General features: G+C 48.5%; 2 protein-coding genes and 2 non-coding genes across 4 annotated transcripts; 2 read left to right on the top strand and 2 right to left on the bottom strand.

Annotated features, from left to right (window-relative positions):
• The first annotated feature begins 24,244 nt into the window (after nt 1-24,244).
• On the top strand, nt 24,245-24,324 carry LOC113903746. The gene has a single exon (XR_003514287.1). It is a non-coding gene; the product is annotated as a small nucleolar RNA U2-19 (small nucleolar RNA).
• A 154-nt stretch (nt 24,325-24,478) lies between these two features.
• Nucleotides 24,479-24,550, top strand: LOC113903743. The gene has a single exon (XR_003514284.1). It is a non-coding gene; the product is annotated as a small nucleolar RNA U2-30 (small nucleolar RNA).
• Nucleotides 24,551-35,143: 10,593 nt separating this feature from the next.
• ZNF217 (zinc finger protein 217) lies at nt 35,144-48,319 on the bottom strand (the record flags this gene model as incomplete). The annotated part of the gene is made up of 5 exons (XM_027558201.1): nt 35,144-37,328; nt 39,161-39,292; nt 40,700-42,052; nt 42,931-43,047; nt 46,726-48,319. Coding segments are annotated over 4 exons (3,174 nt in total), but the record flags the coding sequence as incomplete, so codon positions are not given.
• LOC113902855 (translation initiation factor IF-2-like) lies at nt 48,318-59,266 on the bottom strand. Its single transcript, XM_027558200.1, has 2 exons — nt 58,862-59,266; nt 48,318-48,492 (listed from the first exon to the last, which is right to left on the bottom strand). Exons 1-2 carry the CDS (start codon nt 59,264-59,266, stop codon nt 48,352-48,354), a joined length of 546 nt encoding a protein of 181 aa, XP_027414001.1. The 3' UTR covers nt 48,318-48,351.
• Between the last annotated feature and the right edge of the window lie 12,276 nt (nt 59,267-71,542).

The following is a 71,542-nucleotide window of genomic DNA, read 5'->3' as shown; positions in this document are numbered from 1 at the left end:
CCACACGCTGCAGAGCAACTAAGCCGGTGCAGAACTATCGAGCCCAAAACAAGAGAAGCCACAGCAATTAGAAACCAGAGCACCGCAACTAGGGAGCAGCCCTACCAAAGCAGCAAGACCAAAAAGAAATAAAATTTGAAAAGAAAATTCACCATAAGTATGATGAGAAGTCATACACAGGAGGAAATTACATTACTATATGATTAATGGTGACTAGCATAATTAATGATGTAGTGTTTTTATATATATATGTATATATATAAGAAAAATAGATAAATATCCAAATAGAAAAATGTTGGCAAAAATCATGAACTGACAACATGCATGTAAAGAAATGCTTAGTGAACATTTAAGACAATACCAAGTGACAGTAATAACCAAAGCGACATATATTAAAACAGGGAGAAACCATTCCCGCTTGTCAGACTGACAAAAGTAAAACATAATATCCCCGTTACCGGAGAGGATCAAGGAAGAAACGCCCACGCTCATTGCTGCTGGGCGCTAAAATGGACAGGGGTTCCTAGAAAAAGACCAAGCCGTGTCTATCACTTCCTTCAAAATGTGATGCCCTTTGATTAATTACTCTTCTGAAGGGTCTTCCTCAGAAAATAACCGAAGGTGTTCACTGAGATGTATTTGATAAGAATGTCCAATCATTCATTGTTGTAATCATGAAAAGTTGGAAAGAACCAAAATGTTCTAAAATAGGTAATTGATGAAATAAATTACATCTATGTGGTAGAACAATACACAGTCACAAAACATGTGTGCTTAAAAACAGCTACACCTGGTTTAGCAGGTAAGTTTGGCAGACAGCAGTCTATCCTAATGATGAGTAAAAAGCTTGAACAGACAGAAAAATCAACTCTGAGATCCAGAAGAGAGGGGAGGACTCTGCCCTGAAGAGGGCAAAGCTCTGCCCCCAAGATTAAAGAGGCAGACAGGCAAGAACAGGGAGGGACTTCCCTGGTGGCCCAGTGGTTAAGACTCCAAGCTCCCAATGCAGGAGGCCTAGGTTCAATTCTTGGTGGGGGAACTAAGATTCCACTTGCTGTCCATATGGCCTGGGAGGGAAAAAGAAAAGGCAAAACACAGGAGAATTCCACGGACTTGAGGAGCCTGGCAGGTTACAGGCCATGGGGTTGCAAAGAGTTGGACATGACTGAGCAACTAACACACTTCCACTGATCTGGGGAAGGGAGACACCCAACTCCATGCAACCTGTCCCAGCCTCTTATCTCACCTAAGCAGGGAGGGAAAAACCAAGAAACTCTTGCGCCACTCACAGTCCAAAGCACAGGCTCACTAAAAAACCGAGACTAAATCATAAGACTCTAGAACACCTCCCCTCGCCCACTCCTCACCTCTGCTGAAGCCCTATTTACAGCCGTTTCTTTTACCCTATACATCACTGTTGTTCAGTCGCCAAGTCATGTCTGACTCTTTGCGACCCCATGGACTGCAGCATGCCAGGCTTCCCTGTCCTTCACTATCTCACAGAGTTTGTTCAAGCTGATGTCCACCAAGTCGGTGACGCCATCCAACCATCTCATCCTCTGTCACCCCCTTCTCCTCCTGCCCTCAATCTTTCCCAGCATCAGGGTTTTTTCCAATGTGTCGGCTCATGGTATCAGGTGGCCAAAGTATTGCAGCTTCAGTTTCAGCATCAGTCCTTCCAATGAACATTCAGGCTTGATTTCCTTTAGGATGGACTTGTTTGATCTCTAGTCCAAGGGACTCTCAAGAGTCTTCTTCCGAACCATCCAGCTGTTAAGGCATGTGTGCTAAGTTGCTTCAGTTATGTCCAACCGTTTGCAACCCTATGAACTGTAGCCCCCCAGGCTCCTCTGTCCATGGGATTCTCCATGTAAGAACACTGGAGTGGGTTTCCGTTTCCTCCTCCAGGGGATCTTCCTGACCCAGCGATCAAACCTGTGTCTCCTGTGACTCGTGAATTGCAGGTGGGTTCTTAATGGCTGAGCCACAGGGGAAGCTCTATTAAGACATACGAAAGGGCAAAAAATATAATTTGAAACGACAGAGTTAGCATCAGAACCAGATGTGGAATTTAAAACAACTACAGTTAATACGCTAAGGGCTCTAATGGATGAAGGAGACAAGAACACATGGGCGATGGAAGTGAAAAGAAAAATTTTAAGAGAGAACCAAAAAGAAATGCTAGAGATTCTAAAAGATGACAACAACAGCAGCAACAACAAAAAAGCCCAGGAACAAAAATGCGGGATCATGGGCTTTTCAGTAGACTAGACGTGGCTGAGGAGGGCACGCCTGAGCTAGCGGGTATGTATGAGAATCCTCGAAAACTGAAAAGCACAGAGACTGAAAAAGGAACAGAACACCCAAGGACCACCGGGCAGCCACAAAAGGCGAAACATACAGGGGAAGGGAGCGGCCGCGTGTGTCCTGAGTCGCTTCAGTCCTGTCGGACTCTGTGCGACGCCAGGGACTACGGCCTGCCAGGCTCCTCTGTCCATGGGGTTCTCCAGCCAAGAATACTGGAGGGGCTTCCCTGGGGGCTCAGTGGTAAAGAATCTGCCTGCCAGTGCAGGAGACATGGGTTGGAGCCCGGATTTCGGGAAGATCCCACATGCCTCGGAGCAACTACGCCCGTGGGAACTACTGAGCCTGAGCTCTGGAGCCCCGGGGCCGCAACTGGGGAGCCCACAGGCCACAAGTCCTGAAGCCCCGGCACCCTAGCGCTGTGCCACTCGGTGAGGAGCCTCCACCACGGCTAGAGAGCAACCCTGCCCGCCGCAACCGGAGAAAGCCCGCGCCCGAAAGACTACACACAGCCAAAAATAAATAAAGAAAATTATTCAAAAAAAAAAGAATACTGCAGTGAGTTGCCGTGCCCTCCTCCTCCAGTGGATCTTCCCCACCCAGAGCTGGAACTCGAGTATCTCATGTCTCCTGCACCGACAGGCGGGTTCTTTACGACTAGCACCATCTGAACTTCGGCAGGACCGTAAACGGGTACAGCCATTGTAGAAAACAGTGTGGAGGCTGATCAAAAAATTAAAACCAAGAGCTACCTCACCAGCCAGCAGTCCCACTTCTGGGTGTATATCCAAAGGGAACAAAATCAGTTCCTCAAAGACATCTGCCCTCCCATGCACACTCCTGCATCACTTAACACGGCTAAGATACGGAAACAAGCCAAAGGTCCGTCAGCAGGTGAACGGATAAAGAAAACGTGGTATGCAGGGACAACAGATTATTATTCAGCCTTCAAAAAGAAGGAAATCTTGCCATTTGTGGCAACATGGATGGGCCTAGAGAATATTACGCTAAGAGAAATAAATCAGAAAGAGAAACACTACAGGATCTCACTTATGTGGGCTGAGCTTTCTTTTTTAATTTTTAAAGCAAAGCAAAGCACTCGCTCAGTCATGTCCGACTCTTTGCAACCCCGAGGACTGTAGCCTACCAGGCTCCTCCGTCCATGGGATTCTCCAGGCAAGAATACTGGAGTGGGTTGCCATTTCCTTCTCCAGGAGATCTTCCCAACCCAGGGATCAAACCCGGGTCTCCCGCATTGCAGGCAGACGTTTTACCATCTGAGCCACCAGGCAACATCTTAATGTAGCATGACTACAATGTGCAAAAGAAGACAAAAAAGTGATTTAAAAAAATCATTTCAATGAAGTAGCCACGGTAACTGTTCTACTCAGGAAACAGGGAGAATTTCTCAGGGTATAACTCAGCAGTTGCCCCCAGTTAGCTAAAGTCCCCCAGGACCTGGTCAAGCAACACTTCTGACAGTGGTAATTTGACTCATCACTAATCTGTGACCATAATTGATTAACGCCTACCTTCTCACTGATATAAAAATGAAGAGCTAGCATTTACCATAGCAGGCACCACATTTCAAATGTTGTACTAAGCACTCTACATATATTATTTCATGTAATCTCAACAAACAACCCTAGGAGGTAACCACAATTGTCACCCATTTTACAGAGGAAGAAACTGAGAACAGAGAGGGAAAGTTGCTCAAGACGGACCCGCTAAGAAGTGGGATCGCTGGGATTCAGCCAGGCAGACTGGCTCCAACATCTGTGTCCTTGGATGTTCTCTTGCAGCAGCCAGCAGATTGCAGCCCACAGAACAAATCCTCCGCTCACCTGTTCTTTTTCTTTTTTAAATAAAGTTTTATTGGAACACAGCCACAATCACCTGTGTACTTACTGTGTGGCTGCTCTCACGATAAAACAGCCAAGTTCAGGAGCTCTGTCGGAGACGTCTGTGGAGCCTCTTCATTCCACAGGGCTGCCCATACCCTTCAAGTCGGAGTGACGTGGTTATAACGCAATTTTTTCCTTGGCACTGACCCCCCCCTCAACCCAAAACCGAAAAGATGTGCTATCTGTTCTTTTACGAAAAACCTCTGCCAGCCCCTGCTGCCCTGTCCCTAGACAGCTGACCAGTGAGGGCTGGACCAGAGCCTGCTGGCTTCACCATCATGCCCCCAGGTTCTAGAACAGCCCATCTCACCTCGCACAGCACACTTGCTCGAGACAATATTCGTGAAAAGAGCCAGTGATTGCATGAACCAGCCCTCACTGACACGTCAACATGTCATGTGTACAGATGCCCACCTGGTAGCCAGACAGGAAGCGAAGAAACGTCCCCACACTCCACTCAACACAGTGGGCCCGAGATTCAAACCTGAGCTGTGACACGGGGAAGCCACATGCCTGCTTCTGGCATGAGGCTTGGCAAACAGCAGGCCCTTTAGAGTGGACGGTTTATACCCTTGCTGACGGGGCTTTGTGTGATAACGTGCCGTAACTGGCTTCCCCCCTCGCCTAAGGTCTTTCTTTCATTTTTGGCTGAAGATGGTACTTAAGGTGATGGCTTGGGCATTACTTTGACAACGAAGGTCCATCTAGACGAGGCTATGGTTTTTCCAGTAGTCATCTATGGATATAAGAGATGGACTATAAAGAAAACTGAGCCCTGAAGAATTGATGCCTTTGAACTGTGGTGTGGAGAAGACTCTTGAGAGTCCCTTGGACTGCAAGGAGATCCAACCAGTCCATCCTAAAGGAGATCAGTCCTGGGTGTTCATTGGAAGGACTGATGTTGAAGCTGAAACTCCAATACTTTGGCCACCTGATGTGAAGAGCTGACTCATTTGAAAAGACCCTGATGCTGGGAAAGATTGAGGGCAGGGGGAGAAGGGGATGACAGAGGATGAGATGGTTGGATGGCATCACTGACTCAATGGGTACGAGTTTGAGTGAACTCCAGAAGTTGGTGATGGACAGGGAGGCCTGGCATGCTGCAGTCCATGGGGTCGCAAAGAGTTGGACACGACCGAGCGACTGAACTGAACTGCGCCATTTCAGGGAATGACTCAGTTTTCCTGGCTAGGTCCCAGATATTCAGGAGGTATGGTAGTGGTGGTTTAGTTGCTAAGTCATGTCTGAATCTTGCAACAGCCCCATGGACTGTAGCCAGCCAGGCTCCTCTGTCCATGGAATTTTCCAGGCAAGAATACTAGGGTGGGTTCATTTCCTTTTTCATCAGGCAGTAAGCATGCTATTAAAATTCTGTTTGTTTAAAAGAAAAAGAAGCTGATGCTTTGGTCACCACAGTGGTCACTGGGCCCAGGTTCTGAGTCTGAGCAGTATGCGTCTCTGGGCTTCCTGGACCAGCCAGAGGCCTAGGAGCTGCAGGCTGAGGAACAGAAGCGACACTTTGCCACCAACGCAAACGTGACAGCAGAGATAGTTGAAATACGAGCTGGTGCCTCACTAGCTCCCTGGGTTATCCGGGCCCCTGGGTCTGTTTCCCAGACTCCAGAACTAAGCTCCTCCCATGCCAAGGGAAGTGGGAGGAGTCTGGGAACACACAAAGAATCCAGAGCGTAAAAGCAAGCGGCGCCCCGGCCCCTTCGCCGGCCGCGTCTCCTGACCGATTCTTGTCCTTGGTCCCTGCGGCCCTGTGGACCGCTCCCCGCCTCGGCCCCGGGAAACCAGGCCTGGCTCAGCCGCCAGGCCGGGCTCCTGCGCCCTCCAGCCAACTCCCCGCGTCGGCCTCTGCACGGCGGTAACCGCCTTCCCCTCTGGCCCTCTGGGAGGGACGAGCCCACCTGCCCTGCAGTCACCGCTGGACAGCCCTTCTGCCCTCGAGGGGACCGACGCTGCCCCCTCGGCCGCCTGGCCCCGCCGCCCGCCCAGCCCCGGGCCCTCGCCCTGTGAGAGCCTGGAGGCCGAATCCACACAGCCAACCACGTGGTGGGCCCCTCGGTGCCCCCGCATGGATCCGTCCCTGCTTCCGGGGGGAGAGGGTCGTGTCCAGGGAGGGAGGAAAACGCAGGGACCCAGGCGCTAAGCAGCGCCTCGGCAATCAGCAGGCCAGTGAGGGAGACCCAGGCCTGGGCTCAGGTCCCGGAAGGCTGTGATGTTTTGCAGAAACCTCAGCTCCCTTCTGCTTCTCCACCTTCTTCTACCTTGACCTTTGATTACTACCCCATCTGCAGGTACTAGACTGAGGGATAATACAGGATGATACAATGAGCTTCCCTGGTGGCTCCGTGGTAAAGAATCAGCCTGCCAATGCAGGAGACTTGCCCTGGGTCAGGAAGATTCCCTGGAGATGGAAATGGAAACCCACTCCACTTTCTTGCCTGGGAAATGCCACGGACAGAGGAGCCTGGGGGGCTACAGTCTATGGGGGTCTCAAAAGAGTTGGACACACTGAGTAACTAAGCAACAGCAATAACATACCAGTAATTTAACACAGCAATATATAGTGAACAGCTGACCCTTGAACAGCCCAGGGCTTCCAGGCACTGGCTGTCTGTATTCGAGGTTCTAGACGTTTGTGGCTTCAAGCGACCAAGGACCACGGCGTCCTGTCATATTCACTGTTGAAAAAGAATCTGTGTGTAAGTGAACCCACGCAGTTCAAATCTGTGTTGTTCAAGGGTCAACATTATATTGTATTAATGATAGTACATGATCTCTAACATAGCTTATATAGTATACACAAATACATAACCATTATTGAGCACTTACTTTGTATAGGGTGCTTGACAGAAATTACCTTCTCTCAGCCTTTACTACTGCCCTAAAATAAGCATTCTCAACAGGGTGACATCACTCCCAATGGGGAAACCATCAGATCTTGAGGGGTGAGCAATCGTAGGCTGTTACAGTGCTTTGTGGTCCTCCGCAAAGTACAAAAACAGATGTGAATCTGTGGGTCTGCGGCATTAAAGTTTCAACACTTTAATGGAGAGGGGATGGGGAGGGGCGCGTCTGAAAACATTGCTCGAAGAGGCAGCTCTTTTTTCAAGGTTGAGTCACACTGCCCTAAAAGGGAAGGTCCTCATGAACGTGGTGCCGGCTCAGAGAGGTGAGTAAACCTGCCCACGGGCGCATGGCTCCTGCTCTGTGCAGCAAGAATGCAAGCCCAAGCCTACTCACAGAAGCCAGGCCCTAAGTGACGTCTGAACGCTGTCTCCAAACACTAGGTTCCGGGTGGCACCAGGAAGGTGCTGCGAATCCTGCTACTCAGTGAAGTGTGGTCCTTGAACCGGCTGTAGTAGCATCACCGGGGGCTTGTTTAAAATGCAGGAACGCAGATTCCCAGGCCCTGCCCCACACCTGCCTGCTGAGCTCACCCGGAGGACAGCCTGCACGTCCAGAAGCCAAGGGAGCCGGGGTTCCCGCACGCCAGGTGAGCGGCCCCCATGCACCTCGAACAGCAGAGAGAGGAAGACATCCACATGTTGTTCCCACAGGCTCGGTCCCCAGCCCGATCTGGAGCTCCCTTGTCAGACTAATTATATTTAAGGGTGTTCTCCGACTTGCTGTATTCCCCAGAAAAGAAAGAAAAATGAAGTTCTCTTTCAGGTTTGCAGGGTGGATAATGTCAAATATTTACAGAGAAAACATCATTCTAGAGGCACGCCATTCTCTTCTCTCTGATTAGGGGCTGTCAATCACGCCCCGGGGAGAGGGCCCGTCTGCTCATCTCGGGAGAAGCCACCTGTCATCGCGGCTGAATTCTGCGTGCCTGTCGAGTGGGGGGGTGGGGGGTGCGGGGAGAGGGTTCTGAACACGGGTCGTGGAAGCTGGGGGCTCCAGCGCTGTAAAGACCCATCTTTGTGGGATGGGGTGGCTTGAGTCTGGCCGTCCAGTGAAGCGGCTGACGGCAGGCGGGAGACAGGCCTTCAGCACACAGTAGACTGGCACGCTCGCAGACCAGGGGTTTTCAAACCCAAGCATGCATCTGACCACCTGCAGAGCTCAATAAAACATAGATGGCTGCCTGCCTGGGCTCAGAAATCTGGGGAGGGGGGCCTGAGAAGGTACATGTCTTCCAAACTTCCACGTGATGCTTCTGTCCTAAGGACCACACTTGGAGAAGCACAGCCAAAAAAAAAAAAAAACAACACACATAAAACAAGTAAAGGGCTTCCCTGGAGGTTCCGTGGTAACAAATCCACCTGCCAGCGCAGGAGACACGGGTTCGATCCCTGGTCCTGGAAGACCCCACGCGCCGCAGGGCAACTAAGCCCTGAGCTGCAACCACGGAGCCCGTGCTCTGGACCCCGGGAGCCGCCAGGAACGCCGCTGCCTGAGAAGCCTGCACACCGCGGCGGGAGAGCAGCCGAGGTCGCCGCAATGTGGCGAAGACGCAGCATGGCCACAGGCAAATAATAATTTTTTTTAAGGGATGTTATTTTTTTAAAACAAGTTCAAGTGCAGCAGGGTCCACTTCCAGGTAAAATCCGTGGCTGAGGCTCCTCTTGGGCAGTGGGGCTCCTCGTGGGCCCACTGCAGCTCCTCGTGGGCAGTGAGGCTGAGGACTTCAGTTCTTCGCCGGTTGCTGGCTAGACGCCTCAGTCAGCTCATTGCCACGGGGGACTCTTTGCCTGGTCCCCATGCGGCAGCTACTTCATCACGGGAAGCAAGCAAAGAGGACATGGCAAGGAGACAGAAGCCAGACTGCTTGTGTCCTAATCACAAATGCCGTGCCCCCTCTTGCACGTGCTTAGGACACTGCTTTGTGTCCTAATCACCAATGTTGTGCCCCCTCATTCTTGCCTCACTCTATCCTTCAGAAGCAAGCCATCTGCTCCAGCCAAGCTCACAGGGAAGGGATCACACAAGGTCATGAACACCACGGGGTGGGTATCAGTGGGGTCATCTCAGAGGCTGCCTGCCACCCTCTCCCAGGCCGGGTGTGCAGGCCTTCGGCTTTTTCTCTCATCCAGGAGAGACAACTCACTTCTGACCCCTGGGGCCCCAGGCCCCTTCAAGCCCAGTCCTTCAGCTGGAGGCTAGTCAGCTCTCCTGTACCATTTCAGAAGAGTCGTTTTTGTTTCCTGCATCATCAAATTATAAAGGACAGGGCTTCCCCGGTGGCTCAGTGGCTAAGAACCTGTCTGCCGAGGCAAGAGACACGGGTTCGATCCCTGGGCCGGGAAGATCCGACTTGCCTTGGAGCAACTAAGCCCGTGTGCCACTACTGAGCCGGTGAGCCACAACTCCTGAAGCATGAGCGCCCCAGAGCCCGTGCTCCACAGCAGGAGATGCCCCACGATGAGAAGCTTTGCATCACACAGCACGAGCAAGACCCAGGACAAAGATAAAATACATTCATATAAATGAGTTTTTAAAAAGGCAGACCCAACCTTTACAAAGTGATCAAACATATTTTTTTTTTTAATTCTAATGGATAAAGAGTAGGAAATGATTTTTCCATCATTTGGAAAAAAATAATGAATTATAAACCTTGAGCCCAACTATTTTTTAAAGATTTTTTTGGTGTGGGCCATTTTTAAAGTCTTTATTGGATTTGTTACAATATAGCTTCTGCTTTATGTTTTGGTTGGCCATTTTGTTTTTGGTGTGTTTTTTTTTTGGCTGAGCGACATGTGAGATCTTACTCCCTGACCAGGGATGGAACCTGTGCCCCCTGCATTGGAAGGCGAGGTCTTGACCACTGGACCAGCAGCGAGGTTCCTGAACCCAACTAAATCGTCAGCCCAACAATCGTAGAACAAATGCCTGCCTCCCAAATGGATGGGTGATGGACGCATACATGGATTTGGGTCTTTAAGGGACATGCCCATCGGTCTTAACCCCCTTCATCTGCCTAACAACTTTTAATAGCAAGGTCATGATAACATCAAGTTTCCTATTTCGGTTACATTTCTGGGCTTTTATCTACTTGAAGCAGGGGGCCACAGCGGATGTGTGTGTACACATCCTAGTTTGTCCACATTTATTGACTTTCTGAGGTATTCTGAAATTAACCAGGGCTGCTAAGGGACGTTAGTAAATATTTGGTCATAAAGTATCTTCAGAGAACCGTTTTCTGAGCCAACCACACCCAATAAAGTCCTCCGGCATCAAAGACAGCTCTGTCTGGCTGTCAGACAATGAGATCGTTTTATTGAAAAGACTTATGATGTAGTGAACAAAAGCTTAGGAAATAAACTCTAATCCCCAAAGGAACACTCGATACAACTCTACTCACACTAAAATATTCAATTTATGGCTTATATTGAATCCTATGCCTATAATTTACTGCCCTAACTACAAAGGAGTTTTTTTTTTTTTAATACAAACCAATTTCAATATATTTTACTATTTTCCTTGCCTCTGTTAAAGCAGAAATAACAAATTTTGCTGAAAGATTAGGAGACAAATGCAACAGACGTTTCCAGGGATGCATCTTCCAATCACCTGGTTTTCACCAGATTCTGAGTACCCAGGATTGCGTTGGATCCCTGGAGGCTCAATGGGCATTTTTATTTTTCACTGGCTTCCCAGGTGGTTCTGATAAACACACCAAGGTCAGTAGTTCTTAGGAAAACTACAATGTGTGGAAATATTTTAGGGCACCTACTGTGTGCAAGAATCATTCTAGATGCCGGGGACACAACAGTTAACAAACCAGACAAAAAAGGACTCTTTAAGGAGCTGTCTTTTGAGAACAGAGAGAGAAAGCAAATAGACATTTAAATACAAACACTATAGAGACTGCTCAGAAGTCAGAAAATTCCTCATTAAGTAAGAAGGTGCTTTTTTGGCAAAGATCTAAATAAAGTGGTGGGAGGGAGCTATTCACAAGTCTGCTAAGTCGCTTCAGTCGTATCAGACTCTGTGCGACCCCATAGACGGCAGCCCACCAGGCTCCCCCGTCCCTGGGATTGTCCAGGCAAGAACACTGGAGTGGGTTGCCATTTCCTTCTCCTTCACAGGTCTAGAGGGAGAGTAATCATGATGGGTCCGGAGCAGAGGAATTGTCCAGCTTACATTTTTTAAAGCATCCTTCTGGCTGTTGTAGACCTAACTGACTCTAGGAAAGTGAGGGATAAGGAGCATTTAGGCAGATCCAACTGCAGCCAAGCTAGTGAGAGAGGGTGGGGTGGACCGAGGCTCTGAGAAGACTTGGTGGGGTTTGGGTTACAGGTCACAGTTAGAACAATGGGAATTGCTCTCAGATTAGATTTGGGATGTGATGTGGAGACGGGTTCTGAGGATGTTTTGAGGAGGACGTGTCTGAGGAGAGCCTTAGTAACAAGGATCATGACATGGCCACTTTCTGAACTAAGAAGACAGAGGGAAAATTATGTTTGCAGGATGAAGAGGAGGAGTTCCGCTTCTCACACGCCGCGTCTGGGAGGCCGTATTGATTATCTATTGTTGCATAATGAGTTTTCCCCAAACTTAGCATCTTAAAATGACAAGTATTTATTATGTCACAGTTTCTGTGAGTCGGGAATTCAGGAGCGGCTCAGTGGGGGAGTTCTGGCTCAGGGTCTCTCACGAGGTGGCCGTCGGGATGTCAGTCAGGGCTGCTGTTGTTTGAAGGCTTGACGAGAGCTGAATGAGCCAGTTTCAAGATGGCGCACTCAACATGGCTATTGGCAAGAGGTTCCGATTTCTTAGTGACCGTTCCAGGAGTCCTCACTTCCTCACCACACAGAACTTTTCTTGGGACTTGTCGAGTGTTCACCCATCATGGCATCTGGCTGCCCCCAGAATGAACAACTCAAAAGACTAAGGCAGAAATCACAATGCCTTTTGTGACCTAGCCTTGAAAATCATACACTGTCATACACTGTTCGAAGGAAGTTATCAATTCAACTCACACTCAAGGAGACAGAAATCAAACTTCATTCCTGGAGGACATTGTATCACAGATTTCATGAGCATTTTTCTTAAACCTTCATAAATGCCTATTAGATATTCAAGTGGAGCCATTGCACATGCAGCTGGTTATACAAATCTGGAGCTCAGTAGAGGGGTCTTAAATGGAGATATAGTCTGGGAACTGATAGTACAGGTTATTATAATTAGTATTATATTCTTACAGCAGTTGTGAGCACAAGCTTCGGTGTTAGATCTGAGTTCAAATTCCAAACCATGCACTCACTGGCTTTTCGACCTTGACTGCCATATGCAAACCTCTTGCCATCTCACTCTCCTTTTTATAAAATGGGAATAAGAATACCCACCCCGTCTTCTCCCCAGAGAGCTTTGGTCCGTAATGAATTTTGGTCCATAATGAAATTCACATTCAAAAACATGAAAGTGAGGTAGGGGGTTTCCCAAAGAAAATACAAATTGTGGCCACAGGGTAAAGAGGAAGGAATCTAGACAAAACCAAAAGATGCCCCTCCAGACGTCTCAAATAGAGCAATGCCGACCCTTTAAAAGACGCTTACATGTCGGGATGTAAAACCCTTCTTTGTCCTAAGCAACGGCCAAGAGAGCTTTTGAAGTGATCGGTCCGAGTGGATTTTTAAAGTTTTGAACAGGAAAGACTGAGTTTCAGGGAAGCAGGGAGGAGAAAGGCAGCGTGCTCAGGATCCAGAGAGAGAGCTGCCCTACGCCCCCTACACCCCACAGGAAGCAGCAGACGTCTGTGGGGAAGCTTCGGGATGGCGCGAGCTCAGAGAAGGAGGGCTTCCAGGCGTTTCTACCCAGATATCAAGGGGCAAGGAGTTCTCCAGCTGCCATCCAAGCTGCCATATTAGTATTGATCATGATTTTCACGCTGTTTCCACCACCACACCTAACAGAGATTAGGAAAATTCACGATGGTATTCAGATCCAGCGGGTGGGAACAGGGCAAGAAAAGTCAGGATGATGACTGACTCCAAGAAAACAAAGAAACCGGGACTTCCCTTGGTGGTCCAGTGGTTAGGACTCTACTTCCAATGCAAGGGGCGCAGTTTCGATCCCTGGTTGGGGACGTAAGACCCTGCATACCTCTGCTGCTGCTGCTGCTGCTAAGTCGCTTCAGTCGTGCCCGTCTCTGTGTGACCCCAAAGACGGCAGCCCACCAGGCTCCCCCGTCCCTGGGATTCTCCAGGCAAGAACACTGGAGTGGGTTGCCATTTCCTTCTCCAATGCATGAAAGTGAAAAGTGAAAGCGAAGTCGCTCAGTCATGTCCGACTCCTAGCGACCCCATGGACTGCAGCCTACCAGGCCCCTCCGTCCATGGGATTTTCCAGGCAAGAGTACTGGAGTGGGGTGCCATTGCCTTCTCCGGGTGCATACCTCTAGCCATGGCCAAAAAGAAAACCAAGAAACTAGTGGGATAAGAGAAGCATGAATCCCAGTTTTAGAAAAGTTTAGTAAGATCACTAAATTTGTATGCAGAGGTATTCTGAATCATTTTTATAATGATTTTATGAATGCCTTGGTACATTTTAATGACATGTTTCAGATTTATAAAAAGGTGTTGGAAAGTAATAATGCAAACACCTTTGTTTCTACCATCCAGCTTTAAAAAAAAAAAAAAAAGCTTTCTATAACTAACAAACCATATAGCATGACAGGAGTCTTTAAACTCTGGCCATGATAAACATAAAAAATGAAAACAAGTTCTTAAAAAATGAAACAGTAGACAGAGTAATAGAAGAAAATTTAAGAATAAAATTACAGTGGCAGCATCCTACGTGCTGACAATGGACTGTGTCTTTAAGTAGCTGTTTTTCTTTAATGAATAAATAATTACATCCATTTTTTTATAATAGACCCCTGTGAATGTCTTGTCTCTCTGATCATATTTCTCTCCTTCTCCCCTAAGAAAACCATGATCCTGAGTTTCATGTCTTCCTTTGATGTTTTATATTTTTTATATGTTTTACATATAAACATCCTGTGTTACATACAGCTTTCCGCACTTTTTTAAACTTCATACCGAGGGTGTCAATCTGTACTTATCCTGCACCTTGCTTCCCCACGCTCTGTCACTGCCTGACATGCAGCCTCTGGTTCGTGCAGCCCTCGCTCCTTCCTTTCAGGGACGCGTGGCTCCCCATCTCAGAGCACAGTCCATTCATTCCGTCTCAGTGTTGACCCTTATGCTGTCTCCAATGTTTGGAAACAGACGTTTTTGCAGTCAACGCCTCATCCACACATGTGCTTTCCTAGGTATCCACCCCGGAGTGAAATCACTGAGTCTTGGAGCATGTCCGTGAAAATTCCCTTTGTTCCCATCCCAACTAATTCTTGCTAATAAAAATTAAAATTTTTGACAGTTTTTTTTTCAGACCTGGAGCCAAAATCTCATCAAATTGCTTAGCAGGAAGTCTTTGCCTCCGCCCGCCCCGGCCTCACTCACTCCTCTCCTGCGTCGTGAGCAAGTGGCTCTTTCTAGAAAACCCCAGCACCCGAGTCTCTGCTCAGTCTTCCTCCTCCATGGTTCCTCTGCCCTGTTGGATCTTCTTGGCCTGCGGTCTGGTGGGGAAAAAACCTCAGCAATTGAAGACATACTTCCTTGTCCACGGGCAGCCCACACTTGAGACCAGTTTTGTCCAAGAAAATGTGTGAAACACACACATACTTTAAAATCTCTAGATGCCCTGGGACTTTCCGGGCGGTCCAGTTGTTAAGACTCTGCCTTCCAGTGCGTGGGAGATGGTTTGATCCCTGGTGGGAGAACTAAGACCCTGAACGCTATGAGGCCAAAAATAAACGGGTTTTTTTTTTTTTTTAAATAAAATAAAATAAAAAATTTCCAGTAGCCCTATTTCAAACAACAAGAAGAACCAGGTGAAAATGAGTTTTAATAACATATTTATTGTAGGATTATTACTTAATAATACAGCGTAAATGAGTGCATGCTAAATCACTTCAGTCATGTCCAATTCTTTGTGACCCCATGGACTACAGCCCGCCAGGCTCCTCTGTCTATGAGATTCTCCAGGCAACAATACTGGAGTGGGTTGCCATGCCCTTCTCCAGGGGATCTTCCCAACCCAGGGATCGAACCTACGTCTCTTAAATCTCCTACATTGGCTGGCAGATTCCTTACCATGAGCTCCAACTAGGAAACCCCATAGAGTACATGTAACTTTATTATTAAAGTAATAATATAAAAATAATTATATTATAATAATAATATAACAATAATGATTATTGTCATTTCAACCCATAATAAATTTTAAAAATGTCAAATATGTTTTTCAGATTTTTTAAAAATAAATCTTCAAAATCTGGCACGCATTTTACACTTCCAGCATGTCCCAGTTGAGCGGAGTCACATTTCAGATGCTCAGTGGCCACACGTGACTGGTGACCACAGGAGGACACAGAGCCACCCAGACTCTGTCTCTCAAAGTGCGGCCTGGGATCCTGTGCTGCTGCTGCTGCTGCTGCTGAGTCGAGTCAGTCGTGTCCGACTCTGTGGGACCCTATGGACAGCAGCCCACCAGGCTCTTCTGTACATTGGAGTCTCTAGGCAAGAATACTGGAGTGGGTTGCCATTTCCTTCTCCATGGAATCCTGTAGGAAAGTCTGACTCTCAGGCCACCCCCTGGAGCTGCTGAATTTTTATCTGTGTTTTCACAAGATTCAGTTCAGTTCAGTTCAGTTGCTCAGTCACGTCTGACTCTTTGCAACCCCATAAACCGCAGCACACCAGGCCTCCCTGTCCATCACCAACTCCCGGAGTTCACTCAGACTCACGTCCATCGAGTCAGTGATGCCATCCAGCCATCTCATCCTCTGTCGTCCCCTTCTCCCTCTCCCCTCAATCTTTCCCAGCATCAGGGTCTTTTCAAATGAGTCAGCTCTTCGCATCAGGTGGCCAAAAGTATTGGAGTTTCAGCTTCAACATCAGTCCTTCCAATGAACACCCAGGACTGATCTCATTTAGGATGGACTGGTTGGATCTCCTTGCAGTCCAAGGGACTCTCAAGAGTCTTCTCCAACACCACAGTTCAAAAGCATCAATTCTTCAGCACTCAGCTTTATTTATAGTCCAACTCTCACATCCATACGTGACTACTGGAAAAACCATAGCCTTGACTAGATGGACCTTTGTTGACAAAGTAATGTCTCTGCTTTTTAATATGCTGTCTAAGTTGATCATAACTTTCCTTCCAAGGAGTAAGTGTCTTTTAATTTCATGGCTGCAGTCACCATCTGCAGTGATTTTGGAGCCCAGAAAAATAAAGTCAGCCACTGTTTCCACTGTTTCCCCATCTATTTGCCATGAAGTGATGGGACCAGCTGCCATGATCTTAGTTTCCTGAATGTTGAGCTTTAAGCCACTTTTTCACTCTCCTCTTTCACTTGCATCAAGAGCCTCTTTAGTTCTTCTTTGCTTTCTGCCATAAGGGTGGTGTCATCTGCATATCTGAGGTTGTTGATATTTCTCCCGGCAATCTTGATTCCAGCTTGTGCTTCCTCCGGCCGAGCATTTCTCATGATGTACTCTGCATAGAAGTTGGACATGACTGAGAGACTTCCACAAGATTAGCAGGTGGTTTGTGTGCACACCAGAGTCTGAGAAGCCACTCTGGGATTCCTCAGGGACCTAACGGTCACTAGGATCTCCGTGGCATTCTCGGTTCATTCTCTCACGCACTCATCAAACATTTGTTTTGTCAGGCTCTGTGCCAAGCCCCGGCTGGGTCATGAGGATGAACTGAAGAGCGATCCCCCATGATTCATGCCTTCATGGAGACTCCTCTTTGTTGAAAATGATAGAAAAATCCAACTCAAACAGGAGGAGGAGGGGATGACAGAGGATGAGACGGTTGGATGGCATCACCGACTCAATGCACGTGGGTTTGAGCAAGCTCAGAGAGTTGGCGAAGGACAGGGAGGCCTGGCGTGCTGCAGTCCACGGGGTTGCAGAGTCGGACACGACTGAGCGACTGAACAACAACAAACTGGTTCCAGCTAAAATGCAAATGACTGCGTTCTGATCACAAACACGGGCTCTGGCATCAGCTGGCTGCTCTCGGGCGAGTCTCACCTCTCCCTGCTCCTCAGACCTCAAGCTCCGAAAGCGAGCAGAGCGTTGTGCTGGACACCACTCATGATCAGCCCAGCACCCGTCGCCCTGTCTTTTTCAGCCACAGAACCCTGATCCTGGTGCAGGGGTCATTCACTCCCATGGGTGCAGGTGACTTGGGGGAATCTGAGATCAACCCCAGGTGTTCAGGGCACAGCACTCCTGGACCATTGTTCCCATGATGTCACGCGCTTGTCCCCAACCAGCGACGGTGGCCAGCGGGACACAAGTTTCCGATCGCCAAACCCTGAGTCCCAGACTCCTGCCCGGATCAGAGGTGGAGTGGATTCTGTCCAATGGAGGGAGCACCTACTGCACGCCAGGGAGCACGAATCACACACCTTCACCATCAGGCAAAACCATTCACATGCGGCAAACAACAGACTAAGTCCAGGCTGCTGACATGAGCAACCTCCTCTCCATAATCTTAAGAGTGAAAAATAAGCAAATTACTGAAAACATACAAGGAGAACGAGGCTGTCTGCATTTTTAAAAACCTTCCACGTCCACGTTACGCACGGGAAACCCCATGAAGAATGCTCATCAAAGTGCTGGTGGGGATTATCTCCGAGGAGGGGAGTGAGGTGGGGAGGGCAGAGAACTTAGCAGTGACTAGGATTTTTCATTATTCGAATAGCTTACAAGACTATGCATGTTTGCTTGAGAAATTTTTGCAGAGCACTGGGATTAGATAAACCTCGGTAAAAAGGAAGACCACCATGTAGTGATTCATAATCTGCCTGACAGCTCATCTCACTGGAAAAAAAAAATGTACATTTTGCACACCCGTAAAAAACTGCATTCAGGGAGTTTCAGTGGACAGTGTCCATGAGGCCAGGTGACACCTGGTTTAACAGGCCTGTGATGGAGGGACAGTTTATGGTGGATGAACCTGCCAATAGGTCCTTGCTGCATCTTCCTGGAGATGTGGGGTCTGATTCTACCTGCCTGGAATCTGAGAAGCCTCAGTGATTTCTGTAACCAATAGGAGGCAACGAAAGTGGTGCCTGGGACTTCCGAGGCTGCTCTTATGAAGCCTGGCTTGCAGCTCGGCCCGTGGACACTGGTTTTGGGGGAATCCAGCCTCCAGTAAGGCCTTCAGCTCCGACGTCACCCGGAGGCAGAGGCTGCGTGGAGCAGACAGTGTCGGGGGTGCACGTTGCAGCCAGCTTGGGCAGGACACCAGACGCGGAGGGAAGCCGTTTCACCTCCAGACCACCCACCCTTCAAGGGACCGCGTTCAGCCCCACGAGGAAGACTGCCGGTGAGCCTGGCCCAAATCCTGGTCCTCAAAATCAAGAAACATCACACTGCCTGTGGCGTTAAGCCACTACGTTTGAGGGTGTTTGTTACTTGGAAAAAACAGAAAGGGGATGCTCTGCTATGATCTGGGGTGAAAGTGGAGACCCCATCTATCCAGGGACCCCGGGAAGGGAGCCGCTTTCAGATCTGATATCTTAAGGTATGTCCTAACTTTCCACTGAGAAAAATCCTCCCTCCCTCCCTCCCTTCTTTCCTTCCTTCTTCCCCTCCTGTTTCCTTCCCAAACATTAACTGATCACCTACTAAATAAGCATAAAGCCAGACTCTGGGGAAAGGAGAGTTTGGTTTAGATCAGATCCCCATTCTTAAGGGACCATTTCAGTCTGAAATGGATAAACATGCAAATAGTGACAATACATTTCAAAACCATAGTAACCACAGTGCTCCTGCTTAGCATTAATTGGCTTTACACGGATGAACCTATTTAATCCCCTAAGATGGTTCTGGGTCCCATTATTATTTCCATTCATCCCATGAGGAGACAGACACACAGACATGAAGAGGCGTGTCCAAAATCACGTGATGAGTAGTTGCAGAGTCCAGAAGTGAACCCAGGCTGCCTGACTCCAAACCAGCATCGCTTCGGGAAAGGCCAGGCTGCGGGCCCCCGGGGGCAGGGAGACCCTGCAGGAGGTGACAGGGACGCCGCTGGGGGAAAGGACAGGCTGCAGGCCCCAGGGGGCAGGAAGACCCTGCAGGAGGTGATGGGGAGGCCGCTGGGGGAAAGGACAGGCTGCGGGCCCCCGGGGGCAGGGAGACCCTGCAGGAGGTGATGGGGACGCCACTGGTCCAGGTGTTGTTCACTGATTAGGACTGAAGGGGCAGAGGAGGTAGGAACCAGCAGGTGGAGATGTTGGTGGAAGGTTGCTTTGAGGGGTCAGCTGCTGGCTGCATTCCTGCGAGACCCTTCCACATGCCTCATGGAGGCACCTGAGGTTTGGGATGAGAGAGAGAGGTCAAAGATGGAGTGAGAATTGGTGGGGAAATTGAGAGTTCACTTTGGTGGTCTAGTCGCTCAGTCGTGTCTGACCCTTTGCAGCCCCATGGACTGTAGCCCACCAGGCTCCTCTGTCCATGAGATTCTCCAGGCAAGAAGACTGGAGTGGGTAGCCTATCCCTTCTCCAAGGGATCTTCCCGACCCAGGAATCGAACTGGGGTCTCCTGAATTGCAGGCGAGCCAGGGCAGCCCGCCCCTGCCCCTAACCACACTTCTACTCACAGGTGCCAGGCCCACTCACACCTGAGTCACTGGACTGGATATGATGGCCTCAGTGCTTGTCACGCTGCTCTAATCCCACCCCTCCATTTCCCCAGGGACGTTCAGAGAGGCTGGGCGGCCCACCCAAGTTACACGGCGAGTTGCATGTAGCTGGGACCAGACCCCGGGCCTCTGGGCTTCCAGCTTGCTTGTTGTCACTAATATATTTATAAATGTGGGACTTCCAGCCTCCAGGACTGTGGGAAAATAATGTTTGTTGTCTAAGCCCCTTGATCTATGGTGTTTTTGTTATAGCAGCCTGAACAGGCTAAGACAGTCCCTGCCTTGGCATCCTGGAGAGATAAGCCTCCTCTCTACCTTCAGAATTTCTTGCCAAAAATGAAACAAAATTTTAAAAAATGTTCCTCCTTAAACAGACTCCAGAAATGACTAAATAGAGATTCTTTCTCTTCCTTCATAACAAAATTTATAGATGATATTTCTATGTATATTAGATTAAATCATATGGTCTTTTATTGTGACATTTAAAAATTTCTGTTCTGCCTCATTTCACAAAGGAGTTAAGACAGAAACTTGGACATATTTTATGGAAATAATTATTTAACTCAGACTCTGGTTTGTTAACAGTCAGAGAGTTTCCATGAGAATTATACTTTTAGGGGAACTCACAGGCTACTAAAGAGATGCTAGATATATCTGAAGAAAAGAAAAAGAGTAATTTGGAAATCTACACGCACCCCAATGTTTATAGCAGGGTTATTTACAATTGCCAAGATTGGGAAGCAACCCACATGTCCATCAGCAGATGAATGGATAAAGATACATATGTACATACAATGGAATACTACTCAGCCATAAAAAAGAGGGAGATTTTTGCCATTTGCAACAATGTAGATGCACCTGGAGGGTATTATACTTAGTAAAACAAGTCCAATGACAAATACTTTATGTGTGCTATCATGTACAAAACACCTGGAGTCTAAAAAATAAAACAAACGCATGACTATAACAAAACAGACACAGGCTCACAGATACGGGAACCAACTAGTGGGCGCCAGTGGGAAGAGAGACGGGGACGGGGAGAGGCGAGGCAGAGGTCAGGGACTAAGAGAGGCGAACAGTACGTATAATAAGCTATGAGAATATATTGTACACCACAGGGAATATGGCTGGTATTTTATAATAACTATAGAGTATAATTTATAAAAATGTCAAATCACTATGCTGTACACCTGAACTAATATAATATTATAAACAAACTGTACATCAGTAAAAATTAATTAATACTAATTAAAGAGCTGAGATCAGGATTAATAAACCTTTCTGTGACAGCCAGAGAGTAAATGCTTTGCTGGGGGCGGGGGAGGGGCCTGGGGGTGGAGTTGATGGGGTTAATGCACGTCCGTGTTGCCACTGCTCAGCTCTGCTGTTGTAACACAAAAGCCACAGACAGCATGGAGACAAAGGAGAATACTGTGTTCTCGGGAAACTTTATTGCATCTACATGACAAGACGGATGTTAGTGGAACCTACTGTGTAATCATCTTACAATATATGCAAATCAAACCATCACACTCTAGCCCTTAAACTTACACAGTGACGTATGTCAATTATTTCTCAACAAAACTAGGGGAAAATTTTAATAAAAAGTCTAACCTTTGAGCCAATAATCTCATTCTGAAAAATCTAACCAGAAGTAAATCTGAAATACGAAAAAAAAAGTTTAACGGACAAAGACATCCAGAGCAATCTTTTCTGGAAACGATGAACACTCAGAGCAACTGAGAGTGCTGTCTGTGTTCTCCCAGAACTCAGGTGTGGCAATCCTGACACCCAGCGATGATCTGAGAATGTGGGGTCCTTGGGAGGTGGTCTGTCCCGTGGGTAGAGCCTTCCTGAGTGGGAGGGTACATTATCAAGGAAATCCTAGGCCCTTCCACCGTATGGGAACACAGTGAGAAGTTTGCCACCCAGGAGAGTGCCCTCACCCCGCCACGATGATTCTGGATCCCAGGCCTCCGACTCCAGAACCTCGGGAAATAAAGTTCTGTTGTTTAACCCAGGCTGCAGTGTTTTATTACATCAGCACACAGGAGAGGGCCGGACAAACCGAGAGACTAGCACTGACATACGCACACCGCCGTGAGGAAACCAGGCTGCTGTTGCTGCTCGGTCGCTAAGTCGTGTCCAACTCTTTTCAACCCCGTGGACTGGAGCCCGCCAGGATCCTCCATCCATGGGATTCTCCAGGCAAGAACACTGGAGTGGGTGGCCATTTCCTCCACCAGGCGATCTTCCCAGCCCAGGGATCAAACCCGAATCTCCAGCCTGGCAGGCGGATTCTATACCACCTTGGGAGCCGTAAAACAGGTAACTGGTGGGAAGCTGCTCTGTAACACAGGGAGCTCAGCTCGGTGCTCCGTGATGACCTAGAGGGCTGCGTTGTGGGAGTGGGGAGGAGGTTCAAGAGGCAGGGGACATATGCACACGTACGGCTGATTCTCGTTGTTGTACAGCAGAAAGCAACACAACACTGTAAAGCAATTATGCTCCAATTAAAAATAAATTTAAAAAAACATAGCCCTTAAAAAATAATGAAGACAGCCATGCTCACACGTTAGCTGCCTCGAAAATGGGAACATATGGATGATCTTCCTTTCTGATGGTCTACCGGGGTGGTAGTTGTTTTTAATTTAATTAGGAAACTCATCTCTTCTTTGCAGAGCCACCTGGAACAACCAGAGAACAGCAAAGCCGTGTGGCCCAGTGGTCGGGTGGGGTGGGGGAGGCGACACTGGCCTCAGCCGCTGTCTGCTGAGACCTCATCAAGGTCTGGTTTCCTTTCCCGTAAAACAGGAATGATATCAAGTTCCTCTCTCAAAGGGGAGGCCTGAGAATTACATTAATCAGGGCGTAGAAAAAAACGAAAATATGGAATGACCGTGTTGTACACCTGAAACTGATACTATACTGTAAGTCAGCCATACTGCAATTAAAAAAAAAAGAAGAAGGAAAATTAACATGCTATTACAAGTGCTCAGGAAAGGCGAACTCTCCTCCTGTCTGGTGGAAACGGAAGCGCACTTCGGGAAATACAGGTGAGTTACTCGCTCTGCGAGTCTTGATTTCCTTAACAAGTTCCTTCCAAACTAAAAGAATCACACCTTTAGAATAATGCCTCCTGGAATCTTAATGAAGTTTGCTCGTGCTGCGTGCTCAGTCGCCTCAGTCGTGTCAGACTCTTGCGACACCATGGACTGTAGCCCCCCAGGCTCCTCTGGCCATGGGGTTCTCCAGGCAGGAATGCTGGAGTGGGGTGCCATGCCCTCCTCCAGGGGGTCTTCCCCACCCAGGGATGGAACCCAGGTCTCCTGTGGCGCCTGCATTGCAGGCCCGGTCTTTACCGCGGAGCTACTGAGGAAGCCAATGAAGTTTTCATAAATTTGTTTTTTAGGAAAGCTTTTTTTTTTTTTTTTTGTCAGTTTAAGCAATTACCCTTTAGTTTTCAATTATATTTTTCTATCTTTCCCTGTCTTTTATGACGGTGATAGTAAAGGCCAACTGTATTTTTTTTTAATTTTCGTAACTGGCAAGATCAAAATTTGATATCCACCCCTATGATGACACCAGCTTTTTTCAATCTTATTGATTACTAAGATTCCAAAAATCTGAGCACCCTGCCCCCACCCGACGGGTCTCCTGGGATGGCTGCCGTCAGCTGCTTTTGAGCTGCTAGTCCCGCACCCGGCTGCCTCCTGGTAGAAGGTTCTTCTCCGCAACGGCGGCCTGTTTTTGGGTCCCGTCTGTCCGTCTGCGGCCATCAGCGCGGGGCCGCATTTGGGCGGACGTTTGGGAGCCTGTGCTGTGCGCCCTTCCCCTTCCGTGGCCGAGGTGAGGGTCCTCGCTGTGCTTTTCCGAGCGGCTGGCTGGCCTGCCGTCCTTGATGCCCCAGCGCTCTCCAGTTGCTGATTAATTCCCTAAAGTTGGCCCAGAAACCCGGCCGCCAGCGCCGCGGCGGGAGACTGCGGCCTTTGTTCCCGGCCAGTTGTTATTCTGGGAGAAGCCTGCCGCCCTGTGGACCGAAGCTGCATTACCCTCGCCTGGAAGCAATTTCCTGGAGCCATCGCTCAAGGAAGAACGGGCTTTCCTGAACGAAACTCAAGTTCTTTCTACGGGGTCCGTGTTCCGAGGGCCCCAGAGCGCTGCAGAGAAAGCAGTCCAATGCGCAGAGCCTGCTCTACGGTGTGGGTACGTAGGCTCCACTGCTGAGAGGACACCCCCTCCCAGGCTCAGTGTTCTCAATGCAATGGACCCGCAGGCCCCACACCTGGGAGACTGAGATACAAAACCAAACACAGCCTGCGCTCCTTGGTGTGAATAAGAGGTCAACAGTCAGTGAGGAAAGCAGCCAAATCTGAGCATCAGAAGACCACCCAGTGTAGCTGATGCGTGATCTCTGTAGTTCTGAGAAGCAAAAGAATAATTCAAAATAAGGGGTGTGAAGGAGTGTGTGTGTGTGTGTGTGTGTGTGTGTGTGTGTATAGGTGACGATAATTATGGGGCTTATTGGTGGGTAGGTGACAGTTGGTGGTGGGTGTGCTTGTATGAAAGGCTGATCAGTTCTGAGCAATGATGAAAAGATTTTACTGCGGGACTTTATATAACTATGAAGGTTTCTACACTTGATCTGAGCTCAGAATTTTAAAAAAAAGGTCAACAAACATTCACTGCAGTCAGTTCTTGTAGAGAATGATGTACCCAGAATATATATTACATATAAACAATTTTTCAAATCGTATAAGTAATAAAGTACTAGTTCACAACTAGCACGACAGAAGTCTTGGTGCACTGCGCCATGAAGAGTTGCTTCAGGGACTATTATTCATTCTCTCTCTATATATATATATATATATAAATATATAAACTAAGATCCCGCATGCCATGAGGTGCAGCCAAAAAGTTAAAAAAAAAAAATTTTGACTCGCAGGATCTTAGTTCCCCCTGGAGGGGTTGAACCCCTGGGCCATCGCAATGAAAGTGTCAAGTCCTAACCACTGGTCCACCAGGGAATTCCCATCAAAATATATTTATCGCCTCCTATTTATCACTGTTCCAAGCATTTGTGACTGAATCATAAAGTTCAATTACTATAATTTAGACCTAAAGTCTGGGGAAAGTAGCACAGTAAAAATGGGTTTCCCTTCTGAAAAATAAAAGAAAAAATAAGTGTGAGAGCTAGTGACTCACAACAGTTCCACTTGCTATTACATACACACTCAAAAGAACTGGAAACAGATATTCAAACAGAAACATGTACACAGAAGTTCCTGGCAACACCATTCACAGCAGCCGAAAGGCGGAAACACCCCAGACACCTATCAAAGGATGGAAGATAAGCAGGTGTGCTCTATCCTTTCAATGGGATATTATTCAGCTGTAAACAGGAAGGAAGCACTGATTCCTGCTGCCACATGGATAAACCTTCAAAACGTGATGCTGAGACTTCCCTGGTGGTCCAGGGCTCCCGATGCAGGGGGCCCAGGTTCAATCCCTGATCAGGGCACTTGATCCCACGTGCTGCCACTAAGACCCTGTGCAGTCAAATAAATAAAATAATTACTTTTTTATAATAAAACTTTTTTTAAAAAAAGGTAATGGTGAGTGAAAGAAGCCAGACAAGAAGGTCTCATATCGTATGATTCCACTTGTATGAAGTATCCAGAAGAGGAAAATGCATAGACACATATGTAGAGTTATTACTACTGATTTCAGCATTTGGGATCAAGCTAAATAAGGATGGGGGGCTTCCAGGTGGCTCAGTGGTGAAACTCTGCCTGCCAACACAGAAGACACAGGTTCGACCCCTGGGTCAAGAAAATTCCCTGAAGTAGGAAATGGCAACCCACTCCAGTATTCTTGCCTGAAGAATCCCGTGGACAGAGGAGCCTGGTGGGCTACAGTCCATGGGGTCACAAAGAGACACGACTTAGTGAGTAAACAACAAATAAGGATGGACAGTGTTCTTACGGTTCCAAAGCCAAGATTAAGTGTCGCCAGTTTTGAACATGGAACAGAAACCATACAAATGGCATAAACTGAGAAGCGGAAGTGAGAGATGGGATGCGACAGACGGGGGAGCAGCATCTCATTATCGTCATGTTACAAAGAAGGGAGGCAAGAAAAACCACGTGTGCGGAAATAAAAACGAGACATCATCACTACTCGGGGTTCTGAAGGTCCAAGGAGAGCCGCTCTTCTCAACGGAAGCAGGTGCCGCCCCCGCGCATGGCCACATGGCGGCCATGTCCGAAGTGGGGAACCGGCTATGACATAGGGCATGCTATCAGCTACTATCTTTCACTTGAATTTTTACCATTTTCTAATGCCACATGGCCTTCAGTTTCAAAGGCAAATTCAGCTTGGAACGACAGAGCAGCTGCCTGCTTTTCATGGGAAGAAAACGCATCATCTGAAGCCACATAATTCACGTCTCATCCCAACAAAGGAGCACCCACGGTTCCGCTTACCTGAGGACGGGCGCCACCTTGTGGCAATGTTTCCCTGGCTGTCCATCCGCGCCGCCCTAAGTGAGATTGTAGAATTTCTGCTTCTGCAGGATTCACACTATTGGAAACTTGGTGTGTACAAGGGAACCTTAACATGTATCCAAATCACAATGTTGGATTTGCATGATTCAAATTTGCATAAAATAAGACCTAGCCGTGTCTGCTGGGGTCCAGCTAGGAAGATGCTACTTCAGAAAATCTGTAAACTTCTCAAGCCCTGGCGTGGTTTATATTGCAGGTGGAAGGAGGCCAATGAGCTGGCTGTGATTTATGATTATTTGTTTTATATTAAGGATCAGCAAAAAGCAATAAAAAGAGTCATTAAAGGATTCCATTTTCCAAATCGCTACACTCGCCTGCTCACCTTCAAAATCTAACCGATGATAGTAAGAGAGAGTTAACACAAGTTCAGCCAAAAGTTCAAGTCTTGCTGTCGATTCCTGACATCGCCTTTCAGCTTCCGGTTGATAAAACCATGGATCTTGTCGTGTTGCAGCTTTGTGCCCCGCGTCTGTCGGTCACATGATGATGGAAACTCCTTAACTAGCTAAGCAGCACCTCTGCAGCCTCTTCAGTCCCTGCCCTGGCAGAAAATTCTCCTAGTCAAGCGGATCCCACCTACTGATGGTGCCTGAAATGGGTCCTGCTGCCTTCAACCTCCAGAAGGTAGCTGGAAGGTAACACCAGGTGCAAACCCTCTGAGCTCCATGTACGAGTCTCAGATTGGATGACCCTTCTTCCAGGAAGCCCCCCCCCCCCCCCGCCCCGCACCCTCCTCACGGGGCTCAGATGCGCCAGTAAGTGAGGTCTTCCAGGAATTGGGACTCAAGTTCAACACAGCGGCATGAACCGCCCCACAGAGTCTTAACTCACGCGGAGGCACATAGGTGCGTGCTCAGTCATATCTGACCCTCTGTGACCCTCTTCAGGACTCTAGCCCGCCAGGCTCCTCTGTCCATGGGAATTTCCAGGCAAGAATCCTGGAGTGGGTCATTTCCTCCTCCAGAAGATCTTCCCCACCCTGGGATTGAACCCGAATCTCTGCATGGGCAGGCGGATTCTTTACCACTGAGCCACCCGGAAAGACACACTAGGAGTTCGCATCAGTGACTCAGTGACCAAGCGCCGAGATGGCCAGACGTCGAGTTCGGAGCTGAGGGTGTGGCGTGAACATCAGTCCAAGCAGGCCAATCCTCTGCTCAGAGCCCCCGGTGACTCCCCATCGCGCTCAGAGCGGAAGCCGGATCCTTCCAGAGCCCAGCTGCTGGGCCCGCCCGCCGCCCGCGCCTCCTCCCTGTTCTGGAGGAACCCAGGGCCTTTGCACAGGCCACACTAGGCCAGATCTACCTCCGGAGGTTGCTGGCGGAGTCACCTGAGAAGGCGGGGTTCGGGGAGGAGGAGTGGGGAGGCGGGAGGACAGGAGACGGAGGCTCCCTGCGTGGAGGACTGACCCCCCACCCCCTTGCCGAGATGACCGACGACCCTGGACCCTCCTGCCCACACCCTCGCGTAACCCGGGAGGCAGAGGCGCTCCTGTGCCGGTTCTCAGAAGCCAGCTCTGAGGCAAAGTGAGGAGACGATGCGGACCCGTCTCTTTCTTACTTTTTTAAAAATTAAACTGAGTTTGGCATTCCTGGAAAAAACAAACATTAAAACAGAAGCGTTGTCATTCTGCTCCCGGGTTACAGTCAGTAACTAATGAACGTAAAGCCCAGCTCATGGGGTGTTGGACTACAGAAATGTTAAGTATTTCAATTAAATCCCATTAATAGAGTCTCAGAGTTGCTACAGCATTTGCAATAACACAGATCATTATTGTTCTTAGAAATTTTGTTCCAAATAGTTGAATAGCAAAGCTGGTTAGACGAGTAAATGAAGTTTGTTTACAAACAGCGCCACCTGATGGCGTAGCTTATTTAACACTTTACAGTGTCGTCTGGTGGGCTTCCCTGGTGGTTCAGTGGGTAAAGCGTCTGCCTACAATGCGGGAGTCCCGGGTTCGATCCCTGGGTCAGGAAGATTCCCCTGGAGAAGGAAATGGTCAACCCACTCCAGTAGGCTTGCCTGGAAAATCCCATGCACGGAGAAGCCTGGTATGGGGTCACAAAGAGTCGGACACGACTGAGCGACTTTCCCTTCACTTCAGTGTTAAGATATCTGGGGTTTGGCCAGTTCCACTGGGAGAACAATCTGTAATTATTCAAAGTGTTCAGTCATTGACTGTCTTTAAGAATGCACCTGTCACATACAATTTGACAAAATGTGCTCATCACCTTCCTCAGACTAGAGGCTGGTTTGGCTGTAAATATACTCAAATTCCAGGAATGGCATTAGCTTAATTCACAGAAACATTGACATTTCACAAAACTCTGTATAAACTGTAGCCAGCTACCTAGTTTTCTGTTAAAAGCACAGACCTGGCTCAGTCCCTTTACCAGCCAAGAGCAACTTACTGACTTCTCTGCACCTCAGCCTCCCCATCCACACCACTGTTAAGATAATGCATGTAAAGTCCCTTAATTTGTTTTCTTTTCAAATGGTTTTTGACTCAGCAATCCCACTCCTAGATATACACTCAAGGAATCCTCTTATGTATTAATATATGTATTTTTTAATATTTATTTGATTGTTTGGGGTCTTAGCTTTCAGCATGCAGGATCTTCCTTGCGGCACATGGCTTTCACTTTCTACACTGTATGTAGATGGAGCTGTGCCGCGCTCAGTCACCCCGTCATGTCTGACTCTGTGGCCCCATGGACTGCAGCCCGCCAGGCTCCTCTGTTCCTAGAATTTCCCAGGCAAGAATACTGGAGTGGGTGGCCATTCCCTACTCCAGGGAATCTTCCTGACCCAGGGATCGAGCCCCCGTCTCTTGCATTGGCAGGTGGGTTCTTTACGATGTGAAAGTGAAAGCCGCTCAGTCATGTCCAATTCTTTGGGACCCCAAGGACTGTCCATGGAATTCTCCAGGCCAGAATACTGGAGTGGGTTGCCTTTCTCCCTTCTGCGGGGGATCTTCCCAACCCAGGGATAGAAGCCAGGTCTCTCGCATTGCAGGCGGATTCCTTACCACAGAAATGACCATATGATGTCAACCTTTCCTACAACAAAGGATGCTTGGATTGGCAGCTTTTTCTGCACATGTTCTCAGTGACTTGTGAATCGCTAAGCCTCTCTATGTGAATATCCTTTTCCAAGCATATTCTTTTCTCTATAATCTCCTATAATCTGTTTATCAAATTCTTGCCCTCCGGCTATCTTCACGCCCTCCACCCCCACCCACATGCACACCCAGTAAAAGAAACAATCATTTAAGTTCAGTTCAGTCGCTCAGTTGTGTCCGACTCTTTGCGACCCCATGAATCGCAGCACACCAGGCCTCCCTGTCCATCACCAACTCCCGGAGTTCACTCAGACTCACGTCCATCGAGTCGGTGATGCCATCCAGCCATATCATCCTCTGTCGTCCCCTCTTCCTTCTGCCCCCAATCCCTCCCAGCTTCAGAGTCTTTTCCAATGAGTCAACTCTTTGCATCAGGTGGCCAAAGTACTGGAGTTTCAGCTTTAGCATCATTCCTTCCAAAGAAATCCCAGGGCTGATCTCCTTCAGAATGGACTGGTTGGATCTCCTTGCAGTCCAAGGGACTCTCAAGAGTCTTCTCCAACACCACACTTCAAAAGCATCAATTCTTTGGCGCTCAGCTTTCTTCACACTCCAACTCTCACATCCACACATGACCACTGGAAAAACCATAGCCTTGACTAGACGGACCTTTGTTGGCAAAGTAATGTCTCTGCTTTTCAATATGCTGTCTAGGTTGGTCATAACTTTTCTTCCAAGGAGTAAGCCTCTTTTAATTTCATGGCTGCAGTCACCACCTGCAGTGATTTTGGAGCCCCCCAAAATAAAGTCTGACACTGTTTCCCCATCTATTTGCCATGAAGTGATGGGACCAGATGCCATGATCTTCATTTTCTGAATGTTGAGCTTTAAGCCCACTTTTTCCCTCTCCTCTTTCACTTTCATCATTTAAGTAGTCCATACCAAACCTCTCTCAATCCTGTCTACCTTTTATTCCTCTAAAGTACCTGTGAATGAAGTGAGTGAGTGAAGTCAAGTCACTCAGTCGTGTCTGACTCTTTGCGACCCCATGGACTGTAGCCTAACCAGGTTCCTCCGTCCGTGGGATTTTCCAGGCAAGAATACTGGAGTGGGTTGCCATTTCCTTCTCCAAAAGTACCTGTACCACCCACAATTATTCTCTATGTAAAACTCCTCTCACTCAATATATTGTATATAAGGAAAATAAGGGGGGCGGGGAGCTTCCCTGGTGCTCAGCAGTAAAGAATCCCCCTGCAATACGGGAGACCCGGGTTCAAATCCTGGGTCAGGAAAATCCCCTGGAGAAAGAAAAGGCAACCCACTCCAGGATTCTGGCCTGGAGAATCCCATGGACAGAGGAGGCTCATGGGCTACAGAGAGTGGGACACGACTGAGCAACTAAGCACACACATAAGGAAAAGGAAACTAGCCAGCAGTGAGTGCGCAGCACATTTGTCGCCATGGAAATGCTTACGTTGAGAAAGTCCAAATAATTTCAAAGGCATAAGGTTATTGAGATAATTCCAAACACCTACCTGTCTTTCCTGACTTGCTGGGTTAGAATAAACCACATATATTATTCATCCATCCATCCATCCATCCTACCAAAAAATATCCCAAGCTCTGCAGAAGCCCAGGGGATACACCGATAACAAATCTCTGCCCTCCCGGGGTTCACCTTCAGATGGGGAAGACCTATCAAACATGCACATTGAGATGGGAGGCAGTGCTGAGTGCTGCGAAGAAAACCAGCACCAGATCCAGAGACGGAGGGGCTGGAGATCTGGGGGTCAGGGACGTATGAGCAGGTGAGTGTGGACTACCCGGACCACTGCGGAGTCTGCGAGGCTCCAGAAGGGAACCCGAGTCCCCTGTGGCTGCCGTAACCAACGGGAAGGGCTGGGAAAGCCGCTCAGGAAGAAAGCAGAGCGGCGGGCAGGCTTGGGTTTCATTCTGAGTCATGTGAGGTCACTGGTGGTTCGAGCAAGGACAGAGGCAGCACTGTCTCTCTTGGGAAAAGACGGGTGTGGCGGCACATGGAGGCGAGGCTGAAGGGGAGAAGTTAAAGCGGGGAGGGGGCGGCTGGAAGGATGGCTTCGTCCGGGTGCGGCGGTGATGGGGGTGCCTGGAGCCGGCCCCGCGTCCGGTGTGTTCTGAAGGGAACAGAAGGAGCAGGTTTGCTCTTCGATTGGACGGGGAATGAAAGAGGGGCACAGGGGGACTGGGGGGACATCCCTGGGGGGCGGGGGGCGGGGGGGACACAGGCCGCGACGGGCCGCCATCATGGGGTGCGTGCTGCGCTCAGATGCCAGCTGGGGGCTCCGGTGCAGACGTGCAGAGGCGGTGGGGACGGACACACCGGGGCCGGGGCGGGGCCGGGGCCGGGGCGGGGCCGGGCCGGGGCGGGGCCGGGGCGGGGCCGGGGCGGGGCGGGGCCAGCGTGGGGCGGGGCCAGCGTGGGCCGAGGCCTGAACCCGGGGATCCTGCTGCCTCCTACCGGGTCGGAGGCATGGAACTAGAAGATCCACCTGCTCTTGCTGGGGGTCCAAGTAAAAAGCCCTGGGATGCTGAGAATGTAATCAGTCCACTGGGCATGCCGCCTGTGAAGCAGGAAGCTCAGAGCTTTCTAACAATCGTCATGATGGGATCATGGCGTTGTCTCAGTTAGCGACAAGGTCAAGCGTTCGACCCCCATGTGGGCCACTCTTTGGTCACCTATGCAAGGAGGCTGCCCAGTTTTAGGGCTTCCCAGGTAGCTCTGCGGTTAAGAATCCGCCTGCCAATGCAGGAGCCGTGGGTTCCATCCCCGGGTCCTAAGATCCCCTGGAGTAGGAAACGGCAACCCACTCCAGTGTTCCTGCCTGGAAAATTCCACCGACAGAGGAGCCTGGTGGGCTGTGGTCCACGGGGTCACAGATTCGGACACGACTGAGGAGCCTGTGATGGGATCCCTGCTGCCCTTTCGAGGCTCTTTTTGGTCCCTCAGAATTCCAAACAGAGTGTCTAGGAGCCTTAGCTGACTTCTCGCTCTTTCAAGAGTCACCTGGTGTACTCAGGAGGCACTCACCTTTCTCCCTTCTTCTCCAGACTGCCCACCGAGCCTGCGGGACAGGGGGCTGGGGCCGTGTCAGACGATTCTGCCTGCTACAGCCTGTGGGGGCCACCGTCGTGCGGGAGTTTGATGTGTGTACAAAGGTCACGAAATTTCGGTGACAAATAAGGCTAAACGGCAGCAAAGAGATGTGATTTTTTTTTTCCTTCTTTGGTATGACTTTTCACAAACTCAAGAGGTTGGAAATCTTTTGTCACATGAGTATGTCCCATTCATACTGAGAAGTAGGGACCTTCCCTGGAGGTCCAGTGGTTAAGACTTTGCCTTTCAATGCCATTTCTTCATGGCAAATAGATGGGGAAACAGTGGAAACAGTGGCTGACTTTATTTTGGGGGGCTCCAAAATCACTGCAGGTGGCGACTGCAGCCATGAAATTAAAAGACTCTTGCTCCTTGGAAGAAAAGCTATGACCAACCTAGACAGCATATTAAAAAGCAGAGACATTACTTTGCCAACAAAGGTCTGTCTAGTCAAAGCTATGGTTTTTCCAGTAGTCATGTGTGGATGTAAGAGTTGGACTGTGAAGAAAGCTGAGTGCCGAAGAATTGATGCTTTTGAAGTGTGGTGTTGGAGAAGACTCTTGAGAGTCCCTTGGACTGCAAGGAGATCCAACCAGTCCATCCAAAAGGAAATCAGTCCTGAATATTCATTGGAAGGACTGATGCTGAGGCTGAAACTCCAATCCTTTGGCCACCTGATGCGAAGAACTGACTCACTGGAGAAGACCCTGATGCTGGGAAAGATTGAGGGCAGGAGGAAAAGGGGACGACAGAGGATGAGATGGTTGGATGGCATCACTGATGCTCAATGGACATTAAGTTTGAGTAAACTCCAGGAGTTGGTGAAGGACAGGGAGGCCTGGTGTGCTGCAGTCCACGGAGTCGAAGTCAGACACGACTGAGAGACTGAACTGAACTTCAATGCAGGGAGTGTGGATTCAAACCCTGGTCAGGGAGCCAAGATCCCACATGCCTTAAGGCCAAAAAACCAAAACATAAAACCGAAACAGTACTGCAACAAATTCAAAAAACAAAAACAAATCCAACAAATTCAACAAGCCCACATCCAATTAAAAACAGAAATCTAAGCATATATATATGCATATAACTGATAAGCAGAGTCTCACTAAATGGCCATACAATTGGATCGCCACCAGGGGCCCCAATCCCAGACACTGGCACAGATGTCAACCCCCCGGGCACCACAGTCTGCCCAGTGCTGAGCAAGGAGCAGACTCAGGTCTTGCCAAATCTGAAAACGCACCTAAGATGCTGTGCTTCTCTCTGACCCTGAGAAGGAGCACAGACTGGGACAGGAGACCCAGCTGCTCCCTCTAACGCCCGGCAGAGCTGTCTGGCCTTGGGGACGCACATGGCCTTCTGGGGACCTTGGGCTCCTCTTCTGTCCAAGGAGAGGGTGCAGTCGCTGCGAAGTTCGGCTCTCTCACCCTCTTGACATTTCACAGCCATGGGGTGGGGAGGGCCCTTGCCTTATTTCTTTTTCAGCACTTGTCTGAGCTGGGGTAAAATATGGTCACTCTACCCACACTAAAAATTCTGAACTCTAGCCCACTGAGAAACTGTACAGAAAAAAAGGCTTGAATACACGGAGTAGCTACAGTCACACACTGTACGTGTCCAGGGGAGATGGGGGAGGAGGAAGCCCCCATCTCCCCAAACTGAGCTCAAAACCAGACCTCCGACCATTTACCCGCTTATAGGACCACATACAGAGGATGGAAAAACAGGTTAGATGAAACCGCAAGATCCAATAAACCCAAACACGAAGTGAGAATTTCTACAGGACAAATGACCCAGTTTCTTCAATAAATAAAACGCATGGCACCCCACTCCAGTATTCTTGCCTGGAGAATCCCAGGGACGGGGGAGCCTGGTGGGCTGCAGTCCATGGGGTCACTGAGAATCAGACATGACTGAGCGACTTCACTTTCACTTTTCACTTTCATGCACTGGAGAAGGAAATGGCAACCCACTCCAGTGTTCTTGCCTGGAGAATCCCAGGGACGAGGGAGCCTGGTGGGCTGCCGTCTATGGGATCGCACAGAGTCAGACATGACTGAAGTGACTTAGCAGCAGCAGCAAGTGTGCATGTGGGTGTCTAGGGGGAGGAGGTTAGGACTGAAGTGGATCTGAGTGAGTGGGTCTTGTTTGGATCCTGACTGCAACTTCACAGTCTTTAGAAGGCGTTTCTGACACCGGAAATGCAGCAATGGAGACCAGTTATGAGAAATCCTTGTCCGTTTAGTTAGATGTGATCGGAAAAAGCCCTTATCCGTTACAGATACTTGCTGAAGCATTTGAGGAACGAAATTAAAACATGTTGAAGATTTGCTTTAAAAAGGAAGGAGGGCTGGGGAGTCACAGAGAGCCTGACAAAGTGCTGCTGGCGAGCCCACGGGGATCCAGTCCGTGCATCTCTCTGTCACTGTGTATGTTTACAAACAGTTAACGTCAGAAACCAGGGACACAATGAAGACCAGAGCCCGAGACTGCAAAACACCAAATCTATATTTACATCCACATATAATAACATAACTTCAAGCTGAAATACATCATAAATAAAACAAGTAATGTCTACTGTTTGACAACTTAAGTATCAACAATTAAAATAAATCAAACTGGAATGAAATAAATACATAAACAAAAATCCAACAGATTGTACCTCTAGTATATGTACTGTTGTCTCAAAGGGAAAAAACATACAAAACCAGTAGTATCCCAATAATTAATACTGATGGACAAAAAAAGGAAAAAAACACAACATTCTGGAGTACAAGGGCTGTGGAAAGGAAAACAAAACTGTATTTTTAAGGGTTCAGAAATGTGGTTAAAAAGGAGAAATCTGAAAGGCCCCCAGATTTCAGCATAACATGAATTGACTTGTTTTCAAATAGATTTGGTGATTTTTTTTTTAAATACAGATTTAAATTTCAGCCCTCTATCATCGTGTATATCCCCTTTTAAGATTTATATTTATCGTCACAGCAAGCTTTCTGTAACACTCATTGGATTAGGTAAGGATCAGGTCAATCATCTTTGTCAATGTGTTAATCTTCAAAAATAGGCTATAAAAGTGCAAAACTAGGAAAACAAAACTCTAGATTATGTACATATGGCTCAGCTTGTGAACAGAAAGAAAGGTCAATAGTGTACACTTTCCTGATACAAAGCACTTCATCACGATGCCAGCAGAGTCAGCTCAGAGAGGTCTCCCTTTCCACCTGGGAGTTAAGACTTTTCTATCAAGTCAGCGTCGTGTTGCATAATGAGAGCAAACAAAAAAATCAGGATTCTTTGAGGACGCTACCCTTGTTCTAATGGAGAAGGGCAAGGCAAAAAAAATTAACAGTGCAAATTTATTTCTGAAACAGTTTTCTTAATAAAGTGTGTTGTGGTCACTAAACCTAGGTACTGCTGAAAACAATCAGCCATGGACAGTGGATTAAGGGAACACAAGTGTAATAAAACATTTAGTAAGCCAGCTGGTGGCTAGTCTCTCTTTAAAACCCAACTTGTCATGTACACTGAGAAAATGGTGCTGCCTCCAAACCACCAAAAACGGGAAGACAACCAAGGTCTCAAGACCAGTGACGTCCCCGGAGCACCAGGAGCCTCAGTCGGCACTCCTGCACAATTCGTCTGTCTGTAATTAACCTGAGTGTGTCCACAGTTAACCCAAGCGAAGCGCCAGACACACCAAGCCTACCAGAGGCAAACCTAAACTTTACCCCTCAACTTTCATTTCTTTTAAAAACTGCTTCCAATATATGTAATTCACATGTGTAATTTAGCCTTTGTGTTTTTATATAAATAATTCAGGAAACGCCAGAATTTCCCAACAAAAACGATTCACTGGGTAGAAAACTAAGTCACTCCGCAATTTGGTGTGTTTACTGAGTGTGTGGCTGGCCTAGAGGAAATGCTTCTCTATAGATAAACACACTTCAAAATCCCCCCACCAATCCCCTGAGAAGAGGATTATATGGGTCTGGGTCTTCCTCAGACGACCTACCAAAATTTGCAATAAAAGGGTACCAACTACAGAAAGGCTGATCTTGGTACACGCAGCACATATTCATAAAGGGTCAATGTTTCCGTTAACAATTCCATTAAGACAATAGACTGCGGAAGATTTAACATAATACAAATCATTGAAATTAAAAAAAAAAAACCGTACATTTTAGATGAAAGAGGACAAATAGCAGAAAAGAGCTCAAAGTGATGAGCAACATGAGAGGAAAAGAATACACACAGTATTTAAACAAGCAGGTTTACAACATGTATTTACAAATTTTTTACCTGAGGTGCAAGCGTTATAGACTTTCTCCCCACCCCACCCCCCAACCCAAATGATTTCTTTTCAGCAGCGCTCAAGTATGCAAAAAAAAAAAAAAAAAAACCCTCCATTTGTTATTTGGTCAATTCTAAAAATCGTATTATTCGGGGCAAAATAGAGATGATGTCCAGTCTCCATTTGTGCACAACCCAAATCTTGCAACTGTAGTTTTTATTGCTATTTGGTACAAAAGTTAACAACTTTACAAAACCGTAGTGTTCCTCTGTTATATACACAGTACAATCACAGCTTATTTCAGTAGCTTTCAACATTTGCTTTTTCAAAGGATGAACTAATTTAATTTCATGGAGAGTACACATTTATATCCATCAAGACCTAAGGGGGGAAAAAAAGGTTTAAAACATGATTAGAATAAAACTAAATAGTTTACAAAATTTTTTAAAAGTGTAATAAATACACAGAACTAAAAGGGTCTAGAAATGCAATGGATTCCACTTAAGCTTAAATTTTTAACCAAGTCTCGGGAGTCTGAATAAATAAGCTGCACCATTTAGGAGATGCTCATGTACAATGAACAGTGATTTAATGAAGATGATTTAACCAACAACCAGAATTTACATCAGATACAGGTGTCAAGTCAACTGCCACCTATAGGAAACTCTGGAAATTTATACCTAATGAAAGGAAAATATATGGCACAAGACCATGGGTATTTAAGATAAGACTCAGAATAGAATAACCTCCTCCACGAGAAAGGACAGGGCATAAAACACGGCTAACACTGTTTGGCCAACGTCTATGGAGTTTTACAGCTGAAATTCCCAGCCCTGGGCCAGGCACCACGTTAGCACCGCTCAGGGTGGAAGTTGGGGGCAGAGCTCAGGTGGGCATAAAGGCATGAGCCACAGGGCAGCGGGAACACAGACAGCGAAGGCCCAGCTCCCCGCAAACGTGCTGCAGAATACATGAGCTTAAGCACCAGAACGGGAGGGTGTGGAAAGGACGTTCCAGAGTAGAGAGAAAGGCAAGCAGAGAAGCCCAGAGGCTGCAGGCAGAGGCGGCAGCGGGACACACACGCAGTCCCCACCTGCCGCTCCACAGTGCACACACACCCATGAACCGTGTTTGTGTCGCAAGGCAGAGTGCATCTAATCCCATTTCTGTGATGATGCCAGCCTCATACCACTGGCATCACCTGAGCGGGAGAGAAGGATGCAGACGGACAGGCCCGTGTGCCCCAGGGAAAACCAGGAGAGACTCTGCCCTGGTCCATGGGTCTCTATCTCTGAATCCAGATCTAGCAGGCATTGAGTCAAGAGTCTGCTCCTCGAGGATACGGTAGTGTTTAGCAGAACAAGAGCTGTCTGGGAGGGGATGAAATCTGCCCATGAGCCCGGGACTTTCCAGTCACTTTATTGTTAACTCTCACATAGATGCCATGCCCTCAGCCCAAACTTGGAAGTAACTAAATCAACATGTGCACGACTCCAAGAGCACCACCTGAAGCTTTTGGGTACCCACCACTAGATACATCTGCCGTGTGAACCAGAAAGTCAAAATAAACCTCCCTGCTCTGTCCCGCTCCTGCTCCTACTCTGATGATTTATAAAGGTTTTGAACAAGCACTTAAACTGGAGGGTTGCAGCACAGGCCTTGGATTTTGCAGACCGAGGACCAAAAAGCAGGCAGAGGAAGGTGCTAGGCAAGTTACATAAGCCTCAGTCTCCACATCTGTAAAGTGGGCACAGAGTCTCCTAACTCAGGGATCGGCAAACTTCCTATAACTGGCTAGACAGCTCTCGGCTTCGCAGACCATGAAGTCCCTGTCACAACTACCCACTTCTGCTTTTGCGACCCCAGGCAGCCACAGACCATCTGTAAAGGAAAGAAAGTGGCTGTGTGCCAATAAAACTTTATTAACAAAAACTGATGGCAGGCAGTTGGCCTAAGGCTCTAAGAAGGATTAAACTAGCTCATGATGATAAACAATTCATTCAACCCCTAGCATGAAATAAACCCACAGTTAACTTTGAGGTGCTTTTGCTACTTTACCATGATCATCACCACTGATATCCAGAGACCCTGAGGGCTGTTTTAAAAACACTTCAAAATTCAAGTTAAAAGCAATTTTACTTTGTAATATTATACTGGATACATTAGATGGTTTGTTTTCAATTAGGTAAAATCAATACAGTGTATGTGCTCACCTTTCATTCCCAAAATAGGAAATCAAGTTTTTTTGTCATTTGGTCGATAATGTGCGTTCCCAATAAAATTCTCATAGTTCCTCTTTTGCAGCATGCTGCTAGATAAGTGTTGATAGGATACAGGCCTTTTTCCTGATTGGGGAAAAAAAAAATAAATGGGCATTTAGAATTAAGCTCAACAATTAGCTAAGATGTGTGTGGGTTGTCAGAAGTCAATTTCCAAAATTCCTGATAATGTGACCACAACACATTAGATGCATATGTATTATAGGTACAAGGTAAAATATCTTTAATTGCCAGGAAGACATTTCTTAGCTTAGAATTTTAAGTCACTAAATGGTAAAATTATCTAAGTGCTGCTGCTGCTAAGTCACTTCAGTCGTGTCCAACTCTGTGCGACCCCATAGATGGCAGCCCACCAGGCTCCCCCGTCTCTGGGATTCTCCAGGCAAAAACACTGGAGTGGGTTGCCATTTCCTTCTCCAATGCATGAAAGTGAGAAGGGAAAGGGAAGTCGCTCAGTCGTGTCTGACTCTTCCTGACCCCGTGGACTACAGCCCACCAGGGTCCTCCGTCCATGGGATTTTCCAGGCAAAAGTATTGGAGTGGGGTGCCATCGCCTTCTCCATATCTAAGTGCTAGTAAAAATTAAAAGCCAAAATAGCAACATAAAGATTTTAAGCCTTTGTGTATCATGAACCAAAACTGTGTGGAGGAGGGGAAAAAAAAGACCAATTTACTCGCAACACAAAGTCTTTTCTCTTCAAGTAAAAGACACAGTTATGACTCATGTCCATTTTAAGTGCGGGGGGGGGGGGGGGGGGGGGGGGTACTTCCAATCGTAAGGGTGCAGAAATTATTTTTTCATCAAAATTTTTATAAAAGTCACTGGACTGTGTGAAAGCGACTGTTTTTTAATTAGCTATCCCCCGATCAACTGGCATCAAGCCATCTTTGATACAGAACTATCACCACCCAGAACCTTTCATTTCAAATTAATACAAACAGGGATGTTTAAAATGGATGTGTCCCTTTGGGCACAGAAACCTGCAGAGCTTATAACCAGGGAAGGCACTGAGGTTTCACCAAGTGGGACAGGTCCCCACCCACGCCTGTCTCACCTACTCTCACAGGCTCGGATGTGTGCTAGACACGTCCGAGGCAGCAGGGGCTTTAAAGCCGCCTCCGCGGGGACAAGGACCTTCAAGGTACCTGTGGGCATCGAGGGGGGCAACACGGGGGAGACTGTGCATTAAGATTCACTGAAGGCTGAGCCCCGGCCGAAGGTGGCAGCGCAGTTCCCTAGGTCTGGAGACCGAAGGGACCCAGCAGCCTGGGAGGGGCCCGGCGCGCACGGGTCGGGCAGGCTGAGCGCCCCGCAATGCATGTGGGCTAGCCGTCAAGGACACCTGACTCAGCACTGCGAGGGGGTGCAGCCCCTGGGCCCCGCTGCCTTCAGCCCAGCCCGGGAGAAGCTGGAAAAGGGGCCGCTGCTCCAGGGCCCCCCCCGCCCCTCTAGGGCCCCCCGAGGACGCCCACCTTCCAGCGCAGCGGCGGGCGCGCAGGGTAGCAGCGCGGCGAAGGCGGGCCCGGGCGCGGGGCGCGGGCGCGCGGGGGGCGCGGGCGGCGCGCAGGCGCACTCAGGCGGCAGCAGGGACGCCAGCCCGCGCACCACGCGGTACTGCGGCAGCTCGGGCGGCCGGCGGCACGGCGCACAGGGCGGCTCAGGCGGGACCCGCGGCCGCTTGGGCAGCGGCTCCCCCGGCTCAGCGCCGCCGCGGCCGCACGCGTAGTCCCTGGTGGGCACCCAGGGGCCGTCGCTCCTGGCGGCATCGGCGGGGGGCTGCGGCTCGGGCCGCCGCACCTTCTCCGGGCCCGCCTTGCAGGGCGGTGCTTCGGGCGGCGTGCGGGCGGGCCCGGGCCCCGAAACCCCGAGGCCGGGCGGTGGCAGCGGGCGCAGCGCCTTGAGGTTGCTGGGGGCTAAAGTGCTGTCGGCGCCCGCGGGCGGCGGGGGCGGCGGGGCTCTGCTGGGCCCCGGGGCGCCGGGCGCGGGCCGCTCGGCCGGCGCGGGCTTGGGCTGCGCCGGGGCGGCCGGCCGCGGTTTGGGCCTGAAGGCGCCGGGCAGCGGGGGCACGTCCTTGCCCAGCAGGGCCGGCGGGCAGCCCGTCCGCCGGCTGCGCAGCGCAGCCCTGCCCCGGCAGCTCTTGTGCGCGTCAGGGTGGTACTTGTGCTCCAGCCGCTGGTGCATGGTCAGCACCTCCGGGTAGAAGGTCTTGAAGGTGCAGAACGGGCAGGTGCTGCTGGCGGTCACGCTCCTGCCCAGAGGCGCCCCCGCGCCCCCGTGCGGGGCGAGGGACAGGTTCAGGGGCTTCTCCTGGCAGCCTGCGTCCGCCGCCCGCTTCTCCCGGGGCCCGAGCTGCGCGTGGCGGGCTGCCGTGGCCGCCTCTGTCCTGCACACCAGGGGGCTGGCCTGAGGGTCCGCGGGCGGCCTCTTCTTCAAGGCGTCCAAGTAAGCGGGGCCGGGGGCCTTGCTCAGCTTCTCGGCACCGTCGTCCGCTGCATCCTTGCTGAAATCCTGAGTTTCCCTGTGCACTGGCGCGAGCACGGCGCCGCCCAGGACGCTCTGAGAGGCGGGGGCCATTCCCTTCAGTTGCTTTGCGGGTGGGCTGCCTTTAACATCTTTGGCACCGTCGAAACATCTTTTCAAATTTTTGGTTTGCGCACCGTCGGCGGTTAGCAGTGCATCTTCGGCCTCCGGGGGCCTCCCGTCGCTCTTGGCGTCTGCGGCAGCGTCCGTCTGCTTGTCCCTGTGGTGTCTCTCCAGGTGATACCGCAAGGAGGTCTTCTGCGCTGCAGCATAATCACAGAATTCACATTTGTATGGCTTTTCACCTACAACGAGAAGGGTCACTTTACTACACACGCTCACGGAAAGCATCAACACATGCAGAGAACAGTTCTTCCCTCTTCCCTTCTGGTCTGTGAATCTTCTCATCCAGAAGCTCTCAGGAGTTGTGGCTTTATCACTCTTTCTACCCCAAATATTTGAAAATGTGAACATGTGTCTTCCATTTAAAAACTTAAAAGCACACCTTAAAATGATCTAATTTAATCTTCATAACAGCCCTACACCAGTCAATATTATCCCACCTTTACAGCTAAGAAAATGAGAGCGCAGAAAAGTTAATCTGCCTATGGTCACACAGCCAGTGAGTGGAAGAGAAGCAGGTCCAAGTTCACAGGGCCTCCCAAACCACTGTTACCGCTGCTCCACAACCTCAAGAAAAGGTGACAGAATTCTCCGGGGGTCCAGTGGTTAGGGCTTCAAGCTCTCAGTGCCAAGATCATGCTTTTAATCACCTGCCGCGGGAACTAAGATCCCCCAAGCCAGGCAGAGTGGCCAAAAAGTAATAGTAATAAACATAGGTGTAATAATAGTAATAAACAAAGATGATTAAATATTAATTTCATTCTAAATCATAAAAATTAATAAAGCTGTGACATTTAAAAATATTAGAGACTTTAATAAAATGAGAGTAAGGATGAATCAGACATTAAACAAGAGACCAACTTCACAAGAAAACAGTTGAAGTTACAATAACACTAAAGGAAGCAAAACAACAGCTACAAATCAACAGGCTACACGTATATTCTTAAGATGTCCCATGGATCTAGAAGAGTATCTGGACAACAACAAAAATCAGACACAGAACTACATCACAATCCTCAGAGCTAATACATGCAGTAAACAAATGTAAGGAGTTCCTTACCTGTATGCGTTCTGAGATGAATATTGAGGTAATAATTTGAACGGAAAAACTTTCCACAATAACTACATTCTCTTGAGGATGTAAGATGCTTCATTTTCCCTCCATCATCATTTTTATCTTAAAACAGAAACAAAAATATTCACTTAAGAAGACAGTTCAAGGATGTGAACAGGGCAAGCTGACTTAAAGATTCTTGGTAGAACATTTTTGGAGAATCTAAAATACTTTTTATATTAGGTATTGGCTAAAAACAGCCAACTGCTGCTTTGAGGCTGTGTGCAGCATTAAAGCCTGTGTGCAACAGTTTTGTTTTCTGAGCACAGCAGAGCTCACTGTTGATGACTGCCTTCTTCATGGTTTCGGTCACAAGACCATTTAATAGACTGAAATGAACAGAGAGCTTTCTGCGCTCCCAGGCCTGAGACACACAGAATCTGGCAAACTTGAGCTGGACCTGCACACGGGCTGGAATAACCAGCTTCTTCAGAATAAGTAATTGAGAAAACCCAGCCAACACAAATGCCAACTTCCCAACCACCAGAGGGAAAGATTAACTGGCTTAAGATTAAGCCCGTTACCACTAGAGGGCAGCAGGCACAACTTAATCTTTAAAAGTTTGGCCCTGGGCAAACACCTAGGAAAGTTCGTCAAAATTTAGCAAAGCAGATTTTGGAAAGCAGATCATATTATTTGCGAGTGCTCACACGGGCAACCTTGACGAATCACAATCTGTCCCCAAGGAACAGCGGGTTAGACTTTAAGCCCCTCTGTCCACAATCAGGACAATGGAGCAGACACAGGCCCCCTGAGGCGGGCACAGGCCCTGGTCACGCCCCGGTTTGTCCAGCAGGACCCCGAGCTCAGGGTGAACCTCCTGTCACCGCTGGTCACGTCACACCCACCAGTGTGGCTGCAGCAGAAGACGGGGCATTTGTAAATTCAGCATAACTCATCCTTTTGCCTGGAAACTGGAATTTCCAACGGAAGGGCCTCTGCCTGGCTCTGTCCACATTCCGAAGTCTAGATTTATAGACTTCACTGATTTTAAAAAGAAGCTTATAAGAAACCTTGGTGAGCTCCCAGGTACCATAAAGACGGGAGTCAAGAGAATTCCCCAATGGTCCAGTGGTCAGGACCCCACACTATCATGGCCCAGGGACCAGGTTCAATCCCTGATGGGGGAACTAAAATCCCACAAGCCTTGGGGCATGACTTAAAAACAAGAGAGACAGGACCATATAATTTCTGTCACCCCTGAACTTCCATGAAGACAGCATGATGCTGCTGCTGCTGCTGCTGCTAAGTCACTTTAGTCATGTCCGACTCTGTGTGACCCCATGGACCACAGCCCACCAGGCGCCTCCATCCATGGGATTTTCCAAGCAAGAATACTGGAGTGGGTTGCCATTGCCTTCTCCAGAAGACAGTATAGCCACCTCCAAATACTGGAAGACAGGAGAGACAACCTTTGATCTAAAAAGGTGTCAAGAGGACTTAAAAAATCAACTTACATGAATCACTATTATTAATCCAGTTTATAAAAGTTGAAAACAATAAATCATTTACTTCGCTTTTTGATCGTGAAAGTAAATCTAAAGAAAGCCAGGCTAGAAAAAAAAAAAGAAAGCCAGGCTGGCAGTAGATGACAGTAAGCTAAGTCTAGACCAGAAGGCCCATCACAGTGTGGGTTCAGGGGATCCAACCTCTCACAGAGCGCCCCGCTCTTCCTCTGACACTCACACCCAGCTCGCCAAGACTTCAGCTGAGCTTGCGTGTTACGGCAGTTTACTACTTCCAGCTGTGTCGGGATTTAGGGTGTGTTGCGTCACATCCAGAGTTACGAAATGCCTTTCCTCCAACACAAAGGACGTGAAATGTCCAGTCTACCAGGTTCCTGCTCCTCCAGCTTCACCCATGGTTCTGCTGTGCTGTCCTTTATAAAGGATTTTTTTTAAATAAATAGGCAGCTAAAATCATCCTTGGGAGGTGGAAGATAAGGGTCGATGAACCAATTGTGTAAACAAGGAAATCAGGGCAAAGAAAGGTTAAGCAAGATATAACCAGACCCATCGCAAATCTTGGTGCTCCCAGCTATTACGGGCCATCCTAGCCGTCTGCCAACGGGGCCCAGGTTTTCCACTCGGTCCTGCCCACGCCACCTACGAGCAAATGCGACTGTCCGCTCACAGCTCCTGGGCATCGGGGCAGCTCTCTCACCACAAACGGCACAGCACTGCCACTGTTTCGAAGGAATCACTTAGAAGACTAGAAGGCTATGTTTAAAGTCATTTTTATGATGTCATTAAGACATCTAATGCATTTTCTAGATTTCTAAAACCTGAAGATTATAAGCATGCCAAGTGCTACGTTTCCTGTCTCCAAGGAAACTCAAAACACACTAAATATTTGCTATGAAAACTACCACCCTCACCCCCATCATGTGATCAGGACAGAAACTGGGCACCAGCTTGAGAGAAGACGTATTATCCGGTCACATTCCCCCTGGGTGTCATACAGGGGGCTCTTAAGAGACATCAACACAGCCAACTCACAACACAAGACGCCAGTGTATGTTTAAACCAAGACCATCTCTGTAAAGGATACTGTTTTTCTAAGACTAACTCATGTTCTCATCATTCCCCGGCTGATTTGGCAGGGGTTTATCAGCTGAGCTCCAACAGCAGAATCCTCTAGTCAATAAAAGATTACTAAACGGAGAGAAAAGCTGTGTGAAGAGGGGCACGACCTGAAGCACAGGTGGGACGCTGTGCCCTGGACGGTGCCCCCTGGACCGGAGAGACCCACCAACAGGCCCTCCGCAACGGCCTCCGTTTCCTCTGCTGCTGCTGCTAAGTCACTTCAGTCGTGTCCGACTCTGTGCAACCCCATAGACAGCAGCCCACCAGGCTCCCCCATCCCTGGAATTCTCCAGGCAAGAACACTGGAGTGGGTTGCCATTTCCTTCTCCAATGCATGAAAGTGAAAAGTGAAAGTGAAGTCGCTCAGTCATGTCCGACTCCTAGCGACCCCATGGACTGCAGCCCACCAGCCCCCTCTGTCCATGGGATTTTCCAGGCAAGAGTACTGGAGTGGGGTGCCATCGCCTTCCCCGCCGTTTCCTCTAAGTGCCATCAAAACACTAGAATGGTGACTGAGCAGATTGGATCTTTCAATTAGCTTTGATGTGTTCATTCTCTATACTTTACCAGGTGCTGGAGTGACTGAGTTAACAAGTACCTGCCCCCAGACGCACAGATCGGGGGCCAGGCAGCACCCAGGGGCCTCCCGGTCACACCCTTTCTCATGGACGGTCCCTCCCATCCTGATCTCTGCCCGCAGATACACACGTGGAGTACGTGTGTGCGAGCTGGCTCTTGACAGAAAGGAAGTGTGCTGCCTTTCAGGGAACCCTGCTTTTACAGGCTAGGACTGGGGTGCTGGGATGTAAGTGGAGGCCCCGCCTCTCCCCTTGCAGACATCGGGGGCCGCCCTGGGCCCGGGGGCACGCAGCAGCACCCCAGGCCTCTGCCCCGCTGTGACACAGCACACGAGCCAGGTGAGCTAACGTGGGGCTTCTGTTAGCAAAGTATGACATCACGTCACTCTCAGAGCAAGAAGAAACCGCGACAGGCCTTTTAAGGCCACCCTACTGTTACAGAAAGGAGACGAAGGCCCTGAGAGCTTAGGGACTTTTACAACAGGGTGAGACCAGGAGCCAGCACTCAGACCCGCCCTCAGTGGGCCATGTCCTCCCTGCAGGACCAGGCGGGGGTCGGGGGTCGGGGGGCAGCTCACCCAGGTGCAGCCCGTCCGGGAGCCCGTCCTCGGAACCGTCTTCGGAGCCAGCCTCCCGGTCCAGGGCCCCGCTGTCCTCCAGGGCGGGCGGCAGCTCCGGGGAGCACGTCCTGGGCTGCCTGCCGTCCGCGGCGGCGGGGGGCGAGCCGGCGTCGGGCCTGCGCTCCTTCTTGTGCACGCGCGAGTGCAGCACCAGCTGGTGGTAGGTCCGGAAGGCTTTGCCACACTCGGCGCAGTGCGTCGGCTTGTCCTTACTACTGGCCAACTTGGGGTCCGCGTCCACAGAAGGCACTTCGCCATGGGGGTGTCTGGACTTCTCCTTGTCTTGGGAGAGGCCGGGGCAACCGCTTTTACTTGTCCTGGGCTTTCCAGAACCTTCGGGCTGGCTCTTGCTGCCGCTCCAGATCTCCCCCGGCTCCTCCTTGTCGGAGCATGACTCATCATTGTCGGTGCTGCCCTCCTGGCCCGGCTGCTGCTCCTTCACCTCTCGGCACACAGCCACCTTGCCCTTGGTGGCCAGCTGCCAGGCCTGGTAGGTGGTGAACGGGTCCAGCTGAGGTATCCACTTGGCCGGCTTCTTGGCGATCTCGGCGGGGGACGTGGGTCTCAGATTCAGGAACTGCAGCAGCTCCGCCCCCGGCGACAGCATGCCTTCCTGTGGGGCTTCGATCTGCGGGCCACGGGGCCCGGAAGCAGCTTCTTTGGTGTGCATCTTCCGGTGATCGATGAGACTTTCTTTATTTGGAAACAGAAAGCCGCAGACCATGCATATCTTATACGGCGAGGAGACGCCCTCGGCCGCGGGCTCCTGCACCACCTCGTTGATGGTCGCCGGGCTCTCCAGGCCGGGCTGCAGCCTGCTCTTCGCCCCCGACTTGCCCGTGTGCGTCCGCATGTGATTCTTCAGAAACCAGGGCTCCTTGAACCGCCGGCCGCACATGTGACACCCGTACGTGAACGAGTCCTTGTGTTTCTTCATGTGGATCTCGACGTCGAAAGCCACGCGGAACGTCTGCCCGCACACTTCACAGCTCAGCTCTTCGTTCTCCTTGCAGCTCTTGTCCTTGGGAGGCTCGCTGCGCACCTGGACTTTATCCAGAGGGCTGAGATACTCCGCCTCGACGCGCAGGACGGCAGGCTCACAGAGGGTGGGCCGGTGCTGCAGGAGGACGTGCTTGCTGAGGTCCTCGGAGCGCGTGAAGCTCTGACTGCAGAACATGCAGTCCAGGGGCATGCACCCCTCCATCTGGGTGATGCTCTTCTCCTGCGCCGCTCGGAAGGGGACCGCGGCGGCCCCTTTGATCGTCATGGCGTCATCAAGCTCCATTTGGGTGCCCAGGGAATTGCCGATCACTTCCGGTCCATCCATATACACCAAGAGGGATTGGGTTGGCATGTTTCCTGTCTCCTGAGGATTGTATATAAAATTAGAATCTGCTTGAGGAATCTCTGGAGTTGGAATAAGGCCACTTATAAAAGACTTGTCACTTACACAGCCAGCAGCCCGAGGCTTCAAAACTAGAGCCAATATTTGTTGTAAAAATTCAAAAGAAAGTGTGTATTCCTCTACCGTCGTCTCTTCACAAGTCCAGGAAGCTCAGTCACAACGCCGATCGCTGGGTCTCTCTAGGACCAGGCACAGAGACTGCCCGGTGGTGGATGCAGAGCCGAGCCAGCACAAAGCATGAGTTCTGTCTTCACCGAGTGGCTGATCCAGCTGAGCAAGAAGTCACTTCCAGCAACCTGGAGACAAGGGACTTCCAAAACCTAGAGGAGAAAAAAAAAGGTGAGCTCCGTCGGAAAGGAGAGAAGGCGGGCCGATGACTCACCGGTCTTCCCCACGAAGCGGAGAAGGCCCCCGATTCAGTGGCTTTCCTTTTAGCCAGTATCAGTGTGTACAGAGCATCCTGCTACGCGTGCTCATTAATCAGACCATTAGCGTTTTATCCAATAAACTTATCAAACCACAAGAAGTGCACAGTTAAACTGAAAACCTGGTGCTTCGATGATTTAAATCAAAAATGTCAAGTTTCAGAACAGAAATGATCAAATTCAGCTTAGTATGTTTTAACTGCCACTAAAGCGCATGATGTGTATCCTTACAATCTCTACGAGTCTACAGACTTGTAAAAAAAAAAGAACAACTATGAAAGCATCTGAGGCAAAACTTTAAAAGCCAGAGTTTCACATTTTCTTACAGACAAATACACAAGAAACGCGAATGCTTAAAAGCACACTGGGATTACACATACCCTAATCACCAACATCACTGAAAAACAGGAACCTCTCCTAAAATCCCCACTCAAGAAACCCATTTTGGAACAGCTTCTCATCCTAGCCACGCAGAACCTTAATATATTTTGAACCACTGGACACTGTGCCCCTCATTCCACTGCCCAAACCCGTTTGCTTTTAACAACCTTCTGCCTTCAGTGGGCACCAGGGTAGGACTTCCTTGCCCAGACTACAAATAAGGAAATACAGACACAAAGCTACTCTGTGAATGCACACATTTTAAGTAACATCCTCAACACGGCTGGTTCAACATGGCCTAGGCTTCCATCAGAAAACAGACTTTCTCATTTCTAATTCACGTATGCATTGGCCAGGTGCAAAATGGATGACCTGATTGAACTGCAGGCTCTGAGCTGGAAGCGAATTTTCACACTTGCAGAAGGATTAACCTGTGAAGCCAACACCCTCCACCTTCAAGGTGAGCACAGGAACTGTTTTTACACAGTCCCAGCTACTTTAACTGAAGTCAGTCAAGTCCACCCAAGAAAACACAAAGACACGCAAGCTACTCCCACCAGAGTCAACAGTTCACACACACACACACACACACACACACACACACACACACACACACACACACACACACCTACCTTTCCTTTCCTTCTCTCCACTTCCTCAAAGAGCAGGAGCAGTGGGCTCAGAACAGGAGGAAACATTTCTTCCCCTTCTTCACACCCAGAAAAAGAAAATCCTCCTACTCCCTGTTGTCTTTTAGTTAGGAGTAAACTAGATCTTTAACGTTAAGCTCTTCTACCCAAGCCTGCAGATCAAAGTTTAGGGTAAAGAAAGAATGGACTGAAGTGTTTTATCTTTAGTTTCTTAGCCTTTTGTTGCAGTCACAATGGAGGAGAAACATGCAGACTGGGCTGCCAGCTGCTGGGCAGCACAGAGCACTCCAGAGGCCCGAGTTCCAGTCCTGGCTGAGTTACAGCCTTGAAGCTGTCACCACCACATACCCCACCTTCCTCCGTCTACTCAATGCAGGTGGTTAAATTACAGGACCACTTGCAGAGTTCAAAATATCCATGTCCTGGGGTTAGACACACTTCATGGGTAGACGTAACTCTGTGATCACGCTGATCAAGATGTGAGATGATACTTGGATTTGTTGAGTGATTCTTCAGGTTTCCGTGTAGTCATTTACTCATTCAGCAAATATTTACTGAACGTGAGTGTCCCAGGTAATACTGTAACTGAAGAAAGTCATAGCACACACTCTGGAAAAGCAGCTCTCAAACCCTGACGACACTTTTCACTGGCCGACAGCTGAGTGAGAAGTGAGAGAGGTGACTGCATGAGCAGTACGCACAGCTACAGGAATTCATCTCCATTTGAATAAAGCCTGCCCTTTATTTAAGACCCTTTCTACTTTTTGGGTGCCAAAGTACCCCTCTTATAAAATGAAAAGAGTGGCAATAGGAAAGGGTTTTGGGGTGTTTTTTTTTAATGTCCCAATTTGACAAAAATCAAAGTCCTGCATGTCAGACCTCAACTTTTTTTTTAAATCTGACAATAATCTGACATTTGTCAGCTTTGGGGAACTCCACTTTTCTGTAAATAATCTCTCCCCAAAGACACCAATCCTAAACTCCCAACAACTCTGGATGGAAGACAGCGATGTGGGTGCACTTCCCTCACGGGGTAACGGCATATACTGGAAATTCCTGTCTTCTGACAATTTAGTTTCAACTTTTATCTTTGAAATGTTCAAATATCTGGGTTAAGTAAGTCGTCATCAGCTTCCAACACAAGACCCAAAGGAGTGGTACAGGAGGACGCTGGAAAAAAGTCTTCAGAGAAAGAAGAGCTTCGGTTTTGCCCGAGAGGGTGAACAGGATGGGGCGGGAAGCTGGGGGATGGACGTCCCAGGCCGGGGGTCTTCTGGTGGCAAAACTTCCAGCCAAGGGACAGAGCCTGACAGTCACTAGCTGCGCCCAACTGCCCGCGGCCCAGGGTCACAGCAGTCCTTTCTGTCCTCTCAAAAGGCACCGAGACAGGCCGTGCCTCCAGCCGCCAGGGGCAGACCTCCTGCCTGCTGGCTCACTGCTGCCCCCCAGTGCCCAGAAAGGGCCGCAGGGTCAGCCTCTCAGGAAACGGGCTCAGCAGGACAGGTGTGCAGAAGGACTGTGCCGGTCTCTGGCCACTCACCAACCGTAACGGACTTGACACTAAGATTAACTTGAATGTTCATCAAGCCTTCTACATGGCTGTCTGTGGCTGCCACCTAATGACCATTTCCTACATTGTTAAGAAGATAATAAAAAGCGAATCGTATATAATCGTACCATAAAGTTGACGAGTAGAAGCAAAACTGCATCACTTGGACTTATAACCCCTTTTCTCACTGACCTGCCAAGCCTAAAATGCAAGGCCTCCCGGGGTCATCTCTCACAGCAAACGCCGTCAACTCCTTTCCATTTTACTTACTTATTTACTTTTGCCTAAGTCGTGCGGCGGCAGCACGTGGGACCTCAGCTCCCTGACCAGGGACGGAACCTGGGCCCCCGCCTCAGGAGTGCGGGGTCTTAAGCCCTGGACCCCCAGGAAGTCCCTGCCCTCAACTCTTGACAGACACTCGATGCAGACAAAACGCTTCCTTAAACTATAAACCAGTAACTACCAAGGCTAGACTGCTCACCAAAAATCAGAAATCTTTATATCGAGTGCCCGTGCTCCCAAAGACCTGAATAACAACTTACGAAAAACAGACATTCTAACCTCCCTCCTGCTCATGGTGACAGAGCCCCAGCCCACCTGAGGGAAGTGTGAGCGCACAGACCCCCAGAATCCGACAGTAACCGACGGGGCTGAAGAGACCTGTCTGTCTCAACAAAGAACGGGAGATGGGGTGCAGGGGGAGCCGTCATGAACCAACAGGCTCACTCTAAACGCTAGTTTGCAGAAGAGGTAGCCTTCTGAACACGCTAAGCTGAGCGAAAGGTGCTCAGCAAAAAAGTTTTCCAGTATCTAAATTTTTTTTAACTTTTCCTCAGGTTAAACGACAGCACTCAACTGTCAGCCATTTACTCCTCAGGCACCTGAAGCAACAGGTTATTCAGTATAACTTTCTACTTGGAGAGAAAACTAACCAAGTTATATTGTGATCACTTCAGTAGATACTTTTTTTTAAAATTTACCACAACACAAGCTTTGAAAAGAAAGAACCATACTGCTGTAACCACCTAAAATAAAATGCAAGTCTGGTGTTCTTTAAGCCATTTATTTTTTTAAAAAGCAGATACTCATCTGTGAGTAAAGTTACTATGAATTCTGCCAATGCCTACAGACCTGGAAATTAGCAACTACTACCCACTCTATAACGCTCAATGAGAAGCACATAGTTTGTGCTTACGCACATACTCATAGAAATTACAGGTGAATGCCACCCTGCTGACCAAGTGACTTGGAAATACCGTTCTTTATGTACAGTTGTTCTCAAACCAGTGACCTCAAAGACAGCACACCCCAACTGAACAGGTTATCTGACATGGAAAATCTAGCATGGTGTGCAGCAATCAAGTATTCAAAGTCCTCAAAACCTGTTAAAAACACATAAAAATTCTATTTATAGCCAAGTAATTTGCAGTATTACAGCAAGTCATCCAAGCTACTAAGGTATCTAAATAGATGTTGAAACATTCAGTCTAAACAAACTGCTAGTCTCTGGCCGATTCATTTGTATCCTTTAAACTTCAAAATTATCTCCAAGATCTGGTTAGGAAACTGACAATTTTTCCAGGGTTTTCCTTGTCTATTTGACACACACTATTTTTCCTTAGTCTGACAAGAGAACTCTTCATAGCAACCTACAGTGGTGATAAAACCCACCGACTAAATCCTTCAACACTATTTCAAGGAAATCACCAAGGTCACACCCACTGAGCAGATGGTCAACCTGACTTTCCTAATATAGCTGTGGAAGGATGTTTAAAAGTTAAAGAGAAAGAGTAAAATATTCAGCTTATATTCAACACCACAACCTATTCGAAAGTGAGTGATTATTTAAAGGCAGAGCCTGAGAAGCTGTGACAAGACAGTTTCACTGCTGAAATTCAGTAGGTGCTCAGTTCTGCATGGGAGACCAAGATAGGACAGAAATGTAATCCTGCTAGCGCATTTGCAGCTTATGACGACGGACTCAGCCTGATTCCTCCTAAATCAATTAAGACCAATAAAGGATCTTACTATAAACTCAAAGCACCACGTATTAGCTTTAGTTTCAGTAATATCAACATTAACAGATACTGTGGCCTGTAAACTGGCTTTTAAAAATTCCATCTTGATGTGAAAGAGAACTGTAAGGGAAATTAATTTTTTTATTTTTAATTAAGCAAGAAGCATTGCTATCAGTGAGTTTCTATTATTACCACTTAACCAGTATTACCTTAAGTATTTAGAAAAGATTTTGAAGAGGACTAAAGATAATTTCAACAACAACAAAAAAAGTGTATTTTTAACTATACAGAGAAAATGCTGCACACACAGATAACTGTGTATATAAATATATATATATTTGTATTTCTGTATGTACATGTCTACACACATAAACAAATCACCATAACCATTACACTACCCATTACCCCCTACACACACCTCTTTTTCCACAGAGCCAAGTGATGAGTGTTCTTAATTACACCCAACTTAACCCGACTTCAGATTACACATAAACAAGGGCAATGCCTTTTAAGGCACAAGACCTTTCTTTAGCCACATTTAAATATTCCCCTCCCTATCTGTTGAGTAAATACTAAAGCTGTACGTCTGGCTCTTTCAAATCACCTATTTGCTTTCAAAAAGAAGAAGAAGAAAAGTCTACCTTCAGTTAATATAATCACTGCTCAGTAGACTTACACACTGAACTGAACTTATCCGCCGACCTAAAAACACACAAAAATACTTCTTCTGGTGTAACTGAACAGTTCTGAGGTTATCCTGATTTGTTACAGGCAGGAAATACAGCAAGAAACAAGCGTTTCTCCTAAATGCTGACTGGGGAACAAAACATACCTGGACTCTCCCTCTCCAGCCCATAGACCCGTATGCTAAACTGAGGCTCCCTGACCCTGGCAGCGAGAGAGAGCACGGCCGGCTCTCTGGGAGCCCCCGAGACCCTGGCAGCTGACTGCAGGCCTGCTCTCCTGCAGAAGCAGGGGACCCTGCAGGCCAAAGGCCACAGGATTAAACTCCTTCTCTCGTACACAACTTATTCAGCTGTCTTTTCGGGTTTGGTAATTTTATTTCTCAACTTTATCATAAAATTACCAAACTAGCCCCAGATTTCCAGTAACTCAGTTATGCTGTGACCCTGGGCAGGAAGTAATGAGGCTGTTCAGAACAGCCCGCCAACAACGCTCTAACTTTCTAAGGGGTTCTGATGGGCGTTCCGGTGTAAAGGAGGGGTGCGTTGTGGCACCTGGCCGGCAGGGGTGCCCCTCCGTGTGTTGGGAAGATTTCTGTAAGAATTGAGCTTACTCACCATGAGCTGCAGATTTTAGGAAAGGATGGTTCTCTACCCACCCCCCCACAGCCCTCCCACTTCCTCAAAGTCAGATTTCTATCTGCCCTCACGGCCTCCATTCCAAATCCTCCGCCCTACATACCGCTGCAAATTTGCCTAACTATAGGAAAAAGCTGGAGCAAAGAATCCACATCACCTTCCTCCCCAAAGTCACCATTCCACCAGCATGTCGGAAGGGTTAACTCTGCCCCCTCAAAGTCAGGCTATTCAGCTGTAAGGCTCAAGCTTCCCTCCCCCAAATTTAAGAAATTTCCTGCAGTCTTTGTGCAACTCATCCTTTCTTCCACGTGCATTTAAGCCAGTCAGCACCCCTCCCCCAAAGACCTGGAGAGGAGGCAGCGAATCAGGACCCTTCCACGGTCACCACTTCCATTTACATGCTGTAACCAAACCCTTCACTAGTTAGAATATTTAATATGATTGGGATTCCTTCAATTCCACTTCAGTGGCTGTTCTGTAAATATCTTCCAGGCTGTTTTTTTTCATTTTGTAACACATCTCAGTAATTTGAAAACTACTCAGTGTATTCCACATGAAGTCATTTAACTTAAAGTCTTCTTATATTTATTTTATTCTAGTGGAACAAATACTCATCAGTTGATAACACTGTCTCCTGTGTTTCACTCTTGCTGTGTAATTCTTAGCCTGAAAATACACAGCCATTGTTCAGTTCTTTGACAGCACCTTTCCAATTCATCTATTAAACACACCACTACACAATTAAGCTAAAATAAGAAATTAGAAACGAACAATTTAAAACACAGGCAGTAGTGGCATCTGTGAGCTGGAACAATCTGAATTTTTTTTTTAACCAAATGGAAACAAAGCTTCATGTAGAACATAAAAAAAAAAAAAAAAAGGTCCAATCCTTTACAGTCCTAAGAAAAGGCCTTTTTAAGTAGTAGATTTTAAGCAGTCAAGAGTCATTGAAACTACTCGAAAGTTCTTTCCAACCAATATCATGTCTGGAACAACTGTGAGAAGAGAATATAATTTTACAAAGTGGGAAAACAGCACATCTTTTGGGACCCCCGAGGCTCTAATCAAGCACAGCAGAATTAAGAGTGCTCCAGGGTTGGGCAGGCAACCCTGCTGTGGCAAAAACAGGCCATTTCATCATAAATGTTGTTAAAAGACAGAGAAGTGATTAGCATTTATCTGGAATGAGGAGACAGAGGGACCCTGGCCTTGCCAGGCCATTATATTCCTTAATTATTTCATCACTTTGTAAGTGACTTGATGACTGAGTTCTATTTTCAGATTTCCTCTGAAAAGGACCACTGGAAGGGGCTTTTATTAAAACAGGCCAAAAATGGAGGATTAGGAAGAGAACTCTGACCAGCCTCTGCTTAAACCTTTACTGGCAAAAGCTAACCCTAACCCTCCATCTTCCTCCCTTACCTGGGAGGCGGGGGATCAAGCTGTTATCTAAATCAATTCTTCAGGGTGACCGGGGCAATATTTTCTGCAAGCTTTATCTGAATGGTGTTATCAGTTCCTTTTTTTGATTAAGAAGTGAAAGGGAATAATATGAACCCAAGTACTAAACCTAGGTCTCACAAATTAAAAAAAAAAAAACCAGCAAAGGTCAAACAGCAGTGTTTGATGGTGTTGTGAAGAGAAAAGCACTGAGGTTGGACATGAAAGAAAAAAGTATGTGTCCTTTACCTAGAAAAGCCATGCTCTCCCCCACTTCCTCCTGCAGCACGCAAATGAACGTGCAGTTCTAAAGGAGCAGCCTCCCCCTTCTCACCAAATAATTAAAATTCCAGACAATGAAATTATAAACCCTCTTCTACCAAACAAGCCAAAAAATGGTCAATCTGGCTTGTAACTAACAACCACTGCATTTTTAAATAAGTCACTGCCTCTTGATTTCAATACTTACATAACTGATTCAAAATGGCAGCAATTTGGGGTGGGGGTCGACTTCCACTAAAACACCAGGATTAAACACACACACACACACACACACACACATCACTACAGTCTTTAGAATATGAAACAAAACACTATTTAAAATAAATAGGACTTCTCAGAAAAAGTCAGCTACCATTAAGGACACACCTTAAGAAGTCCTTAGCACACATTAACTAAGCAGGCACAAACTAGGGGTTTGACTGTTATATTTTTCAGACAAAAAGCAATTAGGTTACCACTCTGCTCTTGTCACTAGGGCTCTAAAGGCTTTATGGAAAACCTAGGTCTATTACTCATTCTCAAAGTATTACCAAATTCATTGTTTTAAATCTTATTTGATTTCAATCAATCAAGGCAGTCCATCAGTCCCAGGAGGGGGAAAAAGTACAGTACGGAACATTTTACACGTACTTCTTGACACATACAAAAGAGAAGGTGAAAGGCTTCCTTCCAGACCCCTACCTAGTGGCCAGGCCCGGCGGGCAGCTGCTGTCCCCCTGCCTTTTCTTTTGTTGAGCTTAATCTCATGTCAACTCATTCAACCAACTCAAAAGCGATGAAGACATTAATTGAATCAACCTGAACTAAATCAGACCTAGGGTTCTTAAAACATACAGCTTAATGTTTCCAAACGATCTAGAAAACTAGGAAACCAGCTAGCTTGCACGGGGCTCAGTAACACAGGCCCCCAGACCTGCCAAAGGATCACTGGACCCGCCATGTCTTCAATACACGTTAAGGAATGTTCAAACTCAACACTCCAAGGCCTATAGGCTGATCCAGAAAGATAAATTGAGGCTCAAGGAATTTCAAAGGGGAACCAGCGCACCAAAGCCTCACACTCTGAAGTGACTATTCTTTTCTTGGAAAACACAACAAAAAGAGAAGAAAAGTTTACACTGCTCCAAGTGTGAACAGACTACTTGGGGGCCCAGAAGTGGCCAGTGATGGCCTTTTCCTGCTCCTGTTAATAAGCCTTGCTCGAAAACTTCCCCTCCCCAGCCCCGGCCCACCCCACCCCCACCCACCCGCCCAAGAATGCGGCTTCCCGTCCTCGGTGGCCCTACCCTGAATCCTAAAACGTGGGTTTCAACCCCGGACCTGGACATCTATCCCGACCCCGGGGCGCCGGTCCCGGCCTGTGCACCCCGCAGGCCAGGTCTGGCCCCCTCCGAGCAAGACCGCCCGGGCCGCCCCAAATCCAGCAGCCTCCCGGAGACCCCAGCAGCGCCCTCCCCTCTGGCCCCCTGCCCACCCCCTGGGGCTCGCCTTTTGGGGCCAAATCAAGAGTGAAGAGGGCTCTACATCTGAAACTGAGCGGTTTCGCCACTCAGCGCCTCCTGGCAGAAACTTCCCTTTTAAAAAAAAGAAAGAAACACTTTTAGGCTAACATTTCAATCCCTCCTGCCCTTTAGAGTTCCTACTTCTGCTTCCAGCTGGCTTTTCGCGTCCCACTAGAATTGAGTGATACAATCTTATAACGTTTAAGGGTTACTTTTTTTAAGCTGCTTTTTTTTTAATCTCTTAAAATTAAAAGGGAAAAAAAAAAAAAAACCGTATCACACACATCCAGGAAACGCGGCCCGGTGCACCGCCTGCTCTGGGATGGGCAAAAGCCGGGACTCCCGGAGACGGGTCTGGGGGCCCCCGGGGGCTGGCCGGGGTGCGCGCCCGGGTCTGCGGCGCGGCCAAGCCCCTCCCTCGGCCCGGTAGACGCGCCCTCCGCCGGCCCGTGCGCTCGGTCCCGGCCATTGTCTGCGGGGGACGCCTGTTAGGACGCACTGTTTTGCCCGTTCCCAACTTGCGCCGGCCCCTCCCGGGCCATCGCCGGGGACCCCGCGCCGGCCCGCCTCCCCCCGCCCGCCCGCCCGCCCGCCCCCCACGGCCAGGCCAGCCACCGTGGGGACCCGCCGGGCGGAGCCACCCAACTTTTCAGAGGAGCCCCCGCCCAGCCCCCCGCAGGGCCCCGGGCTCGCCCGCGACCCCGGCCGTGCTGAGGTCCCCCGGAGTGAGCGCGACGTCCACACCGCCGGTGCACACCCGGGGCTCCCCGGCACCGCGCCGGTGGGATCGCGCGCAGCCGGGCGGGGAGGGGGCGCCCGAGAGGGGCGGGGTGGAAGGCAGGGGTAGGGGGCGGGCTCGGGGGCGCGGCGCCCCTCTACCTGCGGCGGCCGGGGTCCGCGGGAGCAGGGGCGGGGAGGCCGGGGCGGGGGCCACGGCGAGCCCCCCCTCGGCCTTTTGTGCCGGTACCTCCGGGCCCCGCGCCCGCACGGGGCCCCTCGCCGGGCCAGAGCCCGCGGGCGAGACCGCCTGGGGACCCCGCACCGGGGAGCCCCCCCCACCGAAGGCGGCGGCCCCCACCCCAGCCCACCCCCGCCCGGAGAATTTGGGGGCCGGGCTCACCTCGGGCGCGGGGCTAAGGTGAGCGGGGCGGGGGTGCTCACGGGGGGCCGAGGCACGGGCGCCCCCTACTCGTCCGCGCGGGGACAGTGCAGGCGCGGGGGTCCCCAGGGCCGCAGGGCCGCGGCGCGTCCGGCGCACGGGGACTGTTGGGTCAGAAAGTGCTCGCGGAGCAGCTGTTGCGCCCGCCCTCGGCCCCGCGGCTCCGCTACGCCCCGCCCCGCCCCGCCGGCCGCCGGTCCCGCCCACCGCCGGTCCCGCCCACAAGCCCGCCCCCGGGCCACGTGACGCGCGCGGCGCGCCCCCGCCCCGCCCCCCGGACGTGGGCGCGGGCGCGCGCCCGCGGACCCCGCGCCGCCGGCGCACGCGCGCGCCCTTGCCCGCCCCGCCCCCCTCCGCTCCCGCCATCCGGCCTCACGCGGCCCGCGCGCCGGCGGTTCAGTGACAGGTACGCGGGGCGGGGGCCGCTAGGGCCGCGCGCAGGCGCAGTGCCGCCGCCCCGCCCCCGCAAGGTGTGCCCGGACGCCGGGTCAGCGGCGCTGCCCCCGGCCAGGACGGGCCTTGACGCCCATCGGGGGGGGTCAGGAGGCAGCTGTGCACGTTTTGTTCAGGTTTTCCTCAGGCATGAGAAAGGTCCATGAGATGAGATGATTAAATGTCTCTCAAATGTGCATCTGCACACAACTTTCTTTTAACTGTCACTGTTTTTCTGAAAGGGCTGAGCTTGCGCTGGTCCAACTTGAAATTTCTAAACTTGGCCTAGGTTCCAAGAATCATCTTGGCTTTGATAGAAATCCACATGGGTGAAATCAGACTTAAAGCTGGCGACCAAAAGCAAAATAAGCCTTCTCCCTCCCCTTAACTGAAAGCGTTTCCCAACTATTCTTTTTGTTCACACACACGCACAAAGGTTATGATTCCGAAGGCCAGGGATATTCCCCCCCAGTTTACGTAAATCCCAAGGAGGAACCACAGAAGCAGTAATCACATTCACCAAGTTCTCTGCCTCAAGATGCAAACGAATGCAAAAGTAAAAGCTATGCAAGTCCCCACAAACGAATAGCTAAGTGTGTTTTTTTATTGGCCTTCAATGTATCCAAAATGGAAAAACTTAAAACGTATCAAGAAAGGCCCTTCAAGTATATATTTAATAAGTCAGTACCCCAAAAAGCCCTACCTAAATGCTCCGCTGGTGAGCAGTGCAATCCTTAATAAAATAGGAAATGGAATTTGAGAGACAGTTTCTTAGCAAAGGGGACAAATTTGCCCAAGTGTGATGTTTTGCTGTCATTTTATATATAACTACTAACCCCACATATGGTCTGGTTAGTCTTTTTTTAAAAGGAAGTGAACCAATTACTTTCTCATTCTTAGTTAATTAGCAGTGCCAGAAGTAGTCTTAAGCCAGAACTTTTTTTCGCTCAAGTACACTGATATTGATCACTTCATCACTTCCAGTACTAGAGTTCCTTTTCTCAGGAAAGATGAATATCATTCTTAAAAAATTTTTTGAAGTCTTGATAGTCACGTCCCAAAACACAGTCCAAAGACACACTCTTCCTAAACCAGAACCTTCATTTAACTTATCAAAACAAATGACTCTGGGCAGAACTACAAAACAAAGAAACAATGAGCAAGTGAAACCAAATTGAGTCCTCACCGAAGTGTAGCCTCACTCTACATGTTAATGGATAACCTTTGAACTCCGAAACCTTGAATGCTGTAAACACAATAGCACTGAGAGTTAAAACTCCTAGTGTCAAATGCAGCAAAAAGAAAAGTCCAAACTTTTCAGGAGGAATAGGGAAACGATCAAAATGTTGGACAAATCATCGTTTCACGAAGAACAATGAGGCTCTCGGCTCTCAGACCTTGTTGCTACTGAATTATTTTCTGAGCAAAAAAAAAAAATGGTGCTTTTTCCTATTCCCTCACAGAGCTGCTACTTTGTGAGCCTAATAGCATCATATGGTTTGTTAGTTACTGGTTTGTTAGTTACATCATATGGTTGTTACTCTCCCCTCCCCACACTCCGGCCTGGCCAAAACAACAACAAAAAACCTTATTATGCTGTGGCTTTTAAATTGAAAGATAATTGTATTAACTAAACTGTCCGCTAAGAGTTTTATAGGCGATCCTTATGTTTGAGCAAAGAATTACAAAGAACCTTGTTCCTGGAGACGTGCCAACAAAACTGGGAAGTCGTTGCAAAATTCTGCCAGTGTCTGAGAGCTGGGTTGCAAACACGTACTGTGTTTTTAAATGGACAACAGAGTGAGCTGAATGCGCTGTAAGGGCGTCTCGTGAGCCACATTCGTCCCTTATAGAAGGCGGAGACCCACACTTCAGATTTCCTTGGAAAGCATGTATGGTTAAAACAATTAAGAATGAAAACTCCAGAAGCAACAGGAGGACACTGGGAACACTCGGTTTTGTAGTAAAGCTAAGAACTCATTATTATCTTATGAAATGAAAATCGAAAATCGAGCGTTGGGCTCCATATACTTAGCTCCGCCCACGCGTAATCCTGTTTTGCCATCACCACCCCCCAGCTAGACTCTCTCTAAACGAGTCAGGTGCTGCAGAGACGCAGGCGACACAAACAATGGAGCCAGAAATGTCCCTTCCAATGTGAGCTGATGCTCCTGCTCACGCGTTATTCGGGGAGAGAGGGAAGACCCCACTTCACCCCTTCTTAATGCCACACACATCAGCTACACCTCCTTTTTCACAATTATCCAAGCAGACCAGCCCTCCTTAAGATCTATTTCCCAATGTATGCTTATAAAATCGCACCATTATCTCTGATCTAATCCTCGTGATAGGAGCCCTCTGCCTTTAGCTAACTTCTGATTTTCTCTCCAGCTCCTCCTGCCTGCCACCGCATTCTCAGCTTTCTAACAAAACCAAACCAAACCCCTTCTGATTTGCTATGTTTACCATCCACTGGAATCACCATTTGAGCTAGCCTTGATGAGAAGAAGAGAATGCCAGCACTATCTTACTCTCGCAAGCATTTGTTTTACTGTGAAACTATTACAGAGAAGCGATTTGGAAACTGTATGTGAATCCAGGGGCTGAAACGGTGCCAAGACAGACTTAAAAGAATTCAGTGTTCAGAGCAGGAAAACCTGAAAAACTGCAATGAGGAGTTAGCAGGAAAAGAAAATGAAAAACTTAGGCAAACCCTTGCCAGCTCTGCAAACTACAAGGGACATTTGAGAAGGAAGCCGGGGCAGCTCTTTCAACAAGACTGAAGCCCTAAAGGAAGCAGGGATCACCAACCACTCCAGGGAACACGAAACTTCTCTTTTCTATGAAGTTTCTTGATCCCCTGAAGTCATCTCACAATTCTAAATGCCGTGTAAAACCTCACAGCAGTACATGATAGAAAACAAATAGCAGACATTACCTTTGAGAAGGGTAGACAGGGTCTGGAACCAGGGGGGGCCTCTTTCTCCCTGAGTTGGCCCCGTCCACCTGACTCGGAACAATACTGGAAGAGATGTGATTGCTGGTTTTTATAAGCAAACCAAAAAAGGGAGGAGCCACGAATAAGGCTCAATATAAATAGAGGTTAGATGCAATCCCGACTTGACTAACCAATCATGACTGGTAACTTGACTGAGGACCCTCCCCCACCCTACAAGCACAACTTATCCACAGCCCCCTCCACTATCCTGCAGGATTGGTCCATGGAGGTCTCCACTCAAAGTGTCAATTAAACTTTCTTGACAAATTACACGGGTCACAAATAAAACAAACTAGAGGATATAGCAAAAAAAAAGAAACACTCAGATACAGACAAGGAGCTGGTGGTTATCAGTGCGGGACGGGGAGGGGCAGGGGAGAGGGGGAGGGGCAAGACGGGGGAGGAAGATGAGGGCTGCAAAGTACTCCACCGGGAAGTAAACAAGGTACAAGCATGTAGTGTACAAGCCAGAGGACAGGGCCGGCATTCTCCACCCACCATAAATGGGCTTAAAAGCTTTGAGTCACTTTGTATGCCTGAAACATACAATACGGTACATCAGCCATACCTCAAATATAGGTATTGACATATATATATAAACAGGTACGAGGGATGTAGTATGCACCACGATTGATCTAATTAACACGACTGATACAATTAACATGATTGATGTAGTTAATGTTATCTATGAAAGCAAAACAGTAAATCCTGAGTACTGGTCACAAGAGAAAAATCTGCCTGTGTGTGTGTCCGTATGAGATGATGGGTGTTCACTAAACTTACTATGATCACTTCATGATCGTTTTCTAAGTCAACCATTACACTATACACCTTAACCTTACACAATGCTGTGCGTTGAATATATCACAATAAAACTAGAAGAAAAATAAATTACATGGGTCACATAACATTTGGAGCACCTCTTTAAAGCTTGTCCTCATCGAATATTCTAGATGGGGACCCATGGGGTGAGGAGGGGGTGCCAATAGGAGAGGAAGGTAACTGGCATGTCCTGAAATCCAGTTTTCATCATCATCTCAAAACAGGGAACCATCTTCTATCTGCCCACTTATGCCAAAATCTAGAAATCAAACTGTGGTATTTCATCTCCATCCCCCCTACACACACACCCCGCCTTTATCCATCAGCAGGGCCTGTAGCTTCCACCTTAATATATCTCAAACCTGCCCACGGACCTTCATCTCCAACACAAGGCTGCCCCACAGCACCGAGAGCGCTCACTCCTGCCAGTACACCATGGTGTCTGCAAACTTCTTCCTTTCTAGGTTTGCCTTAATATGTTCTCCACCCATAGCCCAAGAGATCTTTTTACAGTGTAAATCAGATGGTGTCACCACCCTGCTTAACAGCTTCCTACTGCCTCAGGAAAAAAGAACAAGCTCCAGGGCCTGCCTGCCAGCCCTGCCGATCTGGGCCCTGCCTGACTCTCCAGCCTCAAGTCTTGGCAAGCCCGTCACTCAGAGCTCTAAGCTTCAGCCTTCTCTCTGACCCAGAGTCTCCAGCCCTGTGGTTCCCTTCGCCTAGTTCTCTCTCCCGAGCCTTTCAAAAAATCAGCTTCTGTTCCTCCTGAGAGGTTTAAACTCTCTCTGGGCAGGGAGCTGTGGCAAGATGTTGGAATGTCTTCTCTCCAGTAATCCAATCTTGGGCTCAAAATATTCCTGTTTCAACCTCTAGACAGTTGGATTAATCCTAGAATACTATTTCATCGCCATGGGTTTCCATTCCTGATCCATAAAATGGTGTGACGGAGGGAGAGAGGGGGAAGTAAATCTTAAAAAAAAATTTTTTTTTTTAATTTGACGTATAATTAAGGAATTCCCTGGCAGTCCAGTGCTTAGGAGCCAGAGCTTTCACTACAGTGGCCCAGGGTTCAATCCCTGGTTGGGGAACTAAGACCCTCCCCCAAAAAAGTATAATTAATTTACAATACTATGTTAGTTTCAGGTGTATAGAGCACAGTGATGCAACATTTTTATAGGTTATGTGTGTCTGTGTGTGTCCGTTCAGTCACTCAGTCACGTCCACTCCATTTAAAGTTTTGTGATTTTGGCTAGAGTCTTGTAGAAGTAGACCCTTCTCATCACAAGGAAAAAATATTTGTAACTATGTGAAATGGTACGTGTTAATTAAACTTATTGTGGTCATCATGTCTAAAATATGTACATATATCAAATTACTATATTGTACAATTTAGGCTTATACAATGCTATAATGGTAATCATTTGGGCTTCCTGGGTGGTTCAGTGGTTAAAAAAAAAACCTTCCTGCCAATACAAGAGGCGCAGGTTTGACCCCTGGGTCAGGAGGATCCTCTGGAGAAGGAAAGGCGTCCCACTCCAGTATTCTTGCCTGGAGAATTCCATGGACAGAGGAGCCTGGAGAGCTAAGGTCCATGGGGTCGCAAAGCGTCAGACACAGCTGTGTGCCTGAGCACAAAATAAAACTGGAAGAACTAGATAATAATATCATCATTTATATAAATATTTCTGTTCATATGAGACTTGAGAGAGTTGAGACTCTGCATGAAGCTTGTAAGCCCAAAGTCTGGCGGGCCTGGCACCATCGCGGGCACCGGAGCCCGAGCTCACAGTAAGCAAAGCAGACGGAGCTCTTGCCCCTTTGGAGCTTGCTTTCTTGAGGGAGGCAGACAACACAGGCTCCGTGGAGACGGAAAGAGCTTGCTGGTTTTTGGACTGGGGCTCCTTGAGGAGCAGACCCCGCCAGGAAAGCTTTCTAAGATGAGGCGCAGAAGGTGAAAAGGCTCAGGGCGGAGGACGGGCTCCCTGGGGAGGCCACTGCAAGGGGCCCAGCGAGTGAGAACAGGGAAGCAAGGAAATAATGAGACAGAGGCAAGGACTGGCTTCTGTGGGGTTTTTTGGTGGCACTGGGTAGCATGGAGGACCTTAGTTCCTGGACCAGGGATCGAACTCGTGCCCCCTGCAGTGGAGATGCCGAGCCCTAACCACTGGACCACCAGGGAAGCTGCAAGGCCTGGTTTTTGGACCTGGTAGCAAGAGATCAAAGATGGTCAATTCTCTGGTCTTGCTTTACTTTATCTCATCTGCAGTCCCTGACAGAGTCAACCCCTTCCTCCAAACACCTTCTCCTCTGATTCAGGACACAGCCTGTCCTCCTGATTTCCACCAGTCCTCACTGGCGGCTCCTTCTCCATGCCCTCGCTAGCTCTGTTGCCCTGACTCCAGATTCTGAAGTGTTCCAGGATCCAACACAGGAGCCTGGTCTTTTTCCTAGTCATTCTCCAAGTATTTCATCCTGTCCAATGGCTCAAAATACCATCTACAAGGCGCCTAAATTTGTATATTTCCCACCCAGACTTCTCCCCTCAAACCCCAAAATATATTTCCAGCTGTCTACTCCAGCTCCATTTAGATGTCCAGGAATTATTTCTGGATTTCAACTCTCAGACCTTCGCCCACAATCCCCCACCACTAACGTATCCATAAGACCATAGAATCGTATGAGGCTCTCCGGGAAGGGAATGCAGATGGAGAAGAAAGGTCCCGTAGTGAGATGGGTCAGCCGCTGACACTGACACTGGATCACGAATCCCTGTCAGGTGCCCCCCAGCTCAAATCGATGCCCTCATACTCACCATTATAGCAATTATTCCTTCCTCGCCCCTTCCTACTACAGCCTAAACTCCATAAAAATACATGACACTGTGATTTGTTCTCTGCTGACATCTAAGTCTCAGTATGATGTCTGTCTACAGCAGCAATCAATAAATGCATTCCAGACAAATGAATATAGAAATAAAATTAATGTACAGAACTCACATGATTCAAAGAGATGACTCACTGGAAAAGACCCTGATGATAGGAAAGATTCAGGGCAGGAGGAGAAGGGGACGACAGAAGATGAAATGGTTGGATGGCATCACCTACTCAATGGACATGAGTTTGAACAAACTCCAGGAGACAGTGAAAAACAGGAGAGCCTGGCATGCTGCAGTGCATGGGGTCGCAAAGAGTGAGACAGGACGCAGCAACCGAACAGCAGAACTCAGCTGCAGTAAGATCCAGCCAAAAGGGACCTGAAATTTGAGTGTTTAGGCCACTCACAGGGGTCTGGGCTGTTTCCTCATATGTACAAGGCGGCTTCTAATCTCTATTCATCCTGCCTAGCTCGATGGTTGGGTTGCCCTCCATCATACCTATAACAGCAAAGGATTGCTACCATAACTCTTATCTTGACTGCTCAGTATCAGCTCGGCAGGGGGCTCCGCTTTTGTCTGGACTCGACTCTGAATATTCTTGGAACTCAGCCCCCTTGATGACCTTTTGTTGTTCAGTCGCTAAGTCCTGTCCTACTCTTTGCGACCCCATGGACTGTGGCACCAGGCTCCTCTGGCCTCCACTATCTCCCGGAGTTTGCTTAAACTCATGTCCATTTGACCTGAAACCTGACAGGTCCTGTACTTTGCTAGAAGAGCATTCGGAGGCTCTGAACTCACTTTTCTCTGGTTTGGATGAGATGATTGGTGTAGTAAATGGTTTATATAGTTGGTTGGTTATGAATTTTATTTTCTTTTATGTTTTTGGTCTGAATCAGACTGTTAACTCCATCAAAATGGGGACTTGTCCAAACTCACTGCCAGCAGAGCCTCCTGCACGTCTCTGCCATGGGATGGGCTGTGTGGACTAAACCACCAAGCCTTAAAAAGCTTCGTGCCAGAAACGGGCCAACCTGCCGAGAAGCGCTAGCGTTAACAGGGTTCACATGTGCTTCTCACTTTGTAACTCATTTAATCCACCTAACAATTCTGCAAGGCAGGGCCTGTGCTTTCCCATTTGTATAGACAAAGAACCTGGGCACCCAGCGATTAAATAGCTGGTAATAAGCAGCAGAGCCAGGTGCCTACATTCAGCACCCACCACCCCTAGGGCCTCTGTCCTCATCCACAGACACGGGGCCTCCCTCATCGTGGGGTCCCCCGCCTGGGCCTCCCCCTCAGCGCCTCTCTCCCCTGCCCCTCACCCCAGTGTCCTTCATCACAATGGCCTCCTTTTCCTGTGCAGACACCAGCGAGGCCTCACCCAGCACCTCATGGTATCCCCCCGGGACCCTGCGGATGTGCTACGAGCACAGAGTAGATGTTCACTAAACGCCAGATGCCAACTGAGGACGAGTGCTGTGTGCCAGGCACTTGCCACCTACTGTCTCACTACGCTCTCCCAGGAACACAATGAAACGTTGACTTCACTGATCTCAGTACAGACGTGTGACACGTATTCAGCCAACGGCACACACACCTACTGTGAGCCGCGCGTTCTCCCCGCGTGCTGCGGAACAACTGTCAGGGAAGTGGACGCCGACAAGCACATCTCTGCCACACCCCAAGCTCCTTACGACTCCAAAGTCCAGTCTGGGGAGTTCCCTGGTGGTCCAGTGGCTAAGACGCCAGGCTCCCAGGGCAGGGGGCCCAGGTTCAATCCCTGGTCTGGGAACTAAATCCCGCAAAGTGCAACAAAGAGTTGGCACACCGTAACGAGACCCAGCACAGCCAAAAAAATAAATAAATATATTTTCTTTAAAGTCAGATCTGATCATATCCAGGCCCTGCCCCGAAATCCCAGTGTCTCGAAGACAGACAGAATTTCTGGTAAGGCCTAGTGGGCCCTCTGAAGACTTTGGACTTTGTTCTGAGAGCACTAGTCTGCCACCGAAAAAAAAAAAGTGAGACTGAAAGAACTATCAAACTTCAAGTGTTTCTTCCTCGAGAGATTATCTCCCAAAGGATCTCATCCCACTTAAAAAAAGAAGCATGGCAAAAAGCAAAGAAGTTACAGTCCTCTTACTTCAAGACCACATTCTCCTCCCCTTGAGGGTAGGAGCTCAGGCTCAGCCCTGCCGCCCTGATCACCACACCTGGCACCGGCTGTAATCTGATCAATCTTCACCCCTTGAGTTATTACTGCCTTTCCTTTTTTCTTCTCCATTGCCTTTTTTTTTTTTAATTATCAGATAGATGCTCTATTTATAAAAATAAAATTTTATTTTTACATAACACTGAGCAGAGTTCCTGTATGATACAGTAAATCCTTATTACTTAACCATCTTATGCCTTTCTTTTAAAAAAGAGGAAACTGAGGCTCAGGAGCCTTGAGCAGGCTGTCTGAGGTCACACAGCTAACAGCCTGATTCCCCATCTTCCAGATGAAGGTCAGTGGACCATTTGAACCCAATGTCAAACCTCAGCTCTGTCACCAACCTAAAGCTCCTAAAAATGAACCCTGATGCACACTGTTGACACTTATCTCCTGAACGTTCAGCCCTGAGCAGCTCTGGGGCAAGGTTGAAGCCTCCTCGCCCAGCCAGCTTCTCCGCCCCCGTCCTGGACCGGCCTCCTTTCGCCGGCTGCCCCGGGCTGCTCCCCTCCCACCGCCGTCACTCCCTGGCCTTCCCTTGTCCCCAGCGTAGCTCCCCTAACAGTCTGCAAGTCTCCTGTGAAGGTACTGAAGGTAAGGAGGAAAGGTCATGCAAATCACGTCCCAGCAGCAATTAGCAGAGTGCTTTTCGCAGAGCTGGGAGGCAGTATATGTTTGTAAGATGAAGTCTCAAACTTCCATGCCTCCCTTTTACACTGCCTGTCAGAGCTGATCAGTTCGGAAGTCTTACAACTCCTACCATCTCAGAATCTCTCAAACGCACCCTTTTCCTTTTTTATTTCCACAGTCCTTGCTGCTTGGCTCATTCTGATCTGTGTAGCAGTCTCATAACCGATCCTCTTGTCCCTGTCTTCTTAACCCAGATTACCTGTTCCTGAGCCCCACCAATAACCCCTGCCACTGCCCTGTGCAGTGGAGATGCGGTAAAATCTCCAGTTTTACCAAAATAAACCATAGTTCCCTCTCTCAGGGAACAAAACTACACGCGGCCCCAGCCGACCTTTCGGCCAGATGCATTCCATAAGTATTTATTTGGGAGCACTCCTCGGTCCCAGGCACTTAGCTAGATAGTACTTAAGCAGTGAGATACAAAACGGACTGGATTCCTACCCTTGTGGATCTTACATTTTAACAGGAGAAATCGTAAACAGATTAATACATAAGCAGAAAAGCATGTAATTAGAATACCGCTCTAGAGAAATAACCCCTCAGTTACATAAAGAAGCATGCCCAAGGATGTTCACTGCAGTATTGTTTATAAGAGTGAAACACTGGAAACAACCCGTGTCCATCAAAAGGAAAACAGCTGCGTGCGCTGTGCTCTATCCGAACTGAAGAATGCGGATAGCAGCTGGGAAGAATGAAGCAGTACGGTCAGGTCGCCAAGACGTGGTGGAATCAAAGGACAAAGCTGCTACCTGTGGCTGAGTTATGCTGATGTTTGACAGAAAACAACAACGTTCTGTACAGCAACTATTCTTCAATTAAAAATTAAAATTTTTTTTTAAAGTTGCAAAAAGTAATGCCATACTTTTTTAAGAAACATATACACAGTAATGTATTTTCCAAAGGAAATACATGTATATTGTATATTTATGTGTATTATATAAATACGTATGTTTATATTTATATATATATTTACATATACATAAATACACACATCCACATATACAGTATATATTTAACAATGTACATTTATATGTATTACGTTATGTATATGTACACATGTGTATACATATACACACGCATATTTGTGTGTGTGTGATGTAAATAATTTATGAACACACACATCATAAGACATATCCATGCTGATCATTTCTCAATATACATAAATAACCAAATCATTATCTTGTACAACCTGAAACTAATACAATGTTACACATCCTTATATCTCAATAAACAAATATATAAAAAAAAACAAATATATATATATGCAAATACACCAAATTTGGCTAATTCTCAAAAATGGGCAAGGATCCAGGGCACTTGGGTGAGAGCTAAAATTTTAATCTCTTTTCATGTAAAGCATACACATATGCCTACTAACAAAAAATTCCAAATTGTGTGGAATAACCTCAGAAATTAAAAAAAAAAAAACCAGGAGATAAAATGTTTAGTACCCCCACCTACAGCCGTTTCATGAACAGGAGAGGCAGCGCTCTCTGCTTACCCGCTTCCCTACTCCTGCCGCCTGCCTGTCAGCCTGAATGTCTCCAAACGCACGCGCCACCCGTGTGCACAAGGCCCCCACAGCCCCTGCCCACCCCCAGGGCCGCTCCAGAGGCCTCCACCCTCTTTGTTCAGTCACCTTCAGCCCCTCCTTTGTGACACCGGCTGGACCAGGCTGAGCCCGCCTGTGTAAACTGCAAGCCCCTTGAAGGGAAGGCCAGTTTCCTCCATGTCGCAGTTGCTGGCACACAGGAAGTGGCTCAGTATTTAGCTGTTCTATTTAATTAAACCCTGGAAAAGGAAATGGCAACCCACCCCAGTATTCTTGCCTGGAAAACCCCATGGAGAGAGGAGCCTGACTCCATAGGGTGGCAAAGAGTCAGACATGACTAAAGCGACTTAGCACATTGCACATTTAATTAAAAGAACGTGCTCTTAGCTGTACTATTTAACTAAATAAACATGCTCCCTAGGCTCCTTCATTCACGCGTGCATTTTCTCTCCTGCTCAACAAACGTTTATTAAGCACCTACTGTGTACCAGGCACTGTTCCAGGTGCTTGGAATGCAGCTGGAAAGCAAACCAGTCAAAACGCCTATCGTCACAGAGTTAGCATTTAAAGTTCTACCGTGTTCCATTAAGTGCCGGGACTCCCCTGGCGGGCCGGTGGTTAAGGCTCTTCACTCCCTATGCAGGGATGCAGATTTGATTCCTGGGCAGGGAATTAAGCCCCCATGTGCCTTGTGGCGTGGAGAAAAATAAGGGAAGAAGCGGTCAGGAGATGAAGGGGGGAGGGGGTGTTAAATAAAGAGTCTGGAATGACTTCATGGGGGCAGGCATCTGGGTAAGGATCTGAACAGGGTGGCAGTGGGAGCCATGCGCACCCCTGGGGAAAGAGTCTAAAAGGCCGGCCCTGCAATGACCTTAAAGGGTATGTGATTCAAGGAGTAGAAAGAGACAAATCAGAAAATGAGAGCGGTGGTGGCGATGATATCAGTTGCCTGGGGCCTTTGGGGTTTTAAGAAGATAGGATTTTATCTGAATGTGCCTGAGAGCCATTGAATGGTTTGAGCAGAGGAATGATGACCGGGTACTAAGAAGCTTATTAAAGAG

Source organism: Bos indicus x Bos taurus, chromosome 13 (assembly GCF_003369695.1).
Source record: "Bos indicus x Bos taurus breed Angus x Brahman F1 hybrid chromosome 13, Bos_hybrid_MaternalHap_v2.0, whole genome shotgun sequence".
Lineage (NCBI taxonomy): Eukaryota > Metazoa > Chordata > Mammalia > Artiodactyla > Bovidae > Bos > Bos indicus x Bos taurus.
This window is presented reverse-complemented; position numbering and strand designations above follow the sequence as displayed.

Coding starts and splice junctions, on each gene's coding strand:
- LOC113902855 (XM_027558200.1), bottom strand. CDS start 59,266: ATGGCGGGAGCGGAGGGGGGCGGGGCGGGCAAGGGCGCGCGCGTGCGC. Junction 48,493..58,861: donor ACCTTAGCCCCGCGCCCGAG/GTGAGCCCGGCC, acceptor TTTCTCCTCTAG/GTTTTGGAAGTCCCTTGTCT.